Genomic DNA, 72,089 nt, shown 5'->3' on the forward strand with positions numbered 1-72,089 from the left:
AAGGGATAATGCACACAGTGATGTCACAGGACAGGAATAATGCACACAGTGATGTCACAGTACAGGGATAATGCACACAGTGATGTCACAGTACAGGGATAATGCACACAGTGATGTCACAGGGATAATGCACACAGTGATGTCACAGTACAGGGATAATGCACACAGTGATGTCACAGTACAGGGATAATGCACACAGTGATGTCACAGGGATAATGCACACAGTGATGTCACAGTACAGGGATAATGCATACCATACTATGGTAGCACAGGAAACACTCACACAAAATTGAACACCATGTATACCATGATTTCACAGAAGAGAAAAAAAGAAAACATGCAATGAGGACACAGGCAAATATAATGCACACAGCGATGTCACAGTACAGGGATAATGCACACAGCGATGTCACAGTACAGAGATAATGCACACAGTGATGTCACAGTACAGGGATAATGCACACAGTGATGTCACAGTACAGGGATAATGCACACAGTGATGTCACAGTACAGAGATAATGCACACAGTGATATCACAGTACAGGGATAATGCACACAGTGATGTCACAGTACAGAGATAATGCACACAGTGATATCACAGTACAGAGATAATGCACACAGCGATGTCACAGTACAGAGATAATGCACACAGTGATGTCACAGTACAGGGATAATGCATACCATACTATGGTAGCACAGGAAACACTCACACAAAATTGAACACCATGTATACCATGATTTCACAGAAGAGAAAAAAGAAAACATGCAATGAGGACACAGGCAATTATAATGCACACAGCGATGTCACAGTACAGGGATAATGCACACAGCGATGTCACAGTACAGAGATAATGCACACAGCGATGTCACAGTACAGGGATAATGCACACAGTGATGTCACAGTACAGAGATAATGCACACAGTGATATCACAGTACAGGGATAATGCACACAGTGATATCACAGTACAGAGATAATGCACACAGCGATGTCACAGTACAGAGATAATGCACACAGTGATGTCACAGTACAGAGATAATGCACACAGCGATGTCACAGTACAGAGATAATGCACATAGTGATGTCACATTACAGAGATAATTCACACAGTGATGTCACAGGACAGGGATAATGCACACAGCGATGTCACAGTACAGAGATAATGCACACAGTGATGTCACAGGGATAATGCACACAGTGATGTCACAGTACAGGGATAATGCACACACTGATGTCCCAGTAAAGGGATAATGCACACAGTGATGTCACAGTACAGGGATAATGCACACAGTGATGTCACAGTACAGGGATAATGCACACAGTGATGTCATAGTACAGGGATAATGCACACAGTGATGTCACAGGACAGGGATAATGCACACAGTGATGTCACAGTACAGGGATAATGCACACAGTGATGTCACAGTACAGGGATAATGCACACAGTGATGTCACAGGGATAATGCACACAGTGATGTCACAGTACAGGGATAATGCACACAGTGATGTCACAGTACAGGGATAATGCACACAGTGATGTCACAGGACAGGGATAATGCACACCATACTATGGTAGCACAGGAAACACTCACACAAAATTGATCACCATGTATACCATGATTTCACAGAAGAGGAAAAAGAAAACATGCAATGAGGACACAGGCAAATATAAAGCACACAGTGATGTCATAGCACAACGTTAATGCAAGACCTAATGCCACAGAAATCAGGGTTACCCATTGGGCTCCATAGTAATTACACGCAAAAACTTAAACTTATTTTATTGGTATTTTATGTGATAGACGAACACAAAGTAACACGTATGTGTGAAGTGAAAGGAAATGATACCTGGGGTTCAACATTTGTAATAAATACAAATCTGGAGAATGTGGAGTGCATTTGTCTTCAGCCCCCTGCACTCTAATACACCTAATAATATCCAGTAATCTGACAGCCCAGGCAAGGGGAGCACGAATCAGAGAAGCAGTCAGGAGGCCATGGTCACTCTGGAGAAGCTGCAGAGACCCACAGCTCAGGAGGGAGAATCTGTCCACAGGACAACTACTAGTCGTGTCCTCCACAAATCTGGCCTTTATGGAAGAGTGGCAAGAAGAAAGCCATTTGTGAAAGCAAGCCATGAGAAGTCCCGTTTGCCGTTTGCCACAAGCCATGTAGGGGACACAGCAAACATGTGGAAGAAGGTGCTCTGGTTGGATGAGACCAAAGTTAAACTTTTTGGCCGAAATCTAAAACACTACGTGTGGTTGGTAGAAGACGAACACTGCACATCACCCTGAACACACCCTCCCCACCGTGAAACATGGCGGTGGCAGCATCGTGCTGCGGGGATGCTTTTCTCCAGCAGGGCCAAATAAAAGTCAAAAGTAACAAAATGACCACTGGTGAGCGCCAAGCCTGGGCAGAAATCAAGGTATTGTTTAGAAATAATTGTTTAAAAATTATCTAGGTAAATAGGTAGATATATAGTAAAATATGATGAAACATATTATTGAATGAAATATATATAATAAATATAAATGTGTCTCCGCTCACTTCACTGGGGGGGAGATTGCCACCAGGATAAGCTCAAGACACCCGTGGCAAAGATATCCCCCCCTCCAGCCGGGATCGGGGTCAGCCTCACGGGCGTGCAAAAAAGATGGTAGGCAGCGCCTGGGTGGACAGCGTCTTCTCACTTCATTTATTTCATAAATAAGCCTCTTATCAAACATAAAAGTCTCAGATACACAGGCAGTATCACACAGGATAGGATTAGATACACAGCTCAGCAGACAGTATCACACAGGATAGGATTAGATACACAGCTCAGCAGACAGTATCACACAGGATAGGATTAGATACACAGCTCAGCAGACAGTATCACACAGGATAGGATTAGATACACAGCTCAGCAGGCAGTATCACACAGGATAGGATTAGATACACAGCTCAGCAGGCAGTATCACACAGGATAGGATTAGATACACAGCTCAGCAGACAGTATCACACAGGATAGGATTAGATACACAGCTCAGCAGACAGTATCACACATGATAGGATTAGATACACAGCTCAGCAGACAGTATCACACAGGATAGGATTAGATACACAGCTCAGCAGACAGTATCACACAGGATAGGATTAGATACACGGCTCAGCAGGCAATATCACACAGGATAGGATTAGATACACAGCTCAGCAGACAGTATCACACAGGATAGGATTAGATACACAGCTCAGCAGGCAGTATCACCCAGGATAGGATTAGATACACAGCTCAGCAGACAGTATCACACAGGATAGGATTAGATACACAGCTCAGCAGACAGTATCACACAGGATAGGATTAGATACACAGCTCAGCAGGCAGTATCACACATGATAGGATTAGATACACAGCTCAGCAGACAGTATCACACATGATAGGATTAGATACAGCAGCTCAGCAGACAGTATCACACATGATAGGATTAGATACACAGCTCAGCAGACAGTATCACACAGGATAGGATTAGATACAGCAGCTCAGCAGACAGTATCACACATGATAGGATTAGATACACAGCTCAGCAGACAGTATCACACATGATAGGATTAGATACACAGCTCAGCAGACAGTATCACACATGATAGGATTAGATACAGCAGCTCAGCAGACAGTATCACACATGATAGGATTAGATACACAGCTCAGCAGACAGCATCACACATGATAGGATTAGATACAGCAGCTCAGCAGACAGTATCACACATGATAGGATTAGATACAGCAGCTCAGCAGACAGTATCACACATGATAGGATTAGATACACAGCTCAGCAGACAGCATCACACATGATAGGATTAGATACAGCAGCTCAGCAGACAGTATCACACATGATAGGATTAGATACAGCAGCTCAGCAGACAGTATCACACATGATAGGATTAGATACAGCAGCTCAGCAGACAGTATCACACATGATAGGATTAGATACAGCAGCTCAGCAGACAGTATCACACATGATAGGATTAGATACAGCGGCTCAGCAGACAGTATCACACACGATAGTATTAGATACAGAAGCTTAGCACACAGTATCCCCCATTATAGGCTTAGAAATACACCTGCTCTGTACACAGTATCACACATGATAGACTTGGATACACCAGCTCAGCAGACAGTATCACATATGTCAGGCTTAGATACACTGGTACACTCTTCCCGGAGGCGATTTTCCTGTTTGTATGGCTTTTGGGTGTAGTGCTGGCTGCCGTGCAGTGTTCCTCCTCTCGCTCACATTATGTCCTACCTTCCAACCAGTACATGGGCTTAGTCATTAGAGGATGTGGTGCGTGGAGGAAATTGCACACGGTGGTACTTCCTCTCATGTCGGAGGCACAAGTTTCACGTGTTCAGAGCTGTTTCTTCTCATCCTCCGGCCGCCATCGCCCCACTACTCAGCAGCTCTCAGGTTACTCAGGGACCCGGCTCGTCTGGACTTATTCATTATGATCAACTGTAAGCGAAATCCGGGCGTCCGCGAGGTAAGACTGCGCAGGATGGCGACTCCAGAAACACAACAGATATAGACCGAGACACTCTTCATTTGTTACATTACACTAATACATCACATTGTTACATTACACTAATACATTACATTGTTACATTACACTGTTACATTACACTAATACATCACATTGTTACATTACATTGTTACATTACACTGTTACATTACACTAATACATTACACTGTTACATTACACTGTTACATTACACTGTTACATTACACTGTTACATTACACTAATACATTACACTGTTACATTACACTAATACATCACATTGTTACATTACACTAATACATTACATTGTTACATTACACTAATACATCACATTGTTACCTTACACTAATACATTACATTGTTACATTACACTAATACATTACACTGTTACATTACACTAATACATTACATTGTTACATTACACTAATACATTACATTGTTACATTACACTAATACATTACACTGTTACATTACACTAATACATCACATTGTTACCTTACACTAATACATTACACTGTTACCTTACACTAATACATTACACTGTTACATTACACTAATACATCACATTGTTACCTTACACTAATACATTACACTGTTACATTACACTAATACATCACATTGTTACCTTACACTAATACATTACACTGTTACCTTACACTAATACATCACACTGTTACATTACACTAATACATTACACTGTTACATTACACTAATACATTACATTGTTACATTACACTGTTACATCACATTGTTACATTACACTGTTACATCACATTGTTACATTACACTAATACATTACACTGTTACATTACACTAATACATCACATTGTTACATTACACTAATACATTACACTGTTACATTACACTGTTACATTACACTAATACATCACACTGTTACCTTACACTGTTACCTTACACTAATACATTACACTGTTACATTTGTCATAATCTAATAAGAATAATATTAATCTGTATATAGCGTTATACCTACTCCGCAGCGCTTTACAATCAGGCGGTTCATGTACAGAGTCATAAATAGCAGGTCAACAATTAAAACAAGAGGAATGAGGTCCGTGCTCACAGGAGCTTGCAATCTATGAGGAGATAGGGCTGATCCAGAAAGTAACAAGTGCTTGTTTTGCACAGTGGTCCAGCTAGATATAAGGCTACATGAGCCGCCAGCAGCTGGTATCTGTAGTGCTTCTGAGTGCCTGGGGTGTGGCGGATACTGATGGATCAGGTTCAGAGGAAAGATGCTAAAGTGGGGTGGGGTGGGGCGGTGATGGAGGAGAGTTAGCGCAGGAGATGCGATAGACCACCCTAAAAAGATGGGTTTTTAGGAAGCATTATAATACATTTGTTATAGTACAATATGTCACATTGATACATTACATGTTGTTACATTTCTAATCTTACATTGTTCCATTGCTGCCACCTGCTTTCACTCCAGTGTAGATGGCGTCTTAGAACTGGATGGAGCAAATCCCCCCCTCCCCCCCCCCACTATATGGCCTCCTATTGAGCCCCCCTGACACTTTAGAAATGTACCACGTGACCACCTCAGGGGGAGTCCACCGGGATGCTCTGGCCTCACCTAGGAGGTGTTGACGCCCTCTAGTTCGGTCTTTTTATGGCATCGTTGCCTCGATTCAAGAGGCCCAAACCCAATGACAGGTTATATAGAGAACACTTGAGATAAAGCTGATGCACTGCAGGCCCTGAGGGCCAGGGCAGGAGACAGGGGCCCCTCCTTGGTGTTGTTTAAATCCCTGTGTCATGCACCGCCCCCTCAGATCCTGCACTACACCTAACACCATGCAGCACTGTCATCTGGAGTGTTCCTTTAAATGACATATAGCACAGGTACGGTGCCTCCTGTGGCCAGTGGTAGAAAAGCCACTCCATTATTGCAATAGAGAGATATTAGAAAGATTTTGTCACAGGGGTTGTATTTGTATTAATCATCATTTTCAAGATCACTGCTTGCAGTCAATGAATGGGATCCTTTACTGTTTACTTCCAGGGGATGAAATTCGTCCTGGTCATGTGACGGTCACATAGGTGCTTGGTTGGCTATGAGCCCATCACATGACCAGGACGCTTTTTCAACCTCTAGAAATAAACGTCGGCGGTGCCGATTGCATTACAGCAAGCAGAGGTATTGAAAAAGGTGAGGAATCGATGTTGTCAATTGGCAAATTGCAGTACTGATTAGAGTTTTGAATGCGGAGATCAGTAACCCTTTCATCAGGGTGGATGTCCATGTATTGGGCCACGTTCACATTAAAATCATGGCACTGTGGCTCCGGCAATGTAACAAGGACGCATTTCCGTCTCCATCAAGACGTCTACCAGGATCTGTTGTGGCTTCCATCTGCTTCACGCACCACAACCAGATTTCTCAACAGCATCTTATTTCCTTGCTGGTTTTACACAGGTTGAGAAATGTAATAAAAAAACTGCAAAAAACAGTAAAGAACATGACTGTATATTACAAAGCTGACTGAATTTACTGAATGCAGCTCCAACGTTAATAAAAGGCGGGGCTTCTCCTGCGGTAACCCCGCCCCTCCTTGTGGCGCACTACCTCTGGTTACCAGTAGGGAGCGTGTAGGGAAAATCTGCCCCATATTTAGATTATTGGTGTAATTCTCTTTTTCCTCCTCAGAACGTCCCCGGCCTCCTGCTCCTTATACTCATCCTCCCCGTAACTCCAGGTAAGAGGACATTTTTTAAATAAATTTACACCTTAAATGATATTTCCACAAAACTGAAAATTTTCTATGAATTTCCATTGTTTTATATATATTTTTTTGATGCATCAAATACGAATAATATGAAAAAGCACAGTAAATAAGGAAAAAAAATGTCTGGGGCGCTGACGGCCAGGAAGGTCAGAATGGGACCCCTGAAGTGAATGTGCGCGGCTATTCACCGATGTCCTCACTCGGCCCTTTAATTTGTGGGGCTACAATATACAAGGCGATTCAAAAAGGACGGTGCAAAAGTAAAGGCCTATAGATGAAGGGGTCATCCCGGGATTAATGCAAAAAATGAAAATCAGGCATTGTATGATTTTCAGAGACAGTCCCGGCTAATTCATGCTGTTCCACTCTGAAAATGGGCGTGGCTGACACAAACCCCACCCATAAATGGGTGTATCCAGGCAGGTCTGGGCATTCTCGGGAGCGGTGCTTCCATGATCAGATTTTACCAACTGAAATGTTAAGTATGAAATGTATAGATTTTTTACTTCGGTCAACAAAGTCAGTTTTCTTTTAGACATATTTAGGGACACGCCCAAAGTAAACGTGTTCTGTGCAATGAGCAGATGCAACGTCTATGCTCCCTTCTTTTTTGCCGAGGATCCCGTCACCGGGTGCTCCTACCTGGAAAGAGGAAGATATTGTCACGCCTTGCCCTGTGAATGTGTAGAGATCTGTCAGACTGGCTGCACATGTCTGACTTCTTGGTTTGTTTTGATTTGGGTTTGAGCTGGATCCACCTTCCCTCAGGTGTACTGGGTTTCATCATTAGTGAGGCTATTTATCCCTCCTTCCCCCCAGTGGCCTGTACGGGTTATAGTTCTTTTCTAAAAGCTCTTGATTTGTGGTGGATCGTCTGCTCCAGCTCTGCTCAAGATAAGTCCTCTCCTTCCTTTCCCTTTGTGTGTTTTATCTGGGTCTTTAGGGAGACGCTTGCTTCTTCCTGGTTGGAAGAAGCAGGTTGCCTATTCCCTTTTTCCTGCTGCTTAGGGTTTGCCCAGGGTGTTCAGATTTAGGCACGAGGGCATGTGCATATCTACCCTAAGGGTATGCACATGGGCACATCAGTCTAGGGAAAGCTTTTAGGGATCGCTAGGAGGTGACCCTTTTCTCCCTAGCTTTTGGGCCTAGTCATTTGTTCTGTTGGTTTTCCCTGTGTTTGGTTGTTTCCAAGCTTACCCACCTGTCGTGACAGATATGCCAGACGTGGTCTATCCTCAGGACGGTGCTCATCCTCATCTCCAGTTAGATGTTTGCCGATACCAAAATTAAACTCTCCTGATACGTTGGATAAACAATTCACCAATGTTGCGTTCTCCTCCACGATCTCCCGATAAATTTGTGTTAAGCTCTCACAGTTATGAATCCCGAGGCTATAATCTTGCACCATTCTTTTTGAATCACCCTGGATTGTAGCTATAGCACAAAAAAACATCCGTGTGTGTTTGTGGTGGCCCAGTGGATCACTGGCAGTAGTTCTGGCAGAGAACAGCCTGCTGGTGCTCTCTGGTTCCAGCATTAGGCTACTTTCACACTTGTGCTAGCCTTTTCCGGCAGGGGAACAGCCTGCTGGATGCGTGCTACCGTAAACCCACCGTGCCGCCGGATGTCCACTCCGGCTCCATTCACTATAATGGTGGTGGGCCGGAGATCCGGCCTCAGTATGGCAAACATGCCAAGAGGCAGGCGGACAAAAACTACAGCACGCTGCGCTCTCGGCTTGTTTGCTGCGCTGCGGCCGGACCTTCGGCCCGGGGGAGGGTGGCCAGAAGTCCGGTTTTAGGCTAGACCGTCCGGTTTTCTGGCTCCCTGTCCTCTGTCCGGCGCAGGGCCTGGACGGACACAGGGATGCCCACCTTTTCAGTAGCTCACGCTCAGACAGCAGCACTGCAATGTCTGAGAGTGAGCTGCAGCAACTGTCTGACGCTTCTCTCACCCCCAGTCAGTCACTAGAGCCGCAGACATGGCTCCCTGTGGCTGACTGAGGGAGAAAGAAGCACCCCGGCTTCCCCCAGCTCACCTTCCATTAGGAAAGTTCTGTCTCCTCCCCCTGTTCAAGACCCCCTCCGCCGGAACAGCCTGCCGGAAAAGGCTACCACAAGTGTGAAAGTAGCCTTTCCAGATGTTACCGGAATGCCCACTGGCACTATTGACTATAATGGGGTCTGGCAGAGATCTGGCTGCTACCCGACCAATATCCATGAATTTGTCTGGAAAAAAAACGCTGGACACAGCAGGCCGACGGGCATTCCAGTAACATCTGGCAGTGCCAGATCCAGAGACCCAGCAGTGTGTCAAATGTGATTTATTGTTAAAAGCACTTATTTTTTAAGCACTATGTATCCCAAAATAGTTTAGCATGGATGCAGCGGCCAGGTCAAAGTGGTGTATGCATGAGTGAAAGGCCAGATGGGTGTAGTAGTAGTTGTACTTACAGTTCTGAAGCTTCCTGGGCCAGCGTGCAGTGATAGGAAGGGCACACCTGGTCTTGTCTCTGGAGCACATTCCGGTTCTGGGGTTCTCCTGCCTGGTGACGGTTGAGGTGCCCTTGGTGGTGCAGGTTTTGAGGTGTAAGGCCACGTCCCGGTTGTTGGGATGATAAAACTTTGCAGTGTGATAGTAGTGCAGGAAGCAGTGATGAGATGGTTGAGAAGCAGAACAGTTCTTAACTGAAGAATTCAAATGCAAACAGATCAGGACAGTTCTTATCTTGCAGTGGACCAGCAGTTGTTCACAAAGTGCACTTTCACAGATGTTATAGTCTCACGGCTGCACAGGTAGATGATAGGCCAAAAAGCAACTCTTTAAAGCAGTCCTTCTCAACCTGCACTTTGCTAGCTGACTCTGACATAAGCATCCAGATGTGAGGTGTATATTTTAGATAATATAATGCAACCAAAAACCGCACTTCTCCCTCACGGTGGCTTTGAACAAGTTGCTGTACTTACAGTGCACTTCTACAATATCCACCTTGGGAAGTGGAGATTCTCACAGGTGATTAAGCTGCATAAATGCATATCCAAACACCAGTGGCTTCTCCTGGACACATGCTGTAGAGTCTATAAATAATTTTTAGACAAGTTATCTCTACTGGACTTTCCTCACACCTCATTCTCTCATCTGGCTTGCTTTTGTAGATGTTCTGGTTCTGTACTGGTTGGAGCTGAGTAGTCAGCTCTATACATGAACTTACTCTCCCTAGCTCTGGCTAGGCTAGAATGCACTGACTAGAATGTTCCGACTCCTCTATTTATATAGAGGGTGACACCAGCCCCATTCAGTGGTGACTATAATTATAGACATATGTGCATACAGGAAAAAAAGTAAAGGCAGAAATTGCAAAGAAAGATATTTTTCTTGCAATTTGCAGTATATTGCGCATATTGGAGCAGGATGCAACATGGACAACAAACAGTTAACACTGTCTTAGCACAGTGTCCAGGGTGATGGGCTTGTCCCACCCCCAGGTTACTGTGAGTCTTAGCTGAGAAAAGTTAGGGGCAAAGACCCACATATATGAGCTCCTACCAAGTAGGCCCAAAGAGAAGCCTCATCCGGTAAACACCAGCCCTGAGATGGAAAAGCTGCCAGAGAACAACCTGAGACTACCCCTGAGGGAAAGAGAACAGACATCCAAAGAAGGTTTAGTACTATCAATGAGCACAGAGTTCAGAGAGTAAGGCATTTCACCTTTAGGCCTCTTTCAGACGGGCGTTGCGGGAAAAGGTGTGGGTGCGTAGCGGGAACATGCAGGATTTTTCAGCGCGAGTGCAAAACATTGTTTGGTACCCAAACCCGAACTTTTTCACAGAAGTTCGGGCTTGGGATCGGTGTTCTGTAGATTGTATTATTTTCCCTTATAACATGGTTATAAGGGAAAATAATAGCATTCTGAATACAGAATGCATAGTAAAATAGCGCTGGAGGGGTTAAAAAAATAAAAAAATAAAAATTAAACTCACCTTAATCCACTTGCTCGCGCAGCCGGCATCTCTTCTGTCTGTCTTCTGTGCTGTGTGCAGGAAAAGGACCTGTGGTGACGTCACTCCGGTCATCACATGATCCATCACATGATCTTTTACCATGGTGATGGATCATGTGATGGATCATGTGATGACCGGAGTGATGTTACCACAGGTCAAATTCCTGCACACAGCACAGAAGATAGACAGAAGAGATGTCGGCTGCGCGAGCAAGTGGATTAAGGTGAGTTTAATTATTTTTTATTTTTTTAACCCCTCCAGCGCTATTGTACTATGCATTCTGTATTCAGAATGCTATAATTTTCCCTTATAACCATGTTTATAAGGGAAAATAATAATGATCGGGTCTCCATCCCGATCGTCTCCTAGCAACCGTGCGTGAAAATCGCCCCGCATCCGCACTTGTATGGGGCCTGTGTTGCGTGGAAAATGCACATCATAGAGCATGCTGCTATTTTCACGTAACGCAAAAGTGATGCGTGAAAATCACCGCTCATGTGCACAGCCCCATAGAAATAAATGGGTCCGGATTCAGTGCGGGTGCAATGCGTTCACTTCACGCATTGCACCCGCGCGGAAATCTCGCCCGTGTGAAAGGGGCCTTATGGCAATAAGACTTTACTGCTTGTGGAAAGGGTTAGTCACCTTTGGCTTCCACCACACTTTGAGACAGACTGTCCATCAGGATCTAAGATTTGCACCTGGCAGCCTGGGAACTGCAGGAAGAATTAATATTTGGGAAGATTGCAAAGTGAACTTCGGGCGAGATAGAGGAAGGAATACTACTACCATCATTGCCTATACATCACTGCTGGGTGGAGCCTACTCTTTAACATACTGTACTTCAGAACTGTGCTTTTTGCTGCTATATGAACTACTCCTCCCATGATCTACTCAGTAAAGATAGACTTTATCTATTGTATCAAACAGGCCTGGCCATTGACTTCACTAACATTCACGGGCTCACCATCCACCAAACTTTACTGCCTTGCATCCTGCCAACCATCCATTAACAAGGGCAGCTCCGCCACCAGCAGGCAGGGGACCCTAAAACCCCAGGGTTTGCCCTGGAGGAAGGATGAGTGCGCCCTCCAAGCACTGCACAGTCTGAGAGAGCATTGGAGGGAGGACAACCACCATGGCCCACCATCACTCCTATAAGTGCTACAACTATTACTCCCTTCCTCCTGTTTCTCCCCCTGCAGGTCGCCGCATGTGCATAGCAGCATTACCCGGGCAGTGACTATAGAGGTTATGATTAGTGTTGAGCGCGAATATTCGAATTGCGAATTTTTTTTCTCAAATATCGTAACTTCGAGATTTCGCGAATATTTCGAATATAGTTCTACATATTCGCGAAATCGAATATTGTTTTTTTTTTTTCATCTAAAAATATGATTTCTCCCTGCTTCTTGCTTGTGGGTCAATAAGCCATTGGCCCACAGCCAACTTAAGCAGGGGGAATCATGTTTTCATATGGAAAATAAAATGACCAATATTCTAAAAAACGAATACATAGCAATATAGTGAATATATTCGTTATTTAGAATTTTGGCATTATTTTTTCCTATCTGTACAGTTGTTCGCATACTCCTCCCCGACAAGCGTCCCCGTCACCATGGGAACGCCTGTGGGTTAGAAAATTCTATCGGATCTGAGTTTTCCCTGAGATCGTGAAAGCTCAGATCCGATGGTATATTCTAACGCACAGGCGTTCCCATGGTTACGGGGACGCTTGTCGGGGTGCAGTATGCCAAAGTGGAATAACACACAGTAAATTACAGTCTATATGTGTATTTTACGAATATTCATAATATTTCTCTAACTTCGTCTTTTAGAATATTCGTAATATTCTAAAAGACGAAGTTAGAGCAATATTACGAAAATTCGTAAAATCCACATATAGACTGCAATTTAGCTAATATAGTGCTATAGTAATTTTTTTAATAGTGTATATATTTTCCAAAACTGAAGTTCAGAAGAGGCAAAAAAAAATTAGACAAAAAAAAAAAAAAAAAAAGATTATAGCAGTATAGTAGCAAAATTACAGTCTATATGTGTATTTTATGAATATTCGTAATATTGCTCTAACTTCGTCTTTTAGAATATTCGTAATATTCTAAAAGACGAAGTTAGAGCAATGTTATGAATTTTCGTAAAATACACATATAAGCCTAGCCATAGTCATAGGAACGTTGCCTTATACTGTCAAAAGAAAAATCGCAATAAGCGAATAATTAAATCGTATATTATTCGCGATAAATAGAAAAATGCCGAATATTCGATTTCGACGAATATAAGACGAATATTAAATCGAAAATTCGCGAAATATCGCGAAATTGAATATGGTACCCTCCCGCTCATCACTAGTTATGATACAGTATATATAATAACTACTTTGTACGTATTACTGTTTGCTCTGCTGAACATTAGTGTTGATCACGAATATTCGAATTTCGAATTTTTATCGCGAATATAGGTACTTCGAAAATTCGCGAATATTTCGAATATAGTTATATATTCGTAATTTCGAATATTCGTTTTTTTTTTTTTTTTTTTTTTTTTTTTTAATCAGTACACATGATCCCTTCCTGCTTCTAGCTTGTGGGCCAATAAGAAGGCTGCAATATACTTGACTTTAGGAGTAGTGATGAGCGGCAGGGGTCATATTCGAAAATGCGCAAATTTTTTTTCTTGAAAAAATCGGCAAGGTAATGATTGTGTAATATGCGAATTTTCGTAATTAGCATTTTCGGATTCGAATTTTTATTGCGAATTTTTCAACTTTAAGACAAAGAAGATTATAGCACTATATTAGCTAAATTGCTCTAAATTCGTTTTTTCGAATATTCGCTATATTGCTATATATTCTTGTTTTAGAATATTACAAATATTCGAAAAAACGAAGTTAGAGCAATCATTGTTACTTTCCTGCAGCCTCCGTTACCATCACCAGCCAGGCAGAGGGCAGCACAGCTGGTAAGTCAGGGCATGAGAGTGTACTAGACTCTATCATAACTGCATAATAAAAATAATAAAAATAAATTAATAAAATAAAGAGTAAAACTCTCTTAGATTATGTGGTACTACTTTTCCCTGGACTCCAATATCTTGGGGTCCCATAGTCCACCCCAGGTACATAGAAGTATCACATGTAGCTCTTTGGACCCAATGCAGGATTTGTGACAGGACTCCCACCTACCGTACGTATGAGTTAATCATTTTACTGCTGTCGTCTTATGTGATAGAGGGCGTCCTGCAGGTACTAGGGCTCGAGTGTGATTGTTACCTCTGCCACCATGTAGCTATGCAGGCGTATTATAATTATACTTTATTATAAAGTGCCATTAATTCCAGGTGCTGTGAATATGAAACGGGATATGCACATGTAATATAAAGCAAAAAAGAGTGATAAAGTGGTGCAAATGGGAAAGGACCCTCCCCCGAGGGGCTCCCAATCTACAAAGGAAGGAGGAAGGAGACAGTAGGTAAGGGAAGAAACTGTTTACATGGTTCTGTGGTGGCAGCAGGGTTATTGTAGGGAGCAGAGCTTTCCTGAAGAGTTGGTTTTTTGGTTGCTTTTGAAGGTTTGCATGTTGGGGTACAGCTGGGCTAGTAAGTTACAGGCAGGGGCGGATTAACATAGGGGCGTGCGGGTCGGCAGCCCCAGCCCAGCATCGCTAGGGGGCCCAACATCGACCAGAATGCCAACATACTGCGGCGGGGCACGGGAGCGCATACTTCTCTGCCCCGCTGCCAATCACTGCCTGAGGCCTATGTGGTAGTATAATCCCGGCGTAGGCATGCGTGATGACATTATCGCGCGCCTGGGCTGGGACGCAGGACCATGAAGATTGCGCGCATGCTGCCTGCCTCACCATCCCAGACACAGGTAAGTATTAGCTTTTATTTATTTATTTTATTTTTTTATTTTTTTCTGTGTCCTAACTTTGGGGGGCAGAGGAGGAAATGGGGGCAAATTACTTTATAGGGGGGAAGTGTGAGGGCAAATTACTTCATGGGGCAGTGTGGGGGAAATTACTATATGGAGCAGTGTGAGGGCAAATTACTTCATGGGGCAGTGTGGGGGAAATTACTATATGGGGGCAGTATGGGGGAAATTACTATATGGGGGCAGCGTGAGGGAAATTATTATATGGGGCAGTGTGGGGGAAATTATTATATGGGGCAGTGTGGGGGAAATTACTATATGGGGCAGTGTGGGGGAAATTACTATATGGGGCAGTGTGGGGGAAATTATTATATGGGGCAGTGTGGGGGAAATTACTATATGGAGCAGTGTGGGGGAAATTACTATATGGGGCAGTATGGGGGAAATTACTATATGGCGCACTGTGGGGGAAATTACTATATGGGGTAGTGTGGGGGAAATTATTATATGGGGCAGTGTGGGGGAAATTACTATATGGAGCAGTGTGGGGGAAATTACTATATGGAGAAGTGTGGGAGAAATTACTATATGGAGCAGTGTGGGGGAAATTACTATATGGGGCAGTGTGGGGGAAATTACTATATGGAGCAGTGTGGGGGAAATTACTATATGGAGCAGTGTGGGAGAAATTATTATATGGAGCAGTGTGGGGGAAATTACTATATGGGGCAGTGTGAGGGAAATTACTATATGGGGCAGTGTGGGGGAAATTACTATATGGGGCAGTGTGGGGAAATTACTATATGGGGCAGTGTGGGGAAATTACTATATGGAGCAGTGTGGGGGAAATTACTATATGGAGCAGTGTGGGGGAAATTACTATATGGGGGAGTGTGGGGGAAATTACTATATGGGGCAGTGTGGGGGAAATTACTATATGGGGCAGTGTGGGGGAAATTACTATATGGGGGCAGCGTGAGGGAAATTATTATATGGAGCAGTGTGAGGGAAATTACTATATGGAGCAGTGTGGGGGAAATTACTATATGGGGCAGGGTGGGGGAAATTACTATATGGGGCAGTGTGGGGGAAATTACTATATGGAGCAGTGTGGGAGAAATTACTATATGGGGGCAGTGTGAGGGAAATTACTATATGGGGCAGTGTGGGGGAAATTACTATATGGGGATAGTGTGGGGGAAATTACTATATGGAGCAGTGTGGGGGAAAATACTATATGGGCCAGTGTGGGGGAAATTACTATATGGAGCAGTGTGGGGGAAATTACTATATGGGGGAGTGTGGGGGAAATTACTATATGGGGCAGTGTGGGACACTATACAGGCATTATTACCTGGAGCGAAATATAGGATGTTATTATTACTAGGGGGCACTCTAGGGGACATTATAGATGCTGAAGACACTATAGGGACCTTTCGGATAATTTATTAAGCTGGTGTAAAGTAGCAACAGATTCCACCTTTTATTTTTGACAGCTTCTTTGGAAAATGAAAGTCGGAGTCTGGTTGCTGTGGGCACCTAAGCCAATTTTAATTTACACCAGTTTGATAAATGACCCCAATTATGAGAAATCTAACGTGTCTGTGTAACAAACTTTGATGAGATGCGGCTGAAATAATTTGTCATAGAGGTCTGGGTCTAACGGAGGAGAAGAGGAAAGAGAAGGTCTACACGACAGGAGATGTCACTGGTATGTGGTGCTGTATTCCTCTACATGTAGAGCGGGCTCACTACTGTGACCTGCGTCTCATCTTCTCCTCCAAGTCTTTTTTATAATAATCATACGTATTTTAAATTTGGCAACAAAAATTTTAATTTGTCACCTGCAGTCCTATGTAAGGCTACTTTCACACTAGCGTTCGGGCGGATCCGTTCTGAACGGATCCGATCATATTAATGCAGACGGAGGCTCCGTTCAGAACGGATCCGTCTGCATTAAAATGGCAAAAAAAAAGCTAAGTGTGAAAATAGCCTCGGACGGATCTGTCCAGACTTTCAATGTAAAGTCAATGGGGGACGGATCCGTCCAGACTTTCAATGTAAAGTCAATGGGGGACGGATCCGCTTGAAGATTGAGCCACATTGTGGCATCTTCAAACGGATCCGTCCCCATTGACTTACATTGTAAGTCTGGACGGATCCGCACGGATCCGCACGCCTCCGCACGGCCAGGCGGACACCCGAACGCTGCAAGCAGCGTTCAGCTGTCCGCCTGTCCGTGCGGAGGCGAGCGGAGCGGAGGCTGAACGCCGCCAGACTGATGCAGTCTGAGCGGATCCGCTCCATTCAGACTGCATCAGGGCTGGACGGCTGCGTTCGGGTCCGCTCGTGAGCTCCTTCAAACGGAGCTCACGAGCGGACCGACGAACGCTAGTGTGAAAGGAGCCTAAGGCTACTTTCACACAAGCGTTTTAGTTTTCCGGTATTGAGATCCGTCATAGGGGCTTAATACAGGAAACAAAACGCTTCAGTTTTGTCCCAATTCATTGTCAATGGGGACAAAACTGAACTGAACAGAATGTAATACTCCAAAATGCATTCCGTTCCATTTTGTTGTGTTCCCAAACCGGAGAGCAAACTGCAACATGTTGTAGTTTGCTTTCCGTTCTAGGATACGGAGCAAGACGGATCCGGCATGACCCCCAATGCAAGTCAATGGGGATGGATTCATTTTCTTTGCCACAATCTGCCACAATAGAAAACGGATTCACCCTCCATTGACTTTCAATGTAGTTCATGACGGATCCGTCCTAACAATGTTACAGATAATAAAACTGGATCTGTTCATAACGGATGCAGACGGTTGTATTATCAGTAACGGAAGGGTTTTTGCTGAATCCTGCCGGATCCAGCAAAAATGCAGGTTTGAAAGTAGCCTAACAGCCCAGATAACAGTGATAACGTTCTGTGTGCAGATAATGTAGTAGATGTTCCCTGCAGTCCTATGTAACACCCAACATAACACAATAGTTCACTGTGTTATGTGGGCTGTTACATAGGACTGCAGGTAATATCTATAACCTCTGTACTCAGAGAGTTATGAGATGGTGGGGATCCGACTCCTGGCACCACCACCAATCAGCTGTTTGAGGAGACCGCGGTGTCCCAGTGAGCGCCGCAGCCTCTTTGCTCCTTACCAAGCACAGCGCTGTCCATTTGATAGCCCTGCGCTTGGTACTGCAGCTCAGACCCAATCACTCAGATGGGACAGAGCTGCACCATGTGAACGATGTCATATGGCCTAGGAAGAGACTGTGGCGCCCATGAAGCACCTCAGCCTCTTAATACAGAAAAAAAAAATAATATGAAAAAATTTAAAGGGTAACTGTCATGTTTTCATCAAAAAATCTATTTTAGCATGTTACTGCTGCAGCAGCATTATGCATAAAGTAATCTTTAGTTTCTTCACATACCACTGTTTTCCTTGAGTTTTTACCTTAGTTACGGCTGTTTAAACATTTACAATATGAGGACCTTCTTAAGATGGCTCTTCTGCCAGTTCTCTGAGGCCAAAACTGCTTTCCCTCACTTCCCATACACACTTGCTGTAACCAGCAGCTCTCTGCCAGCCGATCAGATTGGATTACTGAGAGACACGCCTCCTCACTCTGAAGCCTAATGCAGGCATGCAGTGTGAAGGACCGCCCCTCCGTCTTCTTAGCCAGAGACAGACAAGTCATAGCAACTAGTATAAAAAGAAGCACAGAGGGAGAACCCGCGCAGACTAAATTCCTACCTTTAAGGGTACTAATACTATCATACTATACATGGAATGTCATCACATGTGATTGCTTAGTGGCTGTTCTAATACCTCTATTTTCCTTTGATCTTACAGCACTTATTAAGTATAAACTCTTGTTCTATCGAAAGTGCACGTAACAGTTATAAGTCATAGCAACTGTCTTTTAAGGGAGCAGTGGAAAGGGACAGAGGACATTAATGAAAGCTGTTATTATAAGGTAATTACAGATCTTTTGACAACCGTTGACAGACTATCTCAGGTATACAGGCCGAGCTCTAATAAAGTAGCAAAAAAATTAAAATTATGACAGTTACCCTTTAAACTAAAATGGAGGGAGGGGCCCGAGTTGGGTAGACAGCCCTGGGCCTAGCATGCACTTATTCCGCCCCTGGTTACAGAGTATGGGGGAATCTGGTTAACAATTGTGTGAGAAGCAGACAAGAGGAGAGTAGGAAAGAAGGTCTTGTGAGGATCAAAGATTAAGCGTGGGGAGGGAGAGTAGGTCAGAAATGTAAGGAGGGGACAGATTGTGGACGGTCTTGTATGTCATTGAAATCTGAACTGAATTTGATGGGCCTAGGGGAATGATGAAAGGGACTGGCAGAGGAGGAACGAGGGGAGAGATGGACTAACCAGGCAGCAGAGTTGAGGAAGGATTGGAGAGGTGCTGGAGTGTCAGATGGGAGGACACCCAGGAGGATGTTGCAGTAGTCCAGGCGGGAGATGATGAAGGCATTTTTTATTTATTTTTTACTCAGGATTGAGGAAGGATGAGCTATGAAAAACGTTCTTGAGTCGGAGGTGGCGTCACCTCTCGTCGGTTACCCCAAATTCCTTCTCAATTCCAAATAAGCCAATCAGAATAACCACCTGGATCAGTGACCCTTCTCCAGTAATCTAGTAGCTATAATCTGTAATGTTATTACGCTCCAGAAATACATCCAGACCCCTCTTCTCTTGTGAACTCACCATCACCACCTCCGAGTCCTCAGGCAGAGAGCTCCATAGTCTCGCTGCTCTTATCGTAAAGAATCCTCTTCTATGTTTGTGTAGAAACCTTCTTTCCTCCAGACGCAGAGGATGTCCCCTTATCATGGGTAGAGGTCTAAGCATGAAAGATCATTAGAAAAATCTCTGTACTGTCCATTCATATATCTGTGCATTGTATTTAGATCTCCCCTAAGTACAGATCAGCAAATTTTTGGAAATTTAGTTTGGGTTCGATTCATCGAGTTTTTGAAAAAATTTAATTTGGATACGATTTGATTCAACCTGAATCAAATATGCTCCAATTATCCTGAAAGTTGGTGTATGACACTCTTTGGTCCCACAGAGAGAGAATGAGAACCTAGTCTTCTACTCTGGGTTTCTGGGCAATATATATATATGTACACGCGTTGTCTGGAAGGTATTCTTTCTTGTTATGGAGAGCGTCTAGTATGGGTAGTCATGTATGAATTCCCCCCCCCCCCCCCCATCATACATAACAGAACAAAACGGAACTGTTATTTGTGCCCATAGAAACTTATGAGGACGGAGCAAAACGGAAGGACTCTTAAAGGGGTCTGTTTATAACCCTGTTTTAACGGAACAGTATAATGGAATTACCTATCGCTGATGCAAACCCGCCCTAAGATGTGAAAATTCTTATATATTTATAATACTCATATATCCCTTATAATACTCCTCATGCACACTCAATGCCCTCCGTAAGAAGACATAGTACCCCAACCAAGGCCTCTCTACCAGCCAGCGTAGTTACCCAGAAAGAGCTGGGTTCCTGATATGAGACATCTTTCCTATTGGAAAGCAGACTAGCCCGCATGTCTCTTTTCCAGAGAAGCATTACACGGGGACACAAGCACAGCAATAGATGGAAAATCTTATTAGGAAAAAAATCACTAATTAAAGGGCATCTGTCGTCTCTCTCTGCAACTGCCGCGCCCTCTGCACTGGCAGCGTAAACGTCACCACACCTACATGGGTTCCTGTGCATTTGTTTTAGCCCAATCTGTCCCTGCCCAAGTGCATGACTTTACATTTAATCTCGCTGAACTTTATTCACCAAATCTTCTTCACCAGAACCCCCAACTTCCCCAAATCTCCCTGCGAAGGCACGTTATCCCCCTCGGTGCTGCTAACTGTACAGAGCTCATGTGCACATATTGAGGCTGCATCATAGTGCCCTCTGGTGGCTGAATGATAGAACACAGTTTCCTGAACAGATTTGATTTCCCAATAAGGGGGGCAGAGGCAGCGGGCTCACCTCGACGTTGGTGCCTGGCAGCACCTCTCCCATATAACAAGATGCTTCTGGTGGTGTAAGATTTGCATTTCCAGGAGCCTCATCTGCAAAAACTAATCACATTTAAATGCAATAAATATATAAAAATGTATGAAAATAAAATTTTACAAGACCCCTCACAGGCAGGGGTGCACCGAGGTGAAAACTGAAATGGCGCCCCGCCATGCCAATTTCTTAACCTAACCCCTTTGCCACAATAAAAGCGCTCATTGCCCATGGCCCTTCCGCTGCCCCCCTCTTGCCCCTTTCTGGTGCTGCCTCATCTGGCCTCATTGGTGGTGCGCCCCTGCCCGCAGGTGGGTGTCTCATCGCACCCTAATAGTCACATATCACCGCTGCCTCTCGCCCACAATATACTGGTTCTTTTATCAGCCGCTCTTATCTGTTGTCAGGGACAGACTTGTATGTAGGTTGTCAGCTCATATGACAAATCCCATTCACAACTATGACAAACAAATCAGCGCAGTCAGGATCTGTAATGACTAGGGTTGAGCGAATCGAAGTGTCTGAAGTGGATTCCGATCCGAATTTCGGGGAAAATTCGATTTGCCTTGAAGCCGAATTTCCTTGTGCTTCGTGGTAACAAACAGATTTTTCCTGAAATGGTGTAAAAAAACAAAAAAAGTAAACCTATACTAATCTCCCATGCGAAATCTCATGAGCGGTGACGTATGATGTCACCACGCCGGCCAGCGTGATGACGTCATCATAATGCGTCGCATGAGATTCCGCGCGGGATCTTCAATCAAGGTGGCCACGGCGGCCTCTTCGCGCTCAAATGGATGAGGTGAGTATTATTTATTTATTTATTTATTTATTTTAACCCCTGAAAGGTCTACATTCTAAGATGAATGCGGTATCTAAGGGGGTTTAACGAGGGACGGATGGGAGGCGCAATCGGCATTCCCCGTCATCACGCCCGCTACCTACAAAGACATGCGCTTTGCGAATTAATTAATCAAAAAGCTAATTTCTTTGTGAAATTCGGCGAAGCGGCCGAATTGAAGTTTTCATAACTTTGCTCATCACTAGTTAGGACCCTGCATGTGAAATGTGATATCAGGTTATTGCACTATTCTAATGTCTCCCCTCACTGTGCACAGCGCCCGCAGGGCCGACACTACAGAACAGTACCGGGCAGAGCACGGAACATTCAGAGGCATTCAGGACCACTCCGGGTAAGATCTACAGCAATGCAATCCTTCCTAACAGATATTAAAAAGTACCTATAAATAAAATCATTAAAGGGGTTTTCCAGAAGTTAAGTATGAATGACCTATCTTCAGGACATGTGATCAGCATATGACCATTGGGGGTCCATTTCTGACACCGCCACCGATTAGATGTTGGAAGGCATCACGGCACACGGCTGAGCACTGTGGTCTCTTTCTAGGCCTCCTCTTTTGGTCACATGGTTTTTGTGCCGTTGAGTTTCATTCAAATGAATGGGGCTGAGCTGCAATACCAAGCATGGCCACTATACAATGTACGGCGCTGTTCTTGATATATCACACAGCCTTCAAACAGCAGATCTGCGGGGGTCCACCCTTACGGATCTGATACTGATGACCTCGCCTGAGGATAGCTCTTCAATACTTAAAATGCCTTTAATTGTTGCTCCTGCTCAGGATCCCACAGCTCAGCTCTTCCAGGGCTTTTCCAATTTTATTTCAATAAGGCCTCATGCGCACGTTCCGTGTATTGGGGACCGCAATTTGCAGGAGCGCAGACAGATCCAGACCCATTCAACTTGTTCTGTTTTATGGTACTGCTTCCGTGGGGTTCCGTGCCCCCGTTGCGCACACAGCTCCTTCCGGATTTCGGACCCATTCAAGTGACCTCTTTGCGGCCCGCAATACGGGCGCGGCCGGGCAACAGCCGTGTGCATGAGGCCTTAGGAAAAGTTCTCTAATTTTCAAATGTTCTTTATATTTCAATTCCTCGCCAATTCTCAATATCTCTGCTTGCAATCAATACGGAGCAATATTTGTATTTTTTTTTTAACGGTTACAATTGTATCCAGTGTAGAAAATCCCTTTTGTGCTCCAGAGTGATACAATGTATCAGTGCAGATGAAATGTAACGACGTCTCATAGGAGAGAGGTCGGTGCTGCTGATGTGTTTAGCTCTCAGAGGATTGTCTGGACTGGATGCGACGGTGACGAAACCTCAGCTGTGAGAAGTGTTAGCTCAGGACATTTTATCAGGCTCTGGATGTAAAGAAGAACATTCTCATTCATTGATAGCAAGCAGAGATCTTTAATATGATGAAGAATATCACAATGGGCTTTATTAAGAAAAACATCATAAAGGTCCCCTCCTACCCCCGAAGTCTGAGATTCTGACTCCCTGCACGTCTCTACTGCCGGTGTTACGTTATATTTTCCTACCTTGTGAGATTTCCCAGCCGCACCGGACATGACGTGAGGAGGCATGCCGGAGGTGTGGTGCGCCGCGCAGGCGCACAACGACAGGGTAGGGAAATTTCATAGCAGAGTTAGGCGGACACCGGCCGACACTGCACATGCGCCGGGAGCCTCACCAGCAGTTAGGGTAGGGAAAAAGCACTGGCCCGTAATTGTTCTCTTCCCTAACAGCTGGTGATGCTCCCAGCGCATGCGCAGTGTCGGCCGGTGTCCAGTTGAGAACATCCATCCGATCACCGCGCCTGCGCACTGGCCGTAATTTTTCCCTACTCTAACCGCTGGTGAGGCTCCCGGCGCATGCGCAGTGTCGGCCGGTGTCCAGCTAACTCTGCTATGAAATTTCCTTACCCCGTCATTGTGCGCCTGCGCGGCGCGCCACACCTCCTCACGTCATGTCCGGTGCGGCCGGAAGTGACGAGGGCAGGGAAATCTCACGAGGTAGGGAAATCTAACGGAACACCGGCCAATCATTGGCCTCAGTGGTCACATGTGTACTGCACACATCACCACTGAGGCCACTGATTGGCTGACGTGTGTGGAGTCGGCCAGGCAGGGACCAGAAGCGGTGGAGATGGAGACACACCACAGGAAGCAGGACAACCAGAGCAGGTGTTCTTTTTAAAACCCACTGTGCCCAACCATCCTTCATATTTTTTTTTTTTTCAGGGCCCAACAACAACCTCACCTCCGGACCGCCTAACGCAGATGTGCGGTCCGGAGGTGGCGGCCCTGCGCAGAGTCACGCATATACGCGTCATCTCGCGAGGGCCGGGATTTCCTGTGAACGCGCGCACACAGGCGCGCGCGCTCACAGGAACGGAAGGTAAGCGAGTGGATCTCCAGCCTGCCAGCGGCGATCGCTCGCTGGCAGGCTGGAGATCCGAATTTTTTAACCCCTAACAGGTATATTAGACACTGTTTTCATAACAGCGTCTAATATACCTCCTACCTGGTCCTCTGGTGGTCCCTTTTGTTAGGATCGACCACCAGAGGACTCAGGTAGGTCAGTACAGTCGCACCAAACACCCCACTACACTACACTACACCCCCCCCCCCCGTCACTTATTAACCCCTTATAAACCCCTGATCACCCCATATAAACTCCCTGATCACCCCCCTGTCATTGATCACCGCCCTGTCATTGATCACCCCCCTGTCAGGCTCCGTTCAGACGTCCGCATGATTTTTACGGATCCGATCCATGTATCCATGGATCCGTAAAAATCATGCGGACGTCTGAATGGAGCCTTACAGGGGGGTGATCAATGACAGGCGGGTGATCACCCATATACACTCCCTGATCACCCCCCTGTCATTGATAACCCCCCTGTAAGGCTCCATTCAGACGTCCGCATGCGTTTTATGGATCCGTAAAAAATCATGCGGATGTCTGAATGGAGCCTTACAGGGGGGGTGATCAGTGACAGGGGGGTGATTACCCTGATCACCCCCTGTCATTGATAACCCCCCTGTAAGGCTCCATTCAGACGTCCGCATGCATTTTGTGGATCCGATCCATGTATCCATGGATCCGTAAAAAATCATGCGGATGTCTGAATGGAGCCTTACAGGGGGGGTGATCAGTGACAGGGGGGTGATTACCCTGATTACCCTGATCACCCCCTGTCATTGATAACCCCCCTGTAAGGCTCCATTCAGACGTCCGCATGCATTTTGTGGATCCGATCCATGTATCCATGGATCCGTAAAAAATCATGCGGATGTCTGAATGGAGCCTTACGGGGGGGTGATCAGTGACAGGGGGGTGATCACCCTGATTACCCTGATCACCCCCTGTCATTGATAACCCCCCTGTAAGGCTCCATTCAGACGTCCGCATGCGTTTTGTGGATCCGATCCATGTATCCATGGATCCGTAAAAAATCATGCGGATGTCTGAATGGAGCCTTACAGGGGGGGTGATCAGTGACAGGGGGGTGATCAGGGAGTCTATTATGGGTGATCACCCCCCTGTCATTGATCACCCCCCTGTCATTGATCACTCACCCCCCTGGTAAGGCTCCATTCAGCCATTTTTTTTGGCCCAAGTTAGCGGAAATTTTTTGTTTGTTTTTGTTTTTTCTTACTAAGTCTCATATTCCACTAACTTGTGTCAAAAAATGAAATCTCACATGAACTCACCATACCCCTCACGGAATCCAAATGCGTAAACATTTTTAGACATTTATATTCCAGACTTCTTCTCACGCTTTAGGGCCCCTAAAAAGCCAGGGCAGTATAAATACCCCACATGTGACCCCATTTCGGAAAGAAGACACCCCAAGGTATTCCGTGAGGGGCATATTGAGTCCATGAAAGATTGAAATTTTTGTCCTAAGTTAGCGGAAAGTGAGACTTTGTGAGAAAAAAAACAAAAAAAAAATCAATATCCGCTAACTTATGCAAAAAAAAAAAAAATTCTAGGAACTCGCCATGCCCCTCATTGAATACCTTGGGGTGTCTACTTTCCAAAGTGGGGTCACATGTGGGGTATTTATACTGCCCTGGCTTTTTAGGGGCCCGAAAGTGTGAGAAGAAGTCTGGGATCCAAATGTCTAAAAATGCCCTCCTAAAAGGAATTTGGGCCCCTTTGCGCATCTAGGCTGCAAAAAAGTGTCACACATGTGGTATCGCCGTACTCAGGAGAAGTTGGGCAATGTGTTTTGGGGTGTCATTTTACATATACCCATGCTGGGTGAGAAAAATATCTTGGTCAAATGCCAACTTTGTATAAAAAAATGGGAAAAGTTGTCTTTTGCCAAGATATTTCTCTCACCCAGCATGGGTATATGTAAAATGACAGCCCAAAACACATTCCCCAACTTCTCCTGAGTACGGCGATACCACATGTGTGACACTTTTTTGATGCCAAGGTGGGCAAAGGGGCACATATTCCAAAGTGCACCTTTCGGATTTCACCGGTCATTTTTTACAGATTTTGATTGCAAAGTACTTCTCACACATTAGGGCCCCTAGAATGCCAGGGCAGTATAACTACGCCACAAGTGACCCCATTTTGGAAAGAAGACACCCCAAGGTATTCCGTGAGGGGCATGGCGAGTTCCTAGAATTTTTTATTTTTTGTCGCAAGTTAGTGGAATATGAGACTTTGTAAGGAAAAAAGAGAAAAAAAAAAAATCATCATTTTCCGCTAACTTGTGACAAAAAATAATAATTCTAGGAACTCGCCATGCCCCTCACGGAATACCTTGGGGTGTCTTCTTTCCAAAATGGGGTCACTTGTGGCGTAGTTATACTGCCCTGGCAATTTAGGGGCCCAAATGTGTGAGAAGTACCTTGCAATCAAAATGTGTAAAAAATGGCCTGCAAAATCTGAAAGGTGCACTTTGGAATATGCGCCCCTTTGCCCACCTTGGCTGCAAAAAAGTGTGACACATCTGGTATCGCCGTACTCAGGAGAAGTTGGGGAATGTGTTTTGGGGTGTCATTTTACATATACCCATGCTGGGTGAGAGAAATATCTTGGCAAAAGACAACTTTTCCCATTTTTTTATACAAAGTTGGCATTTGACCAAGATATTTTTCTCACCCAGCATGGGTATATGTAAAATGACACCCCAAAACACATTCCCCAACTTCTCCTGAGTACGGCGATACCAGATGTGTCACCCTTTTTGCTGCCAAGGTGGGCAAAGGGGCACATATTCCAAAGTGCACCTTTTGGATTTCACCGGTCATTTTTTACACATTTTGATTGCAAACTACTTCTCACACATTTGGGCCCCTAAATTGCCAGGGCAGTATAACTACGCCACAAGTGACCCCATTTTGGAAAGAAGACACCCCAAGGTATTCTGTGAGGGGCATGGTGAGTTCCTAAAAATTTTTATTTTTTGTCGCAAGTTAGTGGAATATGAGACTTTGTAAGAAAAAATAAAAAAATAAAAATAATCATCATTTTCCGCTAACTTGTGACCAAAAATAAAAAGTTCTATGAACTCACTATGCCCATCAGCGAATACCTTAGGGTGTCTACTTTCCGAAATGGGCTCATTTGTGGGGTAGTTATACTGTTTGGGCATTGTAGAACCTCAGGAATCATGACAGGTGCTCAGAAAGTCAGAGCTGTTTCAAAAAGCGGAAATTCACATTTTTGTACCATAGTTTGTAAATGCTATAACTTTTACCCAAACCATTTTTTTTTTGCCCAAACATTTTTTTTTTATCAAAGACATGTAGAACAATAAATTTGGTGAAAAATTTATATATGGATGTCGTTTTTTTTGCAAAATTTTACAGCTGAAAGTGAAAAATGTCATTTTTTTGCAAAAAAATCGTTACATTTCGATTAATAACAAAAAAAGTTAAAATAAAATACCACCAAATGAAAGCTCCATTAGTGAGAAGAAAAGGAGGTAAAATTCATTTGGGTGGTAAGTTGCATGACCGAGCGATAAACGGTGAAAGTAGTGTAGTGCCGAAGTGTAAAAAGTGGCCTGGTCATGAAGGGGGTTTCACCTAGCGGGGCTGAAGTGGTTAAATCTCCCTGCCATGGCCCAAACAGCCTGGGGCTAAAATTCATTGCTTATAGGAACAGTTCAGACATGACCTGTATATACCGCAGTGTAAGGCCTGAGGGGGCGGAGCAGGACACATTTATTAAGATTGGCGTTTTGTACTCTGGTCCTAAATCTATTTCCCGCTGACGTCAAATGTTTCACAAATAATAACATGGAGCATCTCTTAATAATTGCGCTGCATCTGCGCAGGTCCGTGTACCAGAACTAAGGGGATCTGATGTAGATTTACAGTGTGATCCATGGCGGGTGGCATAGACTATTATAATACATGCGCCGCGCCGGCTTTAGCTGCCCCCTCAATCGCTCACTTTTGGAAAGGTATCCAGCAGGGCTTAAAACTTATAAAAAGTTGCAAACTTTTGCTCGTGTACAGCATACGGCAAATTCTGCAACTTTTTGATGCCAACTTTTTGATGATAAATGACCCCCCCCCCCTGTATGTATTTTACCTGGACTGTTCCTTTAAATTATTTTAGTGACCACAGTGGTCACTTGTAACGATTTTGATATTTCTTCTCTTGCAGCTTATTCTGACCTGTCACAAAACAGCACAAGCAATGACTCTACAGACCCCACGGCAACGACAAAGGGTCCAGGTGAGCAGATGCTGAATACCTCTGCAGTAGCCCAGAATAGGCTACTAGCGAAATATTCTTGTCATGTAATGTTATTTTATATGTTAATGCCTTGTGATAGGCCAACATGTATCTGTATGGATTAGTCAGGGTTAATAATCCTCTGTAGGGAGCAAGGAGGGACTTAGGTCCGCCCCTTGCTCACTCTAGTGCTAGTGGAGGAAGTGAGAGAAGCTATATGTGCTCACTCCTCAGAGGACTAGGCCTTCATCCCAGAGAACCACTATCTCTGAGAGATCCACAGAGAGAAAACCCTCTCTACTCTACAGTGCTCCTGGAAAGGAGAAAGGAAAGACCGAGAAGGTCCAGAATCTGCACGGCCGAGCACCGGAGTCAGTCAGTAAGGTATTAGCTGTTTAAGGCTCATAGACTTTACTGCAGTGAGAGAGGGACATTATCAATACACCCTTCACATTTGGAAACAGTCTGGTCCACCATATCTCAAATTCTGTACCCTCAGCTAGGAATTACAGTCACTTATTACAGCCAGCCTTAGATCCTGCAGCAAGAGACTTTGGAGGGATAGAGGGAAGGAAAACTACAACCCCCACCGTGGCCTATATCCTTACAATGCTATCTGGGAAGATTTGCACTGAGAATTGCTTGCAACTGTGTTTGATACCATTGGATGTACTACAACTCCCATTCTGCATGTTTATTTTCTACGTCTGGCCTGGTTACTGACTCCAGCACCATTCGCCGGCCACAGCACCTACATCTCCTGCCTTACACCCACACCAAACCCACAACACCAAGGTTACCCCAACTACAATCAGGGGGAGCTCCGATATCGGGATGTGCCCCGAGGGAAGAAAGGGTGTGCCCTACATTCACTGCATAACCCTAGGGAGCAGCAGTTCGAGGATTACCACTATCAATCATTATTGCTAGGGATGAGCGAATCGACTTCGGATGAAACATCTGAAGTCGATTCGCATAAAACTTCCCTTCAATACTAAATGGAGAGAGCGCTCCGTACAGTATTAGAATGTATTGGCTCCGATGAGCCAAAGTTATTACTTCGTAAAGTCTTGCGAGACTTTGCATAATATCTTCAGAAATTGATTTAGACTGTAAAAAAAACATTTCCCAAACTCGGGTTCGGTTCCAAGGTTCCACTTCGCTCATCCCTAATTATTGCAACCAGAGCCACTACCACCTTTCATTTTCGAAAGAACCTCTTAAAAATGAAAGGTGGAAGCTGATTGGTTGCTATGGGCAACTAAGACAGTTCCCCATTACACTAGTCTTGGTAAACCTACCCTTTGTGCTTCCATTCTTCACCTTTTTCAAAATCTCTGCTTGCTGTTAATGAATAGAGACATTCAGACACAGGGATGGAAGATCAGTACAGAACTAATACCTCTCACAGCTGAAGATTTGTTACAATTGTATGCAACGTAGACAGTCCTATGCTATCCAAACAGCCTGGTCTCCAGTCTAATACATTTTATCTGCACTGACACATTGTAACAATCTAGATTTGTGCTAAAATATATTGTCGAGGACTGTGAAAACTGGATATAAGTGATAGAGCACCTGTCAGCAGCGTCATCTCAGGCATGCTGTCTGGTAGGGTCGATCCTGCTGATTAAAATGACTCCTGTCTCATGAAAATCGGAGGTGGTGTTCTTGAGATAAAGACTTTTTATTATTTATGCAAATTAAGGCTTCAGTACACCGAGAGGCGTGGCCAGCACTGAAAAGCTGCAGTGCGCTAAAGGATAGGCTCCACCCCTCGGTGCACTGCAACCCTCATTTCCTTAAAGACTAAAAGTCTTTTTTCTGTGGAACCCCACAACCTATTTTCACAACGCAGATATTGTTTTGACCAGCAGGATCAACCCTACCCATCAGCATGTCTTGTTAATAGGATTGATCCTACTAAAACATGCCCTTTAAGTTCCCGACAAGTATTTTAATACAAAATCCGTAGCAGAAATCACTTGGATCTCTGCTGCAGACCTGCCCAAGGAATAACCCGTTTCAGTGCAGCTAAACCACCAGCTTTTATCCATAGTAATAAGTAGTGTCTTACTTTTTATTGCAGATTTTTATTTATTTTTTCACACAGACATTTTCCATGACATGTGAATGAGGTTGCAGAAATCCCATTCACATGTACAAGATGCAAAAAGTCACCAGATAGGAGTGGAATTTACACCACAGTTTTGAGTGTGAACTAATCTTTAGAGCTATGAAATATGAGTGGACTTTGACCATCTGGGTGCATGCAGCCTGGATAGGTTTACTGACAACAAGCAGAGATCTTAAAAAAGGCAATAAAATCAAACCCTGAAGACTAGACAAGCCCTTTATTTACACTCTGTATTACTGGTGGATTCAGGATTGGTAACATTATATCATGATTTTATATGGAAAATGTTACGAATCTTAGAAGACCCCAAACTACTGAGTTCTAAACCCCTGCTGGACCCCCCCCCCCCCCACATGACATATGAAGCTGCCATCATGTCATTAATATGTCATCTCATTACTTCGTACAGAATATTCTACAATCTTCGCGTTCACGGATGGAACCCGGTGGCAAGAACCAGATTCCACCAATAATACCAGGATCCGAGGTGAGAAGTGATGCGTCCAGCAGTGCCCCCTATACTTATACTTATATACACATGGAAGTCAACAAGAAGTTTGGAAGTGCTGTAAATGCTTTAGAGATGACTGCATTCCATAAAGCCATGGGATCTCATTTAAAGGGGTGTCGTATGAGGACAGCCCCTGTGTATACACCCAATTAGGACTGTGCCCACACTGTTTCCATTAAGCATAGAAATTACAAATATTTATTTCTCTATATAGAGGTGTACTTACCATTTAAGGGGTTGTCCGCTTCTTCACTATGGATGGAGGGGTCCAACCTCCCCAATCAGCTGGTTCAGAGTAGCTTTGGAAGTTGGTGGTGGCACTACACAGCTGCATCTATTGTGTAGTGGATAGAGCTGGTTACTGCAGCACTGCTCCCATAGAATACAATAGGAGCGGCGCTGCCGTATCCACTACTCAATGAACGAACATGTGCAGGCCAGAGCCAACATTCAGAGCTACTCTGAAACAGTTGATTGGGGGGTGCAGGGTGTCAGACTCCTGATATTGGCTGCCTGTCCTGAGGATAAGCCACCAATAGTAAAGGCGTGGACAAGCCCTATAAGACAGTGCCTAAGGGATGGTGAACTATGGTGCCCCGCAGCTCCTTAGTCAGATGGCTCTAGTGGTTGGTTCATGTCATGATGGTGAAAATGCTCCCAGTACTTTTGTCTGGCGTGATCTGATAATCCAGCAGAACGCTGAGTTGAAATGACAAGACTCCTCTGAGCCGTGGCCATTGCCGGAGAGAGTAGATAGCAGGTGCAGGGGTAGAAGCTTCATTCTAGGCCCTGGTTTTGAAGGGGGCCAACGACCCCTCTATCACATAAGCATTATAAATTGCACAAGGTCATGGGGGACTCTATGAAAGATTTTGCACCAAGGCCCAGGATTTGGCTCTCATGAGAATAATTGGGGTTATAGAGAATAAAATGAGGTAGGAAACCCCTCCAACACTTATGCTATTCATTGCCTGCAAAAAATTTCTTGGCTCGTGAAACAAAACGTACATTGATATGGCATGATATCTAGTGAAAGCAGCGCCCTCCTGTGGACACAGCAAGATAATTATCCAGTGTAGATCCTGGATAAAATTCTTTTTGAAAAGTCTTGTATGAGATAAGAAAAAAAAAACATGCCAGCTTTATTCTGCAAACAGCGCCACTCCTGTCGGCAGGCGGTGTCTGGTATTGCAGAATTCTTGTGACCAAAGCTTGAATGGCAATAATACCAGGGGCAGCCATGGATCAGCGCAGCGTCAGTCATGTTTTTTTGATCTCGTGCAGCAATGTACTCTCTCCGTAAGATGATGAATGATCCGCTGAGATTAATGAGAAGGATGGAAGTGCTGCAGAGAGGAGGCAACAATGGCATTCATCATCTAATAAAAACCTTCTTTACATTTCAGACGAAGCGAAAATAAAAGAACAAGATGATAGGTTCATCTACGGTGAGGGAAACCTTACTGATCTTCTTGTATTATGCAGCACAATTAATTATGTTATTATTATTCTTATTAATTACTATTATTAATTATTATTATTTGCTGCTGTTATTACTAAGCTGTATCATCTTTATTGATAACTAGCAGAAGGACCCGGCTTCGCACGGGAATATTTCATCTATTTCATTTCATGTTTGTGTGTGTTGTTAAAAGATATTGACAGTGTCCCCCATAACAGTGACCTCTACAGCACCCTGCCTCTTAATACTGACCCCCCCCCCCCCACAGTGCCTTAAAATGGCACCTCCACAGCAGCCCATCCCCTTAACTTTGACCTTCACAGCAGCCCGCCCCTTTAGCAGTGAGTTTCACAGCACCCCGCTCCCTTCACATTGACCTCCTCAGGGGCACGCCCCCTTAACAGTAAGCTATACAGCACCCTGCCCCTTAACACTGACCTCCATAGGGTACCATCCCCTTATCTGTGACCTCCACTGTTCCCTGCCCCTTTAACAGAGACCTCAAAAGCACCCGTCCCTTTAACAGTGACTGCCATAGTACCCCATTTCCTTAACAGTGACCTCCACAGTACCCCGCTCCCTTATCAGAGACCTCACAGTACCCTGCTGACTTAACGGTAACCTCCACAGCAGCTGCCCCTTTAATAGTGGCCCCTGCCCCTAAACAGTGACCTTCACATCGACCTGCCCCCTTTAACAGTAACATTCACAGTGAACACCCCTATAACAGTGACCTCCACAGCAGCTGCCCCTTACATAGTTGCCCCTGCCCCCTTAACAGTAACCTCCACAGTGCCCATCCCTTTAGGGCTAGAGCTACATGACAACATGTGTCGCACGACATTTTGTCTTACTGGCTTGGGTCTGCGTTTTCATTAGCTCGAGCAGCAGCCATGCATTTTGCTGCAGGAGTCTTGCGTCCAACTGCAGTTTTCCTTTTTGGAGGCATGAGGAGTACCGTAGTTTAAAAATGTTTCAATTCATAAGAATGCTGACATCCAGTATAGGTTTAGTCTATTTATGGCTATGTTGTTATGAAAACCTGGACCTGTGAACTGCTAAAACCTGTGATCAGTTGTTATGGAAACCTGGAGTAGGACCTGCGAGCTTCTATTAGCTGATAACGGACAGGTGACCGTGTGTATGGCAGTTAGCATATAAAGAGAAAGACTTGCAGGCTTGTATTGGCTAATGCAGGTAATTTTTTATGAATATCTCAGGAACAATACTTCATAGAGAGCTGAGACCCAGTCTAAAACCTTCCCAGACACCTGATGTACCTGTGTGCCAAATTTGGTGAAGATCGGTCCAGTCGTTTGGTCGCGCATAAAGAACAGACAGACAGACAGAAACTCACTTTTATATACAGTATATAAGAGACTAGCAGAAGGACCCGGCTTCGCACGGGTATATTTAATCTATTTCATTTGATGTTTCTGAGTGTCGTTAAAAGATATTGACTAGTGTTGATCGAGCATGATCGACCGAACACCATGCTCGAGTCTCCTCCATGCACGTTTCTTGGCTGCTACTCAGCCAATAAATGTCCAAGTAAGTACTGCCCTCACTGTAATGCCAGTAGCCATGTTGGCTACTGGCATTACAGTGATTGGCTGGCCGGAACGCATCATCGGGTGCTATATAGCACCCAAGGACGCATGTTCGGCTCATTCGTAGCCAGGGAGAGCTGAGCATAGGAAGGGATAGAGAGTGTAAGGAGTGTAATTGAATATGTTTTCTGTACAAAAACGTTTCAGAGACCCAAAAGTCCTTGTAAGGACTATTGTGTGTGACAGCAGCAATATATGTTTGTAGCACATCCTGTGCTAAATACAGTGTAATAGGCCGCTGCGGACAGTTAAATTATCCGCGCCACATCTCCTGTTTAAAGTGTGTGCATCCCTAAAATATCAGTGACATCTAGAGCACTTTTTCCGTAGACACTGCGAACAGTGACATTACCTGTGGTACCTGTCCTGTATAACATTTCCTCATCACAAATACCTTTGTAATTTTTTTGCACATACACTTCCAAATCCTACGCTACTGTACGTGTCACATACTTTCAAGCATATATCACATTTAAAATTAAGAAGGCGAGCAGTAAGGGACAAGGAAGTGGCCGTGATGCTGATGGTGCATGCAGAGGCTGTGGCCTTGGGCGCTGAGAAACTGTGCCTGCTGCCAGAGCACAAGAAAAACAATCCTCCACGATACCTAGCTTCATGTCACAGTTTGCAGGGCAGCGCAGGACAACGCTTGCCAGTCAGCCGAGTGCGAGCAGGTGGTCGGTTAGATTTCAGCAGATAACGCTTGAAGAGGGACATGAGATCTTGTGCCCTGATTCCCAACCTCTTGAGCATCCACAGTCACAAGAACATGACGGTGGGAAACGTCAGTTAGTGTTTAATTAGGTGGATGATGATGAGACACAGTTGCCAATGAGTCAACCGCAATTATTGTCTCAAGAGGTTGATGAAGAGGATGAGACACAGTTGTCAATCACTGAGGTTGTGGTTAGGTCAACAAATTAGGAGGATGATCAGAGTGAGGAAGTGAAAGAGGAGGTGGTGGACGATGAAGTCACTGACGCAACCTGGGAAGGTGGAAAGCCGAGCGAGGACAGCAGTACAGAGGGAGCAAACTGTTCCACAGAGCACCCCCTTGCGGAAATCTCCCTTGCCAAGGGGTAGATGTTCCGCAGTATGGTGCTTTTTTGAGGAAAGTGCGGTCGACAAAAGAATAGTAGTTTGCACCCTGTGCCATACGAAAATGAGCCGGGGCGTGAACACTAGCAACCTCACCACCACCAGCATGATCCGCCACATTGCATCCAAGTACCGTAATAAGTTGGACGAACGCCTAGGTCCACAATCTGTGTCTGTGGATCACACCACTGCCTCCTCTTCCTCTATGTTATGTGCTGGACAATCCACTGTTGAAGGCGCAGGTCCGGATGCCTCCCGCTCTGCACCTGGACCTTCACAAGCACCATCAGCGACCACATCCACTTCCATGTCCCAGCGCAGCATCCAAATGTCCTTACCCCAGGCCTTTGAATGCAAGTTAAAATAACCAGCCCCCCACCCACAGGCCATAGCACTAAATTCGTAACTTTCCAAATTACTGGCCCTGGAAATGTTGCCATTTAGACTTGTGGACACTGAGGCCTTCCGCAGGCTGATGTCGACAGCCGTCCCGTGTTACGCAGTTCCCAGCCACCACTATTTTTCAAGGTGTGCCATGCCCGCCTTACACCAACATGTGTCCGGTAACATCACACGTGCCCTGACCAACGCAGTTACTAGGAAGGTCCACTTAACCACGGACCCATGGACAAGTGTATTTGGCCAGGGACGCTACAATTCCCTGACGGCACACTGGGTGAATGTTGTGGAGGCCGAGAGCGAGTCGTACCCTGGGATGGCACAGGTGCTACCGATGCCAAGGATTGCAGGCTCTACTTCGATCAGGGTTTCCACCAGCACCTACATTAGAGGCTTCAAACCCCACTTCTCCTCCTCCTCCTTCACTTCCACCTCCGAATTATCCGTGTGCAGCACCAGTCAGCCATCAGTCAGTAGCTGGAAGCAGTGTAGCACTGCAGTGGGGAAGCGGCAACAGGCCGAGCTGAAGCTGATATGCTTAGGGGACAAACAGCACACCGCCGCAGAGCTGTTCCAGGGGATAAGAGACCAGACTGAGCTGTGGCTCTCACCACTAGAGATGGCCTTCATTTCGCAGCGAACTTTGCACGTTCGGGATTCGCCAAACATGCGAACATATAGAGATATTTGCGCCTGCCATATTATTTTATATTGTGAAGAACTTTGACCCATGACACATCCATCAGGTGGTACAGGACAGCCAGTTGAGATGTTTCAGCACATGGACATACCCGCACCCTCTAAAAAAAAAACGACCTGGCAGACATTTTACATTCAGTCTTTTGCCAGTGTAGGGAGAGGTTGCTGTGTGAAGCAGGGACAGACTGTTAGGGCCAAAAACGCTAGCTAATAGGGCCACAAAAGTCCTTTTAGGCACTGGTATAGGTGTGCTATCGATAGGTGTGACATACTGAGGGGTGTAATATACTTATTATATACTTTCTAACATAGAAAGTATATTATAGTGCATTTGTATTGTGCAGAAGAAGGTATATTACACCCCTGCCTCAATCAATATTTTTGGGGGGCAACTGGTAAATCACACAAATAGAAATTATTTGTTCCAGTAATTTCTATTTGTGTGATTTACCAGTTGCCCCCCAAAAAAATTGATTGAAGCAGGGGTGTTAAAAACCAATAATATACTTTCTATATAGTGCATTTGGGTAGTGCAGCATTGGTTTGCGGTTTTGCTGCATTACCGCATCTACACAGAGTGACAAACGCTATTTGAACCAATATTTTCTACTGGTGTGATTTACCAGTTGCCCCCCCCAAAAAAACGATTGAGGCACGAGTGTGATATACCTTCTTCCACAAATACTGTTCTTCTATAGGGACTTTTGTCACAGGGTCATGTTGAAAATTACAGGCGACTATTTTGCGCATGCGCATACGCGAAAACTACATTGCCGTATGGAGATCGCAAATTCGAATAATACATCTGGTATGTCACTGTCCATGTTGTGGGACTATTTGTGCACTTCTAGCAATTATTTGGTGGCTGCAAATTGACCTGAAGGTTTTTCAGGTTTACCTGCCATTCAAGTCTATGGGGCCCGCTGCGATGACACGCGGTTCGCGAACATTTCAGCGTGAACGCGCATTCGCGTTCGCGAACCGTCCCGCCAATGTTCATCCATTACTACTCGCCACTCAACCTACAACGAGGCATGTTTTTGTCTGATAATGGCCGTAACTTGATGGCGGCAAGCTCACACACATCCCATGCCTAACCCACGTCTTAAACTTAGTGGTTCAGTGGTTTCTCAAAACCTATCCCAATTTGCCTGAGCTACTGGTGAAGGTGCGCCGCGTTTGTGCACATTTCTACAAGTCATCGACAGCTTCAGCCGGTCTGTCAACCAGCTGTTGTGCGACGTGAACACGCGCTGGAACTCCACATTTCACATGTTGAACTTCTCATCTATCATTCCTCTGGTGGAGAGGATGAGCAAAATGGTGCTATACCAGGAGGTCCTTGTGGAAGAATTTCCTTGGCCATCCGAGGAGGGGAGACAAGGGAAACACACGCCTTTACAGAAAGCTGCCCCTTAATACTGACCTCCATAGCGGACCATCCCCTTAACTGTGACCTGCATAGCAGCCTGCCTCTATGCTTGGCCAGAGGTCCAGTTTTAGGCCGGACAATCTGGCTTTCAGACTCTCTGTCCTCCGTCTGGCACTGTGCTGTCTGAGCGTGAGCTGCAGGGAGAAATTCACCCTCACTCCCACCCCTGCAGCTGACAAGTTGATTTTAACTTCATTTTTTTAATCCCTGTTGGCTGAGCAGTGGGAGGGGGTGTGGTCTATCCGTCTCAGGGGCGTGTCCTTTTGAAAAGCTCACTCTAAGACAGCAGCACTGTGCTATCTTAGTGTGAGCTGCAGGGAGAAAGTCACCGTCCCTCCCACCTCTGCAGCTGACAGAACTTAGACTTAACTTCATTTTTTCAATCCCTGTCTGCTGAAGTTTGGGAGGGGCATGGCCTAACCGGATCGGAGGTGTGGCTTAGTGGGACCTAGAAGTGGATTTTTAACTTCATTTTTTCAATCCCTGTCAGCTGAGGAGTGGGAGGGGGCATGGCCTAACCTGATCGGGGGCATTTCCTTTTGAACAGCTCACTCTAAGACAGCAGCACTGTGCTGTCTGAGTGTGAGCTGCAGGGAGAAAGTTACCATCCCACCCACCTCTGCAGCTGACAGAAGTTGATTTTTAACTTAATTTTTTTCAATCCGTGTAGGATGAGGAGTGGGAGGGTGTGTGGCCTAACAGGATCTGGGGCGTGGCTTAGCGGGACCTAGAAGTAGATTTTTAACTTCATTTTTTCAATCCCTGTCGGCTGAGAAGTGGGAGGGGGCGTGACCTAATCAGATTGGGGACATGTCCTTTTGAACAGTTCACTCTAAGACAGCAGCACTGTTCTGTCTGAGTGTGAGCTGCAGGGAGAAAGTCATTGTCCCTTCCACCCCTGCAGCTGACAGAAGTTTAACTTCATTTTTTCAATCCCTGTTGGCTAAGGAGTGGGAGGGGCGTGGTCTAATCGGATCAGAGGCATGGCTTAGTGGGGCCTGGGGGTGGGGTTTTAAGTCTGTCTTTTGAGGATGGCCTGAATGGCCACCCTACCTGCCCCCTAAACTGTGAACTCCACAGCACTCTGCTCCCTTAACAGTGTCATCGACAGCGCCCTGCCCCTTTAAATCTGACCTACAGCAGTGAAGAAAAATGGTTGAGCTGTTATAGAAACATAGTGTAAAACTGTGTCTATGTGGAGACGAAGGAAGGACCTGCGAGCTTCGAAGGACCTGCGAGCTTCCATAGGCTGATAAGGGACATGTGACCGTGTGTATGGCAGTTGGGATATGTGTGAAAGACAAAGCTAATACAGGTCATATTTTAGGAATATCTCAAAAACGGTACGTCCTAGAGAGCCGAGAGCTGGTCTAAATCCTTCCCAGACACCTGATGTACCTGTGTGCCAAATTTGGTAAAGATCGGTCCAGTCATTTAGTCGCGCATAAAGAACAGACAGACAGAAACGTATTTTTATATTATAGGAGACTAGCAGAAGGACCTGGCTTTGCACGGGTATATTTCATTGTGTGTATCTAATCCTATCCTGTGATACTGCCTGCTGAGCTGTGTATCTAATCCTATCCTGTGTGATACTGTCTGCAGAGATGTGTATCTAATCCTATCTTTTGTGATACTGTCTGCTGAGCTGTGTATCTAATATCTTATCCTGTGTGATACTGCCTGCTGATCTGTGTATTTAATCCTATCCTGTGTGATACTGCCTGCTGAGCTGTGTATCTAATCCTATCCTGTGTGATTCTGTCTGCTGAGCTGTGTATCTAATCCTATACTGTGCGATACTGCCTGCTGAGCTGTGTATCTAATCCAATCCTATGTGATACTGTCTGCTGAGCTGTGTATCTAATCCTATCCTATGTGATACTGTCTGCTGAGCCGTGTATCTAATACAATCCTATGTGATATTGTCTGCTGAGCTGTGTATCTAATCCTATACTGTGTGATACTGCCTGCTGAGCTGTGTATCTAATCCAATCCTATGTGATACTGTCTGCTGAGCTGTGTATCTAATCCTAGCCTGTGTGATACTGTCTGCTGAGCCGTGTATCTAATACAATCCTATGTGATACTGTCTGCTGAGCTGTGTATCTAATCCTATCCTGTGTGATACTGTCTGCTGAGCTGTGTATCTAATCCTTGCTCAGTTGTGAATCTAATATCTTATCTTGTGTGATACTATCTGCTGAGCTGTGTATCTAATCCTATCTGGTGTGATACTGTCTGCTGAGCTGTGTATCTAATATCCTATCCTGTGTAATACTGCCTGCTGAGCTGTGTATCTAATCCTATCTTGTGTGATACTGTCTGCTGTGTATCTAAGTCTATTGTGTGATACTGTCTGCTGAGCTGTGCATGTCATCGTGTATCCTTAGCCTAAAGCTGACTTACAGCAGTGAAGAAAAATGGCTGGGTTATTATGGAAACCTGGAGTAAAACTGTGTGTATGTGGAGACTAAGAGCCTGCAAGCTTCTATTGGCTGATAAGGGACATGTGACCGTGTGCATGGCAGTTGGGGGCTGGTATTGGCTAATGCAGGTCATTTTTGGGGAATATCTCAGGAACGATACTTCCTAGAGAGCTGAAACCCAGTCTAAAACCTTCCCGGACACCTGATGTACCTGTGGGCCAAATTTGGTGAAGATCGTTCCAGTCGTTTGGTCGCGCATAAAAAACAAACGTCCAGATAGACGTCCAGAGAGACAGAAACTAATTTTCATATATATAAGAGATATTCACACTACTACTATTACTATATTCTTAGTAGCAGAAGGACCCGGCTTCACACGGGTATATTTCATCTATTTTATTTAATGTTTGTGTGTGTCGTTAAAAGATATCGACAGTATCCCCCATAAGAGTGACCTCTACAGCACCTCACCCTTTTAACAGTGAACTCCACAGTCCCCCACCCCTTAACACTGTTCCCGCCACTTTAAAATGGGACCTCCACAGAAGCCCATCTCCTTAACTTTAACCTTTACAGCAGCCCGCTCCCTTGAAAGTGACTTCCACAGTACCCCGCTGCCTTAACAATGACCTCCAAAGCAGTTGCCACCTTTATAGTAAAATTTGTCGAAGCAGCCAAACTGAATATTTAATACTTTGTTTATCACTAGTACTTATCTTAGTATTTTTAGCCAAAGAGCAGAACAAAGGGGGTCATTTATCAAACTGGTGTAAAGTAGAACTGGCTTAGTTGCCCATTGATTCCACCTTTCATTTTGGACAGCGCTTTTGGTAAATGAAAGGTGGAATCTGATTGGTTGCTATAGGCAACTAAGCCGCTTCTACTTTACACCAGTTTGATAAATGACCCCCAAAATTTGCAGAAATTGAAAATAAATAATACAAAGGCATGTACAATGTTAAATGGTCGCAATGTGGGCAGGTAAACCGTAATATATATATATTTTTTCGCCATATTCTAAGGCTATGTTCACATCTTCAAAATGAAATCACCGTATCCGGCATAACCGGATAATGCTAGGGGTGTCTGGATCCCCATTGACTACAACGAGATATGACCGCCTTCTGGAATAATACCAACATTCAGCCGAAAGTCTCCCTGTCGGATCCCAGTGTAGTCAGTAGGGATCCAGCCGTCCCTGGTATTACCCGGCTATGCCGGATACAGTGAACTAAGGGAACTTTCACACTTGCAGCAGAGGATTCCGGTACGCAAACTGATGGCATTTGTCAGAAAGGATCAGGATCCTGATTGAAATGACGGATCCGTCTCTCCGGTGTCATCTGGAAAAATGGATCCGGCATTTATTTTTTTCACATTTTTTGCGGTCTAAGCGTGCGCAGACCGCAAAAACTGATCCGTTTTGCTAGAACACTCGGGGCCGGATCTGGCATTAATGCATGTCAATAGGAAACAAAATGCTGGATCCGGCATTCCGGCAAGTGCTCCAGAATTTTGGACGGAGATAAAACCGCAGCAGTATTATCTCCGTCCTGAAAAGACTGACCTGAAGACGTCCTGATGCATCCTGATCGGATTGCTCTCCATTCAGAATGCATGGGGATATGCCTGATCAGTTCTTTTCCGGTATAGAGCCCCTAGGACGGAACTCGGCGCCGGAAAACAAAAACGCCAGTGTGAAAGTACCCTAAGGCAGGCTGTTCTGGCAGAGGAACATTTGATAGCGCTGATGTGAAAGTAGCCTCACACCCATAATATTTCCTTCAATAGAGCCATGTGAGGGCTTGTTTTTTGTTTGTTTTTTCCCCGCAGGATTTGCTGTGGGTTTTATCAATACTATTTAGATGTACAGAGGACTTTTTGATCACTTCTTATCTAGTTTTTATTTTTTTTCAAGTGGGAGGTGAAACAAAAAACACAAAAAACAAAACAGCAGATCAGCCATTTATCTATTTATTTTTTCATTACAGTGTTCGCACATTTTCGGATGCAGCGATACTACTGTTTATTTTTACATACTTTTTTTTAAAACTTCTTACAAACATTTGGGGTCAATTATTAAGACCGGCATTTTAGACGCTGCTCTCAATAAACCTGCGCTGGCGCTTGACGGCGAGGGGTGCGGCCGGGCACCCTGTATTAACGGACCTCCCCTTGGGCGCCTTAAGTAAGTGATTGACAGGTTATAAAAACCTGTTTTTTTGGGGCGAATAGAGCCACAGTGAGGTTTAGGATTCTTCTTATTAGTCTGGACCTGAGCCTATGTTTAGGTTAGAGGGGTTAAATCTGATGACAGAATCCCCGTACATGTAATGTGGGCTGATCGGGCGGGTGCATGAGCTGCGCCCACCTGATCAGCGGCACTGACCCAGCAGTCACTGACCCCTTGTATGCCGGTTTGCAGAAGGTACGCTTACCCATCGGGGTCCCCGCGCTCAGTGTCGAACAGGGGTGCCTAGAGCCCACCAGTAAAAGTTATTTTGGGGGTCCACCATACAGATACATTCAAATATATGCTATCAGATGATTAATTATGGGGGTCTCTGCAGCAACTTTGAGAAGGTAGGTCCTGGGGAAAAGAGGATACTGGCAGCTTTCCTCTGTACCTAGAAGACATCTCAGCTATCTGACAGTGTCTATAATAAATTGGGGAGTTTCTTTAATAATCTATCAAATTTTTTATATGAACAGAGGCTGGATGAGATGCTGTATATTAAAATGTGTATGTAGTGCAGTAAGTCTACTGTGTTATGTGCCACTTGTGGGAAACTAGGGGCTCACCATGCTCAGTGGCCAGTCCGAGCCTGCCCGCGCTGCAGTGACTGGGACCCGATGGCAGAGAAGGCAAGCTCGGTGCCTTCCATAAGCATCGGTGCTTGCCTTCTACGGAAGCCTGTGAGATCCAGCCCTTAGGCTGTCAGGTTGTATTGTAATGCATTGCAGAGGGGATCAGACCCCAGAAAGTGAGGTCCCAGAGTGGGACAAAAAAAAAAGTAAAAAAAAAGAGTTTATCATAATAAAAAAAATAAAGTTTCAAGTAAAAAAAAAAGCCCTTTTCCCAAAATAAAACACATAAAATTGTAAAAAAAATTGAAAAAAACAAAGAAAGAGACATATATTGGGTATTTCCACGTCCGTAACGACCGGCTCTATAAAATTATCACATGATACACCCCCTTACTGAACACTGTAAAAATAAAAATGAAGTAAAAATTGTGCCAAAAAGCCATTTTTTGTCACCTTACATCACAAAAAGTATAATACTAAGCGATCAAAAAGCCATATGCTCCCTAAAATAGTACCAATCAAACCATCATCTCATCCCTTAAAAAATTAGCCCCTAAGGGTACTTTCACACTAGCGACAGGATGGATCCGACAGGCTGTTCACCCTGTCGGATCTGTCCTGCCACTATTTCGCCGTGCTGCCGGACCGCCGCTCCATCCCCATTGACTATAATGGGGATGGAGCTCCGGCGCAGTACGGCAGTGCGCGGTGAAAGGCCTCCAGACTAGAAGTACTGCATGTTCGACTTTTTAGTCCGGCGGCCTGTCACCGCGAACTGCAGTGCTGCTCTGTAGCTCCGCCCCCATCCCCATTATAGTCAATGGGGACGGAGCGGCGGTCCGGCGAAATAGCGGCAGGACGGATCCGACAGTTTGAACAGCCTGTCGGATCCGTCCTGCCGCAAGTGTGAAAGTAGCCTAAATAAACTAATCGCCAAAAAAAACTATGGCTCTCAGAATATGGAGACACTAAAAATATATATATTTTTTTTATTATGTAAAACTGAAACAAAGAAAAAAAGACATATTTGATATTGTCGTGTCCGCAATAATCTGCGCTTTAAAAAAAACACATGATCTAACCTGTCAGATGAACATTGCCGGTGCAAGAACAGCCAATTGTTTGTTACCTTACCTCCCAAAAGGCATAATATAAAGCAATCAAAAATCATATGTACCCCAAAATAGTACAAAGTTGCAGATTTGGCCCCAAATCCCCTTTGCAACCGAATCTGCGACAAAATTACGCAAAAAAAGTGGCATACTTTGCATCATAATAGACCCCCGTTATTTTTAAAACTTAAATTTTAGTTCCCTTAAGGGAATTGAGCATGCCATCCTTTGATCGCTAAGCCTTATACCATACACTACAATAGTATACTATTTCAGTCTATGGGATTTTTTTTTTTACTGACTTCCTATTAACAGTTTTGCTATGGCAGGCCTGGGAGCTTTCAGGAGGCCCCAGGCTGCCATGTTCGGAACCCTGCAATTACGCCTCGGGGGGGGGGGGGGTCCAATCCGATGCCATGGTCGCAGTTGACTGCGACATTTCAGGGGTTAGTTATAATATTTAAATTAATTTAAAAAACTATTAATTTAATAATGAATCATTTATTGTATTACTATTGTGTCATACAAATGTATATAATAATTATAAAAAATATTGCCAAAAATTGTAATTGGATAAAAAAAGATTAAAAAAAAGATAAATTTGTCTCAAGAAAAACGGACCTAATAAACCACGGAGGGTAAATAGTTTGGAAAGTAATTTACATTGTCACATTGCTTCCGCATTGCAGATGACTATTCTCTGAAAAAATGGGGCCTCATCTGTGCGCTGATACTGAGCATCATTGGGATCCTTGTACTGTTCAGTAAGTAGCACATTGCTGTAGATCCCTGAGGACGTAATGCGATCCGACTTCTATTAAAAAGGTTAGAAAAAAATCTCTTCAATTCCTCCCTTCAGGTGGAAGATGTCGAGGAAGCTCCTGCAGAAAGCGACAAAAACAGTGAGTTCCTATTTTTAGCAAATGTTTGTGTGAGAAGAGAAAATGAGAGCAAATTCCACCAGGGTTTGGGGTATCTGAAGTCATCTGCTTCTTCAGTCTGAAATGAGGTTTAGTATATTACACTTCATTCTATTCTGCTGGTGGAGTCACTGTGTACATACATTACTTATCCTGTACTGATCCTGAGTTACATCCTGTATTATACTCCAGAGCTGCACTCACTATTCTGCTGGTGAAGTCACTGTGTACATACATTACATTACTTATCCTGTACTGATCCTGAGCTACATCCTGTATTATACTCCAGAGCTGCACTCACTATTCTGCTGGTGCAGTCACTGTGTACATACATTACATTACTTATCCTGTACTGATCCTGAGTTACATCCTGTATTATACTCCAGAGCTGCACTCACTATTCTGCTGGTGGAGTCACTGTGTACATACATTACATTACTTATCCTATACTGATCCTGAGTTACATCCTGTATTATACTCCAGAGCTGCACTCACTATTCTGCTGGTGCAGTCACTGTGTACATACATTACATTACTTATCCTGTACTGATCCTGAGTTACATCCTGTATTATACTCCAGAGCTGCACTCACTATTCTGCTGGTGGAGTCACTGTATACATACATTACTTATCCTGTACTGATCCTGAGTTACATCCCGTATTATACTCCAGAGCTGCACTCACTATTCTGCTGGTGCAGTCACTGTGTATATACATTACATTACTTATCCTGTACTGATCCTGAGTTACATCCTGTATTAAACTCCAGAGCTGCACTCACTATTCTGATGGTGGAGTCACTGTGTACATACATTACATTACTTATCCTGTACTGATCCTGAGTTACATCCTGTATTATACTCCAGAGCTGCACTCACTATTCTGCTGGTAAAGACACTGTGTACATACATTACATTACTTATCCTGTACTGATCCTGAGTTACATCCTGTATTAAACTCCAGAGCTGCACTCACTATTCTGCTGGTGGAGTCACTGTGTACATACATTACATTACTTATCCTGTACTGATCCTGAGTTACATCCTGTATTATACTCCAGAGCCGCACTCACTATTCTGCTGGTGCAGTCACTGTGTACATACATTACATTACTTATCCTGTACTGATCCTGGGTTACATCCTGTATTATACTCCAGAGCTGCACTCACTATTCTGCTGGTGGAGACACTGTGTACACACATTACATTACTTATCCTGTACTGATCCTGAGTTACATCCTGTATTTTACTCCAGAGCAGCACTCACTATTCTACTGGTGGAGTCACTGTGTACATACATTACATTACTTATGTATTATACTCCAGAGCTGCACTCACTATTCTGCTGGTGCAGTGACTGTGTACATACATTACATAACGTATCCTGTACTGATCCTGAGTTACATCCTGTGTTATACTCCAGAGCTGCACTCACTATTCTGATGGTGCAGTCACTATGTACATACATTACATTACTTATCCTGTACTGATCCTGAGTTACATCCTGTATTATACTCCAGAGCTGCACTCACTATTCTGATGGTGGAGTCACTGTGTGCACACATTACTTATCCTGTACTGATCCTGAGTTACATCCTGTATTTCTTTTATTAAAATTTTAAAACAAACAGATAAATAAATATATAAAACAGAGACCAAACCAACCATACAGGACATGATGCTCCTCAGCGCGGCGCAGACAGCACCGGTCCAGCCCACTCGCCACAGAACACCAGCTATGTACAATATTTACAATATCTATGTACATGTACTAACCTTCCTGATCCGGTTGCACCTACCTACACTTAACAAATACAGAAGTTAAACTTACAAAAAGCCCACCCACCACCACCCCAATGCAACACACAATTTTTTATTTTTTTTTTATATTATATATATATATTTTTTTTTTTTTTTGGGTCCCTGAGCTGGTCCCGCATCCCATGCCCCCAGTACATGATAATAGACGTCCATGAACCAGCCCAGGATTTTCTTATATGTCCCAAAGTCCCCAATGTTCCATGGAACCCTCCCCCCATTTACCCACCACCCAACCTAACACTACACCCGACAACTCAACCTATACAAATATACAAATATATATAGACATAAAGACATATAAACTACATTACATAGTACATTACATAGTAGACCTTAACCTCACCACCCACCGTGAGGCTTTTCAGCCACACACAACCCATTAAAGCCCAAGTTTGGCGCCTGCAAGCCCTATGTCCTCATACAGCCACCAAAACAAAACAAAAATCTACAGTGTCAGCTTCAGCCCACCACCGGGAGGGGAGACAACAGGCTAGGGTACCCTAAAGGCAAAACCCCTCCAGAGGAGAGAGGCTCTACCCGCCCCCAACCTCTCGTACTCCAGAGAGCGCACCTTCACCAGGTCTCCGAGAATGTTCCTAACCACCTCATCCTCGGGGAGGATTTTGCGTTGCGTCGAAACTAAACACCGTGCATGCCACGTGTAGTACCTGACTAGGAATAAAGTGAAAAGGTCCCTACCACCCAGGTGTCTGAATGCTCCATAGGCCCATTCCGCATAGGAGAGAGTGACCAGCCTAGGCCAGCCAATGGAGGTCCCCACCCTGGTGTAAACCTCTGTGTTAAAGGGACAATGAAGCAGGAAGTGGTCCATGCTTTCCAGCACACCACCGCACTCCTCACGGGGACACCCCCTGTCCTCAGAGCTCCTACACTTCAGATTGTCCCTCACACACAGTTTCCCATGGAAGCAGCGCCAAGTCAAGTCAAAGAACTTCAAGGGGATCCTATTGGAATTTAAAAGCCGTAACCCAACCCTCAGATCCCGACCTGGGCAGTCCCTGAGGGCCAGAGGTTTCTGGAAATGGGTCAACAGAACCCTCTGGTCAAGGAGTCTCCTTGACTGAGTCCTGATTTCCCACATCCCCAGACCCCACCGACGTAATACCTTCAGAACCAGGGCAGCATAAGCCGGGAGATGCCCATGTGGTGTGCGGAGATCCTTCACTTGCCCCCCTGTCTCCCATTCCTGGAAGAAAGGCCGAAACCATCCCCGACAGGAGGCTACCCACAGAGGAGCCCTCTCTTGCCAGAGGTTCGAGAGATTAATCTTAATAAAGGTGTTCACCAGGAACACCACAGGGTTGACCATACCCAACCCTCCTAGTCTCCTCGTACGGTAAGTAACCTCCCTCTTGACAAGGTTCAGTCTGTTTCCCCATAACATCTGGAAGAACAGACTGTAGACCCGAGTCCAGAAAGGTTCCGGCAAGACGCACACACTGCCCAGATATAACAGCAAAGGGATCAGGTAGGTTTTGATAATGTTCACCCTTTCCCTGAGGGTTAAAGACCAACCCTTCCACTGGTCCACCTTCTGAGCGGCAATCTTAAGCCTGCTATCCCAGTTTTTATGGGGGTAATCCCCCTGGCCAAATTCAATGCCGAGGACTTTTGTAGATTCCTGGGGCTCTGGAAGGGTGTCCGGGAGATCAAAACCAGGATCTCCACCTCCCAGCCAGAGACTCTCACACTTATCTCGGTTGATCTTGGACCCAGATGACTCTGAGTAGCGCTCTACCTCAGACAGTACCCACTCTGCCTCCCCTCTCGAGGACACAAAGATAGTTACGTCATCAGCATACGCCACCACCCTCAGTGTAGTCTCCGGAGCCGCCCGGTCCATCCTGATGCCCGCCAACGGCCCACGATCAACCCCTCTGAGGAAGGGATCGATTGCGAACACGTACAAAAGCGGGCTCAGAGGACAACCCTGGCGAACCCCAGATCCCACCCCAAAAGGACGCCCAATCCAACCATTCACAAGCGGGAAACTCTCTGCCCCTGCATACAAGGTCTTAAGCCAATCAACAAACCCCCCGGGCAGGCCATATCTCAGAAGGACAGACCAGAGGTACTCGTGGTTAACACGATCAAATGCTTTTGCCTGATCCAAGGACAGCATGTACCCCTTCCAGTGACCTGCCCTGCCCTGCTCCACGGCCTCCCGGACACTGAGCACAGCACTAAAAGTACTGTGGCCGGGAACAGAGCAATGCTGGGCCCCAGAAAGGAGCTGGGGTGCAAACTTCACCAGCCGATTAAATAGCACCTTTGCCAAAATCTTTCTGTCCACACCGAGGAGCGCTATGGGACGCCAATTCTCAATGTGGAAAGGATCTTTACCCTTTGACAGGATGATCAGGGCCGACCTCCTCATTGACTTTGGTAGAGTACCCGAGGAGAGACACTCATTTAATACCTCAGTCAAGAGGGGAACTAAGGTGTCCTTAAAGGTCTTGTAAAACTCAGATGTTAAGCCATCCGGACCAGGTGATTTTTTGGGAGCAAGCCCCTCAATCACCAGACTGACTTCCTCTTCACTGATCATTTCCGTCAAACCGTCAAGAGAGGGGTCTACCCCTGGTTCAGGGACAGTTTCAGTCAGGAAAGCCGATATCTTATCACGATCAAGATCCCTCCTTGCCATGAGATGTGAGTAAAAGGATCTGACAACCTCCAGGATCCCTGATCTGGACCTTCTCAGAGAACCCGTACTATCAATCAGTCCTGACACAATCTTACTACTCACTGACATCCTGCAGTTTTTGTAAGGGTCGGGCGAGCGGTATTTCCCGTAATCCCTCTCAAAAACCAAAGATGCGTGCCTATCGTACTGACACCTCATAAGCAAAGACTTCACTCTGGAGATCTCCTCACGGCTACCCCCAGTCGAGACAAGACGTTCGAGTTTCCTCCTCAGGCCCTGATACAGGCGATACTTACTCAGACTCCTGAGGCTCGAGAGCTGGCGGAAGAATCTCCCTACCCTTTCCTTGAAGATCTCCCACCACTCAGACTTACTGCCGCAGAGATCCAGCAATGGTACCTGGCTCTGAACGAAATCCTCAAAGGACTGTCTTATCTCCGCTTCTTCCAAGAGAGACGAATTGAGCCTCCAGTAGCCCCTTCCCATTCGGGGGGTCTCTGCAACATTCAGAGAAAACAAAATCATACAGTGGTCGGAGAACTCCACCTCCACAGCGGACACGGCTGAAGAGACGGCTTCCTCCTTTAAATAAAACCTGTCTATTCTAGACCTACAACTAGCCCTATGATAGGTGAACCCCGGGTGGCCTGGGGTGTGCCGGATGTGGACATCCACCAGACGAGCCTCACTAGCTATTTTATTAAGCGCAATGCTGTCGTAAGTCAGCTTGTCCCTGGAACCTCCCCTATCCTGGGGCCTCGTGACAGTATTGAAGTCCCCTCCAAAGACCACCTGCCGACTTGTAAAAAGATAGGGCTTGATCCTCATGAAGAGACACTTACGGTCCCACTTGGACTGGGGACCATAGATGTTAATTAGACGAAGTTCTTGTCCCCTCATGAGGACATCCAGGATCAGGCACCTCCCCATTTCTAATTCAATAACCCGTCGGCATTCTACCGGTGCAGTAAAAAGGACTGCCACCCCGCTATACGGCTCGGCCGCAAGAGACCAGTAGGAGGATCCGCGTCGCCACTCCCTTTTAGCTTTAAATACAGATGCCAAATCTGGCAGCCTGGTCTCCTGCAAAAACAAAATGTCAGCTTCAACCCGGCTGAAAAAATCAAAGGCCGCAAATCTAGCCGTATCTGACTTAATGCTGGCGACATTAATGGACGCCAGCGTCAACGGAGTGAGTGCCGCCATCATGGGTGATTGAATTAGATGGCTTTCTTTTCCCACTGCCCCCACCAACTTTTTCATCAGATGATGGCTTACCCCTCTTCAAACAAACAGATGTGTCCATTTCACCTCTGCCCTTGTGCTCTGACTCCAAGCCAGCCCCCACCCCTGAGGACATGTTTTCCCCAGTAGAAGGAGGCTCGGCGTCCCCCGCAGGCCCAGGTGTCACCGCGACTCCCGAAACCTCCCCACCGGCTCCCTCCCCTGAGGAGGGGGAGGTGTCACCAATGGCTTGGAACCGGTTTGAGAGACTAATCAGAGGGGGGTTGGTTGTACCTTCCTTTGGCATCTGGCGGGTGGGAGAAGATCTTAAATCTCCCTTTTTCCCTGTACGTTTATTACCCTGCTTTTGCCATCCCCCACTTCCCCCGTCATGGGGGGATAATGAGGAGATGGCACCTTCCTCTTCCTGGATCCTCCTAATTTCCTCATCCAGCTCACTGTCCCTTTGGGCCTCAGCAGTAGCAGCAGTCTCAGGGGTGAGATCAGGGGTCATCCCAGCTTCCCCAGTTGCCTGAGGTTCCCGGGATTCACCCATCTCCCTCTCCCTTCGGCGATTTTCCTGACGCCTCAGTTGGGCAGGCGTCTTTTGCTTACTTTTCTTCCCTGGCCCCTCTGTTCCTTCACTTCTGCCAGCCCCTGCCCCAGTAGAATTGGCCTCACGGCTTCCTCCCGCCGGGGCATTGACCGCATTGGCAAAGGAATGAGGGCAGCGACTGAATGGGTGACCTAAGTCACCACACAGGTGACACCTAATCTCTGCACATGATGCAGCGAGGTGGCCAATCTCCCCACACAGCGCGCACTTCTGTACAGTGCAGTTAGCACTGAAGTGTGTGGGGCTGCCGCATCTGTGACAGAGCTTCGGCTGACCCTGGTAGAAAATCTGGATGCGATCCCTTCCAAGGAAGGTGGCAGATGGTATGTGAGTAACTGTGTTTCCTAAAAGCCTAAGTTTTACCATGAACGTCCAGGCCCCAGACCAGATGCCATGTTCATCCCTGTTCTTCTTGGGAACCTCCACCACCTCCCCATATCGGCCGAGCCACGTCATGATGTCAATACACGAGAGTGACTCGTTACGGGTTAGAACGGTCACCCTCTTCACATTGTTCTGACGAGACACTGCCTGGACGGCAAAATCTCGCCAGCTGGGCTCGTCCTTTGCCATCTCATAGTTCGACCAGAAGAGCTCAAGTCCCTCCGGCCGAACAAAGCTGACATCGAACTCAGGGGTCCCATAGGGATGTATCAAGGCGTAGATGTCTGTCGCCTTGAAGCCCATCTTTAGAAGGAGCTCAACAACTTCTGATCTTGAAGGACATGTATCACTGCCCCTCCACCTCAGACGGACCACATTCCTACGGAGAGCACCCTGCCCAGCTGTCGGGAGGGACCACGTGGTCTCCCCGCTCCTTTGCTCTCGGAAGGCTGAGAGGCCATGCCTATCTATCCAAAAGGATAGATCAACCTCCCTCCCCTCTACATTGATTGTGCTCTCCCCTCTCTTTAGAGCCTCCAGAAGACGCCGCTGCAAAACGCCGTCCCCAGAGCCAGAGGACAAGGAGGGTCCCCTACTCACCCCGGCCGTGACAGTAGCAAAACTGCGCACAGGGGCTGCCACAGCCGGGGGGGCAACCGGACCAGGTTCCACACCCTCCCCGCTTACCAAAGACCCTCCACCACCCACTTCTATATCTTCCATCCCCAAACCAGCCTTACTTACAACAGATTCTGCGACCTCCCTTCCTTCCCTCCTAACACCATTCACTCCACCATCCAAACCCCCAGACATATTTTTATTAAAAATAATTTTCTGCCCCCCACCTGCTCCCTCACTCATACTGGCTGAACCGGTGTGTTTTGGTGTAATTATTGGTACCTCAGCATCACTGGGCCCTGGGGTCGGAGCTGCCCCCAAAAGACAGACCACAGCCCCAACCCCACTTTTATCATTGCCCTCCGCTTCCTCAGTACTACCATTTACAACTTTTGGGCGCCGCTGATCCATTACCGGGCGCCGCTGATCCAAACGCTGCTGATCTGTTCTTTCATGGCGCCGCTCATCTGGACCAGCAGCGCCAATACAAAACAAAGGCTTTGGCCTCAGTTCTTGACCTTCATTGGGAGGCGTAACCGTCATAGCTCCGACAGCTCCTTCATGCCTCTGCTGGCCCGAGGGAACAGCGTCATCAGCGGTTGGAGCCATCGGAGCTCCTGCAGCCATCTGTGGCGTGGAGCCACCCCCTCCTCCCATCAGGGAGCAAACTCCAGCGCCAGAGATTTTTCTCTCATCCTCCGCAGTAACCTTCCTGTCCGGCTTTTCAGCCGGTGTCGCACCAGCTCCATCCCCGTTACTGCAAACAGAGACGGAGCTCACCACCATATCGGATACCTCGCTCTCCCCTCTCTCCTGCACCGAGTCCACTGCAGGACACGGGCTGGGCTGAGAAGAGGGGCTAATACAGTGAGCCGGCCCTGCGGTCGACCCGGGGGTCCCAGGGAGGGGGGTGTATACATATCTTACCTGCTCCTGGAGCTTGGTCTTCTTAGCCTTTTTCTTTCCTTCCCCAGGCGTCTCCGGTGGCAACTCATCACCAAAGCATAAGTCCTGGAAACGCACTGGGGACTCCAGGAGCTGGATCTCCTCCACTAGGGCCCCTCCCGGGCCGCAGGTCTCATACTCATCCCCCGAGCCACAGCTGGGTGACCTTGCTATTTGGCGTGCAGGGGGCCCACTGTACGGAATCTGCTCCTGCAGGCTGCCAGGTGGATCTTGCTGGTCATCATCATCATCCTCCTCCTGCACGACTGGTTCCTTCTCCACCTGGCTGTCAGGCTGCTGCCCCATCTGCCCCTTCTCCTCCGCCATTTTCCGAAAACGTTCCTCGTTTAGGAGTTTTTCCTTAAACGGGCCGCTTTTATCTCGGAGTACAGTCCGCCTTTGCTCAATCTCGCCAATGTCAGCTTGTAGCTGCTTTATTTGGCTCTCCAGCCCCTGCTTCTTCCTCTTTGGGGCCACTCCAACACAAGACCTCAAGCCGCGCAGCTCCTCCCGGAGCCTCCTCAGGGTCTTAGTCGCGTCTTCGTACTCACGGAGGTGGCTCATGACCCGGGATCCGTAGGTGGAAATGGACTCCCGGGCCCTCAGTACGCCCCAGCCTTCCTCCTCAAGATCTGCTTCACCTCCGTGAACACTCGGCTTTTGCTGGGCCCCGGAAGGGCCACTCTCACCCATGCTGGCATTCGGGTCCTCCTTAGCGGATCCAGCCTTGCGGCTCTTCCTACTACCCTCAGACTCAGGGGAGACAGAAGCCACATTACTGCGACTCCTGCCAGATCTTCTTACCCCTGAGTCCTCCATGCAGGCCAAACGCTGGCTTCTCCTGTCCCCTGAAGGCCTGCCGCTGGGAACAGGAGCCTGGGGCTTGCTTCCCTCGCTCATGCCTGAGAACCCACTCTCCCCCTGGGGAGGAGAGAGCCGGCCTCAGGTGGATAGATTTTCCTCCAAACGCTCAGGAGCAGCAGCAGCTACACACAGCCACAGGCGACCACACCCACAGGTAATCGCAGCTCAGGAACAGCTGGTCCAGAGCTGCACTCACTATTCTGCTGGTGCAGTCACTGCGTACATACATTACTTATCCTGTACTGATCCTGAGTCACATCCTGTATTATACTCCAGAGCTGCACTCACTATTCTCTTTCAATCCATAATATTTACTGATATTCTTCAAAAATGTATTTGTTTTCAGGAGATACAATGTATCAGGGATCTGAGCAGCCTTTGAGTGATAACCCCGGCTGGATGAGACGACACCACATGTCTTATGTAGGAGGAAGAAAACATTTACTGTAAATCACTGCCGTTCTGTTCTGTGGTTTTTTCCTGGACTGTACAATAAAATAACATTTATTCCATATAATTGACTCTGATTGTCCTCCAGCGCCACCTACTGTTCTTCAGCGGATTTACAGGGCAACATCTGTGATCTGTAACTTTCCTAATGTTGTGAAACTACAACTCCCAGCATCTCCTGACAGACGCAGGCATCAGGGCCCAGAAACTTCAAGTTCTGTATATTTATGTGAAGGCTCCACAGGCGACATAACTTTGCACAGGGCATGTCTGAAAATGAAGTTAATTATTGGATACATTGACAGGTTTGGTATTCTAGAACAGTACCCCCTCCCTTTTTTTTTTTTTTTAGGTTCCTCTCTTTCTCCTTGTAAATCAGCTCTGTATGCTAAAGCAGTGCTGCAGTGTAAAGCACAGAACAGGCTAGGTTTGCAGTAATCTGAGCCTCTCAGGCTACAAGAGAATCAAATGGAGCAAAGCTAGAGACATTATTAATCCTAGCCTAGGGTATGTTCCACCATTGTGTTGCTATAGAAGATACATGATACTTTATTCGCATATGTAAATCAGCCCATGGGCGGGGCTTAATTGTGTTATAGCAAATAGGGCGCATATGTTTTATTATTATTATTATAGAACTGGTATATGTAACTGCCACATTTCTTAAAGGGACACACACAGACAGCACTTGGATTTATTCTGTAATTTTGTAAAAAAAAAAAAATTCTTCCCAACGCGATTTAGAGCTTCCCAATGAAACGCTATTATAGCTAGCCCCACAACTGATGACATCACAAATGCAGTAAAACTGAAATATGTTTACAAAAAAAGTGGATGGCGAGTAGTGTCAGGATTCAGCCACTAGATGGTGCTGTGGCATCACTAATAGGACACTAGTCGGAGAGGCCTCCATGAAAAGGCCTGGATGGTGCCATCTAGATTTTAGTTGAGCGTATATACTGGCTGCTGCAGCAGGGGAGCAGCGATAACTACCAGGTATCCGAAAAACAGCCTGTGACCGGGGGCCAAATGAAGGCCACAGACACCAAAAGTGGAAACAGGAGGATAGATGGTTGCCACTGCCTCAGCGATGATTCTGAGTTGGGAATAGATCCCTGGTTGCTCCCATTGAGAGAGAAAACGACTGGTGCCACGTAGTAGAGCTGGCGGTAACGCTGCAGAGAGGGACTATCGAGGTCCAGGTGCACACAGGAGCAAGGAACCGCCATCCGGCTACATTCGCCTGATATGGCTCCCTGAGACTATGTATGGTCCGTAAATACGGACTGTACATAGCGGCGAGGAGTGTGCCTCGAGCGGGGCTATCAAATTGGTGCATGTTACACCTCATTAGTCATCCTCTTATCAGCAGAAATGGCTCAAATTGTTGCGGACAATTAAGCCGGCTTACGTGGTGGTGTTTTGTTGCATTTGTGGCAGAAAGATGCGACTTTTTGTCGAAAAGTCGCATTTATGAAAATAAAGCCCGTGGGAACATTTGACAGGTTAGTATAAAACCGTATGCTCTTATTTTTTTTTCTAATAGAAATGAGCTAAACTAAAGGGTTTTGTCAGTAAATTGACATCTAACAAAAACAAAAGAATGACAAAAATGTCCAAAATCGGAGACAAAAGGCGCAATTTACCACTGTAAGGCCTCTTTCACACGGGCGTCATGGTTTTGGGCTGGATAAGATGTGGGTGTGTCACGGGAAAATGCGCGATTTTTCCGCGCGAGTGCAAAACATTTTATTGCGTTTTGCACGCGCGTGAGAAAAATTTGGTACCCAGACCTGAACCCGGACTTCTTCACAGAAGTTAGGGTTTGGGATCGGTGTTCTGTAGATTGTATTATTTTCCCTTTATAACATGGTTATAAGGGAAAATAATAGCATTCTTAATACAGAATGCATAGTACAATAGGGCTGGAGGGGTTAAAAAAAATAAAAAATAATTTAACTCACCTTAATCCACTTGTTCGCGCAGCCGGCTTCTCCTTCTGTCTTCGTCTTTGAGGAATAGGACCTTTGATGACGTCACTGCGCTCGTCACATGGTCCATCACATGATCTTTTTACCATGGTGATGGATCATGTGACAGACCATGTGATGAGCGCAGTGACGTCCCCACAGGTCCTTTTCCTCACAGATGAAGGATTAAGGTGAGTTAAATAATTTTTTATTTTTTTTAACCCCTCAATCTACAGTCTACTAAGCATTCTGTATTCAAAATGCTATTATTTTCCCTTATAACCATGTTATAAGGGAAAATAATAATGATCGGGTCCCCATTCCGATCATCTCCTAGAAACCGTGCGTGAAAATTGCACCGCATCCGCACTTGCTTGCGGATGCTTGCGAATTTTCACGCACGGTTGCTAGGAGACAATCGGGATGGGGACCCGATCATTATTATTTTCCCTTATAACAATGGGGGGGGGGGGGGGGCAGATCCGTTTTCTATTGTGCCAGATTGTGTCATAGAAAATTGATCCGTCGCCATTGACTTACATTGTGTGAAATTACGGATCCGTTTGCCTCCGCATCGTCAGGCGGACAGCAAAACGCTGCAAGCGGCCTCCAGAGCGGAATGGAGACGGAACGGAGGCAAACTGATGCATTCTGAACGGATCCTTTTCCATTCAGAATGCATTAGGGCAAAACTGATCCGTTTTGGACCGCTTGTGAGAGCCCTGAACGGATCTCAGAAACGGAAACCAAAACGCCAGTGTGAGAGTAGCCTTAGTGCCATTGGTGTTAAAATGTCGCCAATAGAGAGAACTAGGCGGATAATCAGGTTTATATTTTAAAAAGTCACATTTTAAAAATGGCGTGCGCCTTTTGATATAGGAGGTGAAACAAATCATCACTTTTGATTTGAAATGTTAGTTTTTGGGGGTCCTGTGCACTTTACTTGTCTCGGCTCTTGACCGGAAATACGTGTCTTCACTCCAAGCTGATATTTAAAGGAACATTCTGGGCAAAACGGTGTTACAGTACAGGGCCTGAGAGGGGCGGAGCATGACACTGGAATTCAAAAAACAGAAATCGGGGAAGCCTTTTTTTTTTTATAGATTGTAAAAGGGCATGTCCGATTTCTTAAGCCCCGACACCCCACAGGTTAACCTTAACGAGAATATACTTTGTGTCTCTATTCTCAAGATCTCGGTCAATGGATGGTAGCATTCTTAGTTAGAACAATACATTGTAGCAAACCCCTCAGCTGTGAGAGGTATTAGGTCATAATGTGTTTGTGATCTATGGATGAAATAAAAAATAAATAAAAAATCATTCACTGACAGCAAGCAGAGTTCTTCAATAACACAAAGGGGCAGATTTATTGATGTGCTTAGCCCAGTGTTCTGATGTAGGTGCACTCGAGCTCAGCTTGATGGTTAGTCAGTGATGGCACCGATTTACAATACATTTCCAGAAGTTTTTATTATACTGTGATTACATTTTATTCATTGATGGCAATAAAAGCATAGTAATACGCCTCTCAGCAAATATTATTTTTATTATAGCATAGTACAGAGACGAAACGCTCAGATGGTCCGGGGATTAGATCTGGTGACATCACGTATCCGGCTCAATGTCCTAGTGAGAAAATAACGCGTCTCATCGAAATGGGGCAAAAGGGAGCACATGGGTCATCTCCTCTGCTGGGTTCTCCACCAGGACCCCGCCGCTAAGTCTGTCCCTTTAATCCATGTTGATCAGTCGATATATACCGTCATACACTGAATCATAAAGCTCGTTTTGCACCTTTAACGGGGTCATGTCATGAAACATATCTAGCTCCTGGACCTGAATACTTTTGTAATTACATGTAATTAAAAATTTAGCACAGCCACTGAGTTATTCGTTAAAATGTATCTGTACAGCGCCACCTGCTGTTTGCTATTTTCCTTATTGTTTGTCCGTCTCACTGAGCTGGTCGCACGTGCTCAGTTTAAATCGTCAACTGCCTCCAGCCATAGGTTCTGTTAGAAGCTGTGGCAGTTACAGGAAGAGGGCTGCAGCCGAAAGGACATGCCCCCTGAACTGAGATAATCTAGCCGAGCAATCGGAACAGTGAATGTGGACAGGGCCGACTTTAAAATTAATTGGACCCTGGGCAAGAATTTACTTGGGCCCCCTGGATCCCGCCTTCCCACAACCTAGCATGTGGCCACTAGAGGTGTTCCTTGGCAGTAATGTAAATACTGATTTTTTTTTTTCTGAATAAGCTTGCAGAGACGCGCTATAGACACCGGAACTACGACGTTTAGCTGTTGTGGTTTTGGTGACTATAGTGTCCCTTAGTATAGAGAAAAAATCTGAATCAGGACAAAAGTATCAAATAAAATGGCTGTATCATTATTCTAAAAATTAAAAAGCACAACTTCTGACACAAATATATAGTATTTTGAAGATTACTTATTTTTTTACAATGTGCAGATAGTACAGTACTACTGACCGCTCCCTCCCCCTTCTCCAACCACCCAGCACCCTTACTCACATAAAACATATAATATATCCTTTTTTCCCCCCTATGTCTAGTACCGTGCCAGCTGCCAGTGCCGTGCCCTCCTGCCCTCATACAGCCGGCCGCACCACTGATCATCACATCACCTCAGTCCCCCCCACAGATGAAGCAGGAATAGTGTGCCAGGGCAGTGCCATACATTAAAAAAATAAAAATAAAAATACTACCTACTTGTTCCGCTCTGTACCAAGTTGCGGGCTGCGGCAAGCTTCAGTTAGGTGGCGTGCAAATCGCAATCCCGATACCCTCCCAGTCCCAGCTGTGATCCCGCGAGACCTTGGGTCTCGTGATGACCAGATAAGGAATAGAATTCAGCGCAGCCGCTCTTAAAAAAAAAAGAAGCACTTACGGGCTACGGGCCGGTTGCACCCTCTGCGACCGTGATCGTTACACCACTGGAGTGGCCAGAGGGCTCAAGAGGCAGCTGCTTTGGGTCCCCCAGGAGCAACTGGGCCCAGGGCAACTGCCCTTTTGCCCCGCGTTAAAGACGGCCCTGAATGTGGAGATCTCTGGATCCATGTGAGGTACCGGGCTGTTCTAGCTTTGTTGGTATTGTCATGTACTTTATGATGTCTGATTTTCATTTTCTAGGTCAATCATGGGATAACCCCTTTAAACATGTTAAACAAATGTAAGAGGCCTGACATACATGTATATAGCTAAATACAATTGTGTCTGCGTAATACTAATAGTTTCTGATGACAAAACCTTCAGTATCCAAAACCTAGAAAAAGAGAGAAGTAAAAAACAGATGATAATTAAAACAGGCTAATGAATAGAATGTCAAAACTACAGTGAATGCTGACAGAAAAGACCGATTTTATAGCAAATGGGCCATGAGAAACAAACACAAAAATAAAAAAGAAATAAAGAAAAGAAAGGCTCTCTTTACATCTATACAGTTTAAGGCCTCATGAACACGGCCGTTGTTTGGGTCCGCATCCGAGCCACTGTTTTGGCGGCTTGGATGCGGACCCATTCACTTCAATGGGGCCGCAGAAGAGGCGGACAGCACACCGTGTGCTGTCCGCATCCGTTGCTCCGTTCCGTGGCCCCCGCAAAAAAAATATAGCATGTCCTATTCTTGTCCATTTTGCGGACAAGAATAGGCATGTCTACAATGGGCCTCTTCCGTTTTTTGCGGATCCGCGGTTCGGGTACCGCAAAAAAATGGCACGGTCGTGTGCATGTAGCCTAACTGTGATCATAAATGCTGCATATGTAAAATTATACCGCTAGAGATGAGCGAAGTATTGGAAAATAAAATTCAGCTGCTTCGCCAAATATATAAAAAAAAACAAAAAAAAAAACCTTGAGACAAATTACTTAGTCACGAAACAAATTGCTTTCTAATTAGTGGGAGCAAAGACAGGGAGCGGCGATTGTACCCCCCCAGATGCTGCGTTCATACATGATTACGGCATCTAATAGCAATAATCCGGTGTAAAATCGAAAAAAGAAAAAGCTAATACCTAACCTCATCCATTTGATTGCGAAGAGCCGGCCACCGCCATCTTGCACGTCAGCTGGCTTGGTCACGTTAAAAGTCACCGTGCACAGGATTTCATGTGAAATCTTCAATCAAGATGGCGGCGGCCGGCTCTTCTCGCTCAAATGGATGAGGTAAGTATGATTATTATTATTTTTTTTACACCATTTCAGGTAAAATCGATTTGTTACCACGAAGCATGAGGAAATTCAGCTTTGCGGCAAATCTAATTTTCTCTGAAATTCGGATCGAATTAGCAGTGTTCAATTCGCTCAACACCAAATACCACCATACAATGTCTAAATCATACTGTAGATTATCAAAATAATATTACTTCTTTCCGGTACTTGAGTATTGGCCTGGAAATTGGTACACAACCCTCTAAGATCTCCTAGAAATCATGATTTTTCATAATTTTGTTTCTTAAAGCTCTCTATCCCAAAGACAACAATAGTAAATAATGTCAATGAGTGACACTGACAAACATAGCTATGGGTAAATGCATGGTTGACGATGTTAGCAAACAGCATGCTTAAAACACACTGCGCCGTTACGTTAATGTTTTCTAAAATTATAAAATATTCTGAAAATTGTTCCTTATCAGTGTTATGGGAAAAACAAGTGGCTTGTTCTAAATTGCTACTGACGCCCTAATTTGTGATTATCTGCGCACTATAAAACAATAGAAAAATCGCAACAGGTTTTAGGAAAGAAAAAGGCACAATTGCGCAGCAAATGCAACAAACTGTATGCTGCTGGATATGTTGAAAAATATGCCTATAAAAGACCCTATGAAGCTTTGCAGGAGGTTTTTGGACAAAAAAAGGCTGGCTCCTGCACCGACAAAAAGCATACTTATCTCTTTAAAAGGCCTTTGTGCAGTCCTAGACATGAACATCTTCAGCAGCTGCCCTCGTTATAAGGGTCCTTTTACATGGACCAATTTATTGGGAACCAAGCACATTCTCCCGATCACTGTCAGATCATTATCGAGACGAGGGCTGCACTTACAGCCAGGTCCATAAATATTGGGACATAGACACAATTCTAACATTTCTGGCTCTATACACCACCACAATGGATTTGAAATGAAACAAACAAGATGTGCTTTACCTGCAGACTGTCAGCTTTAATTTGAGGGTATTTACATCCAAATCAGGTGAACGGTGCAGGAATTACAACAGTTTGCATATGTGCCTCCCACTTGTTAAGGGACCAAAAGTAATGGGACAATTGGCTTCTCAGCTGTTCCATGGCCAGGTGTGTGTTATTCCCTCATTATCCCAATTACAATGAGCAGATAAAAGGTCCAGAGGTCATTTCCAGTCTGCTATTTGCATTTGGAATCTGTTGCTGTCAACTTTCAAGATGAGATCCATAGAGCTGTCACCATCAGTGAAGCAAGCCATCATTAGGCTGAAAAAACACAACAAACCCATCAGAGAGATAGCAAAAACATTAGGCGTGGCCAAAACAACTGTTTGGAACATTCTTAAAAAGAAGGAACGCATCGGTGAGCTCAGCAACACCAAAAGACCCAGAAGACCACGGAAAACAACTGTGGTGGATTACCGAAGAATTCTATCCCTGGTGAAGAAAACACCCTTCACAACAGTTGGCCAGATCAAGAACACTCTCCAGGAGGTAGGTGTATGTGTGTCAAAGTCAAAAGACTTCACCAGAGTGAATACAGAGGGTTCACCACAAGATGTAAACCATTGGTGAGCCTCAAAAACAGGAAGGCCAGATTAGAGTTTGCCAAATGACATCTAAAAAAGCCTTCACAGTTCTGGAACAACATCCTATGGACAGATGAGACCAAGATCAACTTGTACCAGAGTGATGGGAAGAGAAGAGTATGGAGAAGGAAAGGAACTGCTCATGATCCTAAGCATACCACCTCATCAGTGAAGCATGGTGGTGGTACGGCCATGGCGTGGGCATGTATGGCTGCCAATGGAACTGGTTCTCTTGTATTTATTGATGATGTGACTGCTGACAAAAGCTGCAGGATGAATTCTGAAGTGTTTCGGGCAATATTATCTGCTCATCTTCAGCCAAATGCTTCAGAACTCATTGGACGGCGCTTCACAGTGCAGATGGACAATGACCCAAAGCATACTGCAAAAGCAACCAAAGAGTTTTTTTAAGGGAAAGAAGTGGAATGTTCTGCAAAGGCCAAGTTAATCACCTGACCTGAATCCGATTGAGCTGCATTTCACTTGCTGAAGACAAAACTGAAGGGAAAATGCCCCAAGAACAAGCAGGAACTGAAGACAGTTGCAGTAGAGGCCTGGCAGAGCGTCACCAGGGATGAAACCCAGCGTCTGGTGAGGTCTATGCGTTCCAGACTTCAGGCTGTAATTGACTGCAAAGGATTTGCAACCAAGTATTAAAAAGTGAACGTTTGATTTATGATTATTATTCTGTCCCATTACTTTTGGTCCCTTAACAAGTGGGAGGCACAGATGCAAACTGCTGTAATTCCTGCACTGTTCACCTGATTTGGATGTAAATACCCTCAAATTAAAGCTGTCAGTCTGCACATCTTGTTTGTTTCATTTCAAATCCAATGTGGTGGTGTATAGAGCCAAAAATGTTAGAATTGTGTCGATGTCCCAATATTTATGGACCTGGCTGTACATGCGGCAATCACCTCCTCTGTATAAAGAGATGCGAACAATTCAGTGATCACTTGTCCCCATAGAAATTCATTGTTCCTGCACACAGATCATTGTTTATATACCGCCATCTGCTGTGCAGGAGCAATGATTTTCTGCACTGGCAGAACGGCGTGATCACCCAGCAGATTATCTGGGAGGGCGTTTATACAATGGGTTATCCCTATGGCGTCTGTGGTTCACAGCTGGGATAGAACCTGAAAGACCTGCCAATATCCTCCATCATGATTGGCTGTCAGTCTAACTGCAAAAAATTGTAGGCAAGCCCGCCAGCCTAGACCCATTCCACAGTCATGTGGATCCTCCGTATTTAACTTCTCTACCTTGTTTCCCTCAATAGTGTACTGAATTTAATAGTAAAATGGCGGGCGCCGTTTTACGCGATTCATCCAAAATAAATTGTCAAAACTTCAGGTTTGGAAAAAGTATTTTTGTGCAATTCGTGATGAATCTGGTTCTTTTAGAATCGATGTGCTAATTATAGTGCACTCAACCAGTGCTTTGGAGGACCTGGGCAACTGCCCAGTTTGCCACCCCCTAAGACTCTCACTAAAATCCAGATACAGCAACTGAATGCAATGGCACAACATTATTTTGCATAAGTTTAGTGTTCGATAACATTAAGTTTTTCAAAAAGGTAATAGCCCTGAAAAGCTCTTGAATGGTGTCCCAGATATTAGGGGCCTTTCTTATGACAACCACAGGCGGTATTCTATATTGTACAGACGTCACACCATTAGTCTTCACTTTTGGTCGGTGAGGAATAAAGTGACACATCTACTGAAAACACTTTGGGGGTTATTTACTAACAGAAATACGCTAGGTCTACGAAAGTGGGCATGGCGTAGGCGGGGAAAGGGGATGGGCCGGCAGGCCCGTCTCAATCATCATTTTCTACTCCTGTTTTAGGTTACTTTCACACTAGCGTTGTTCTTTTCCGGTATTGAGTTCCGTCCTAGGGGCTCAATACCGGAAAAAAACTAATCAGTTTTATCCTAATGCATTCTGAATGGATATGCATCAGGATGTCTTCAGTTCAGTCACTGTACGGTTTTTGGAAGGAGAAAATACCGCAGCATCAAACTGTATAAATGAGAACAATATAATACTTACAGAATTGCGTGAGGTGATAGACCACCAGCAAGCCATATCCAAACACGTTTACTTCCCACGCTGCAGAATGAAATCATGAAAATCACAAAAATAGAAGTGTTTACCACAGAAAAAGAACTTTATCAGTTTCAATGCTCTTCAGTATGTAACAAACAAAGCCAATGCTAAACACAAGACGTAGACAGCGCTATATTACGCACTTCTAAACAGGACATCAAATCGACATTGCTAAAAAAATAAAACACTTATTTACTTTACTACAGAGTGACCTACATACATCGTCACAGAAAGGAAGAGAAACTTGACTTCAACAATGCACTATGTACAGTACTGCAAAATAATTTACAAAAATGTAACTATAATGAAACTGCTCCAATGTACACGATTATAACTACTATAATACTGCTCCTATGTACAAGAATATAACTACTATAATACTGTTCCTATGCACAAGAATATAACTACTATAATACTGCCTCCTATGCACAATAATATAACTACTATAATACTGCTCCTATGTACACGATTATAACTACTATAATACTGCTCCTATGTACAAGAATATAACTACTATAATACTGCTCCTATGTACAGGAATATAACTACTATAATACTGCCTCCTATGCACAATAATATAACTACTATAATACTGCTCCTATGTACAAGAATATAACTACTATAATACTGCCTCCTATGCACAATAATATAACTACTATAATACTGCTCCTATGTACAAGAATATAACTACTATAATACTGCCTCCTATGTACAAGAATATAACTACTATAATACTGCCCTATGTACAAGAATATAACTACTATAATACTGCTCTTATGTACAAGAATATAACTACTATAATACTGCTTCTATGTACAAGAATATAACTACTATAATACTGCTCCTGTGTACAAGAATATAACTACTATAATACTGCTCCTATGTACAAGAATATAACTACTATAATACTGCCTCCTATGTACAAGAATATAACTACTATAATACTGCTCCTATGTACAAGAATATAACTACTATAATACTGCCTCCTATGTACAAGAATATAACTACTATAATACTACAAGAATATAACTACTATAATACTGCCTCCTATGTAGAAGAATATAACTACTATAATACTGCCTCCTATGTAGAAGAATATAACAACTATAATACTGCCTCCTATGTACAAGAATATATCTACTATAATACTCCTCCTATGTACAAGAGTATAACTACTATAAGACTGCCTCCTATGTACAAGAATATAACTACTATAATACTGCTTCTATGTACAAGAATATAACTACTATAATACCGCTCCTATGTACAAGAATATAACTACTATAATACTGCTCCTATGTACAAGAATATAACTACTATAATACTGCCTCCTATATACAAGAATATAACTACTATAATACTGCCTCCTATGTACAAGAATATAACTACTATAATGCTGCTCCTATGTACAAGAATATAATTACTATAATACTGCTCCTATGTACAAGAATATAACTACTATAATACTGCCTCCTATGTACAAGAATATAACTACTATAATACTGCCTCCTATGTACAAGAATATAACTACTATAATACTGCCTCCTATGTACAAGAATATAACTACTATAGTACTGCTCCTATGTATAAGAATATAACTACTATAATATTGCCTCCACCCATGGGAATATCATTTGTTTTTGTGGGTACTGTTTGTGGCACGATTGTGGTGTGCACACATTTACCGTGGGATGCGAAAGTTTGGGCAACCTTGTTAATCATCATGATTTTCCTGTATAAATCGTTGGTTGTTACGATAAAAAATGTCAGTTAAATATATCATATGGGAGATACACACAGCGATATTTGAGAAGTGAAATAGCCATGCAGCTGTATAGTGTAGTGGTTAACATTCTGGGCTGCAATGTAGAAGGCTGTGAGCTCCAATCCCGCCAGAAACTTTTCAGAAATAGAGTCTAAATTAGATTTAAATACACAGACTCGAGCACAGCGATGCTCGAGCCGAACTGGTGTTCGGCCGAGCATGCTCTCCCAACACTAGCAACCATAATACTTTATTTCAAAATATTTTATAAAATTAAACCAAGTTTTAAACTCACCAGGAGCTCTGCATGATACTTCTTCGATTTCTGTGAGCAAACCATACAGAAATAAAGTGTTCATTATAACAGCATTTGAAAATTTGTGTGAATTTATGATTTACTGAGTCACAACAACTTCTTGAAACAGACATATCTATGCTCTGGAAGCCTATCCTACGTGTGAAGATGAATTTAAAGTGAATTTGTCAGACCTTCATTGGAGGGCAATATATGAAATTAATGTGATAACTTTTCAAGATGTGATTTGGCAATACAAGGCAAAACATCTGTTTTACAGCTGCCAGCACTCTAAGAATCCTGATTCACCCTCAAATTAGTATTATAATTTCATAATATATACAAACTCTTGATTTAAACGATATTTACAAGAATATAACTACTGCAATACTGCCCCAAATGTACAAGAATATAACTACTATAATACTGCTCCTGTGTACGAGAATATAACTGCTATAATACTGCTCCTATGTACAAGAATATATCTACTATAATACTGCCCCCTATGTACAAGACTATAACTACTATAATACTGCCTCCTATGTACAAGAATATAACTACTATAATACTGCTCCTATGTACAAGAATATAACTACTATAATACTGCTCCTATGTACAAGAATATAACTACTATAATACTGCCCCCTATGTACAAAAATATAACTACTATACTACTGCTCCTATGTACAAGAATATAACTACTATAATACTGCTCCTATGTACAAGAATATAACTACTATAATACTGCTCCTGTGTACTAGAATAGAACTACTATAATACTGCTCCTGTGTACTAGAATATAACTACTATAATACTGCTCCTATGTACAAGAATATAACTACTATAATACTGCTCCTATGTACAAGAATATAACTACTATAATACTGCTCCTATGTACAAGAATATAACTACTATAATACTGCTCCTATGTACAAGAATATAACTACTATAATACTGCTCCTATGTACAAGAATATAACTACTATAATACTGCCTCCTATGTACAAGAATATAACTACTATAATACTGCTCCTGTGTACAAGAATATAACTACTATAATACTGCTCCTATGTACAAGAATATAACTACTATAATACTGCTCCTGTGTAGAAGAATATAACTACTATAATACTGCTCCTATGTACAAGAATATAACTACTATAATACTGCTCCTATGTACAAGAATATAACTACTATAATACTGCTCCTATGTACAAGAATATAACTACTATAATACTGCCTCCTATGTACAGGAATATAACTACTATAATACTGCTCCTGTGTACTAGAATATAACTACTATAATACTGCTCATATGTACAAGAATATAACTACTATAATACTGCCTCCTATGTACAAGAATATAACTACTATAATACTGCTCCTATGTACAGGAATATAACTACTATAATACTGCTCCTATGTACAAGCATATAACTACTACAAAAGACGTAGCTAGGTCCGGTTGGACCATTGGTTAGTTCACTAATATAGTAAACGTCGACATGTGCTGTGAGGTCAAACTGTAGTGGTTGACCTCGGTACATGGTGTGCATGCCACCCATCGAACTAACAGACGGATTAACTCTAATATTTTCCCTGTCAAGTATGCAGTGCACGTGTATCTCACACCAAAAATGGGTATATGTCACCTATCGAACTAACAGACGGATTAAAGGGTTTCTGTCACCAGATTTAACCCTATTATGTTAGCTGACATGAGCGATGTGCTGATGTCAGCTAAACCTAACTAGCCTATTCCTACTTTTATCTATGCCCCGTTACATCAGAAATCTATTATAATATGCTAATTAGCCTCTAGGAGCAGGGGGGGGGGGGCGCATTGTTCCTTCTCCTAGAGGGTCCATTCTCCCACCTTTGTCGCCTTCCTCTAAGTCCTGATTGACAGGGCCATCTGAGGTAGAAGGCTTCGGCTCATCAATATCTATGGTCCACAGACAGTGACCAAAAGATTGACCTTTTTAATGAGGTTAGGCCATACCTGTTCACATATGTTCCTGTGATCATGGCGGGGGATTTTAATGCCACTATGACACCCAGTGACAGACCTACTGACAGGCCCCTTACTAGAGACTCTAAGGTCCTAAACAGGATGAATCTTCAGGCTGGTCTTTATGATATGTTTGTGTGTGGTGGTAGAAAGCCAAAATTTAATTATTTATGTGCTGGCAGAAGCAGTTGGATAGACTTAGCTCTCGTGAGTCCTTCTAAAAACATCAGTGAGAGGAGTGAAAAAGTTGTCCCTTATGCTGACCACATGACCTTGTATTTCTGTTTGGGAGCCACTAAGCGCCCTGACATTGGGAGAGGATAATGGAAACTTAATTCCAATCACTTGGATGATGCCTAAGTCTAGATCTGCATCCACTCCCTTCTTTAGTGTCAGCTGTCAGAGAGAGTTGATTTTTATGACAACCTCTCTTTCCTCTTCTCCTCCGTCTGATCCAGACCGCCATGACAAATTCTTTCAGCCGCACCTCGTCTCTACAGAGTTTGTTACACAGACACATTGGATTTCTCAATTTTTCCATCAACCTCCCCATCATGGTGTCCCAACAATGTCATCCTGCTACCATTCCCAACACTGTGACCGTGATGCTCCCCAATGCCCCAGGTACTATACTGCTGAAAAAATAGTGACCCCGGTAGACATAATTGGGGCCATTTACCAAACTGGTCTAAAGTAGAACTGGATTTCCAAAGGAGCTGCCAAAAATGAAAGGTGGAATCTGATTGGTTGCTATGGGCAACTAAGCCAGTTCTACTGTACACAAGTTTGATAAATTACCCCAAATGTCCCTAGACCCTATAGTGTCTACAGCAATTATAATGTCCCCTAGAGTGCCCCCGAAATACCCTATATTGTGCTCCAGGTAATAACCCCTGTATAGTGTCCCCAAAAATAATAGAATTGCCCCTACAGTGTTTCCCCAATAGCAACGTCCCCCACACTGCCCCATATAGTAATTTCCCCCACACAGTAATTTCACCGACACTGCCCCCACATAGTAATTCCCCCCCCCCCATAGTAATTTGTCCCCACACAGCTCCCATATAGCAATTTGCCCCATATAGTAATCTGGACCCACATAATTTGCCTCCACACTGCCCCCATGTAGTAGTTTGCCCCCACACTGCCCCCTATGTAGTAGTTTTCCCCCACACTGCTCCCTATGCAGAAGTTTGACCCCATGCAGTAGTTTGCCGCCCCACTGCCCCATGAAGTAATTTGCCATGCCCATGTAGTAGTTTGCCCCCACATTGCCTCCGATATAGTAATTTGCCCCTACTGTTCCTTTACTAATATGTCTTCCTGTATCCCCCAGTAGTGTCCCCAAAAGTTGGCACATACAAAAAAAAAAAAGATAATACTCAACTCACTCGCTGCTGGTATGGACCCGGATGGTGAGGCAGGCGCACACATGTCACTGTGCTGTGCCCCAGCACAGGTGCTCGATGACGTCATTACGCCTGCCTGCGTCGGAAATTTACAACCGCATAGGCCTCCTAGGCCTGACGCCTATGGTGGTGATCATTGGCAAAACTATTCGCTGCCGTGTAACGCCGCAGTATGTCGACGTTTGGGTTGGCGTTGGGCCCCCCAGCGATGCTGGACCCGGGGCTGCTGACCAAAACGCCCCAATTATAATCCGCCATTGGCTCTGAGGTGTGGGAGATATGTTGTTGGTCTTGACCAGGCTAAAGTCTTTGACAGAGTAGGCCATGAGTATCTATGGGCCACTTTGTCAAAGTACGATATTCCAGGATAATTTATTGATTGGCTGAAAACTTTGTATAGAGAGGCAGAGAGCTTTCCCATGATCAATGGTTGGCAGGATGACACGTTTAGGGTTGAGGCAGGGATGAGACAGAGTTGCCAGTTGAGTCGACTGTTGTATGTGTTTGCCTTAGGCCCGTTCTTGAGGTCACTGCAGGAGTGTGATTTTCAGGGGGTGCCGGTCTTCCACTGCTTGCCTTTGAGTGTTGTTGCCTACGCAGATGATGTGACTGTGGTGATATCTGAGCCTCACGAGGTGCAGATGTTTTCGGCATCCATCAAAAACTACTCCGAGGCCTCAGGGTCTCTGGCCAACCTTGAGAAGAGTCAAGCTTTCTGGACACTGAATGTGATCTGCCACAATTTGCGAAAGCCTCCACCTATATTCAGATCTTAGGGGTTAAATTTGGGAGGAATTATAACGCCAGGCTAAATTGTGAAGAAAGAATGGAAGCCGGAAATGCAAAGGTTCAGCGATGGAAGAACTGGTGGCTGACCTATAGAGAAAGGATTAAAATATTGAAGACTTACCTGGTCCCTGTATTCTTATATGTCTCTGTCACTTTCCCTTTGCCAGTTTTTTTTTTGGCTAGGCTCTTTAGCCTGTTCTTCCAAATTTTATGGGGGAACAGGTTAAACTTGATAAGGAGGGGTGTAACGTATCTACAGAGGAGAGAGGGTGGGCTGGATATGTTAAATCAAAGGGTTTTCTTTGACTCCATGTTTCTAAAAGTAATTTTGGTTGCCTGGACTCAGAGAACAGCTTCCTGTGAGTGAACGGTGTCAGGGACTGAATATTGCTTTTTGTAGAATCATGGGTGTGAGGCGGCAGTCTCAAGAGGAAGAGATGGACGCAGGACTACCTCCCCCAGTATATCTGGACTATGCTCTGAAGTGTGCTGGGAAGTGGAGGCTAAAGAAGTCTTTCATAGGGAGTAAGACAAGGAAAGAACTGTACTTTAAGATATGTAGGGATTTCGTTAACTCCTCACTAGCTCTAAGGGATTGTCTGACCACCACAATGCAGGAAAGTCTGAGGTTCCTCAATGGGAAGCGACTCCCCGCTAAACTCTATATTGCCTGGCTGTCACTACATGGGAGGCTGTTTGTCAGAGGAAATTTAAAGTACTTGTCTCTGTCAGATAGGAAGTGTCCTGTGGGATGTCCACAAGAGGAGACGATGGAAAATGTCATAACTGAGTGCTGGGGGCGGAGGAGAATATGTCGGGAAGTGTCCGACAGCTTAAATATGTCAAGGTTGCAGTCCTTTAAAATACCCTCTGATTAATTATGATGTTCCATTCACTAACAGTAATATCGATAGGGGGACACTGTATGTGATAAT

The 72,089-nt window shown here is 44.8% G+C and overlaps 1 protein-coding gene across 2 annotated transcripts; it reads left to right on the plus strand.

Moving 5' to 3' along the window:
- Positions 1–4,343: 4,343 nt before the first annotated feature.
- LOC122927079 (FXYD domain-containing ion transport regulator 5-like) lies at positions 4,344–55,083 on the plus strand. 2 transcript variants are annotated; one of them, XM_044278650.1, is made up of 10 exons: positions 4,344–4,526; positions 7,211–7,259; positions 14,228–14,269; positions 22,354–22,428; positions 28,742–28,813; positions 31,360–31,437; positions 32,868–32,909; positions 45,200–45,274; positions 45,370–45,412; positions 54,916–55,083. In XM_044278650.1, the coding sequence occupies exons 1-10, from the start codon at positions 4,491–4,493 to the stop codon at positions 54,938–54,940; spliced, it is 537 nt and encodes a 178-aa protein (XP_044134585.1). In that variant the 5' UTR covers positions 4,344–4,490; the 3' UTR covers positions 54,941–55,083. The 2 variants fall into 2 exon arrangements, with proteins under 2 accessions (XP_044134585.1, XP_044134586.1); XM_044278651.1 differs by lacking the exon at positions 14,228–14,269 and having other exon boundaries at positions 4,346–4,526.
- Positions 55,084–72,089: the final 17,006 nt, after the last annotated feature.

Source organism: Bufo gargarizans, chromosome 2 (assembly GCF_014858855.1).
Source record: "Bufo gargarizans isolate SCDJY-AF-19 chromosome 2, ASM1485885v1, whole genome shotgun sequence".
NCBI lineage: Eukaryota > Metazoa > Chordata > Amphibia > Anura > Bufonidae > Bufo > Bufo gargarizans.

Bases quoted from the DNA above. Each gene is read 5' to 3' on its own strand.
- LOC122927079 (XM_044278650.1), top strand. From the start codon at position 4,491: ATGATCAACTGTAAGCGAAATCCGGGCGTCCGCGAG. The intron at 22,429-28,741 runs GTAAGATCTACA...CTTCTCTTGCAG, and splicing joins GGCATTCAGGACCACTCCGG to CTTATTCTGACCTGTCACAA. The intron at 32,910-45,199 runs GTGAGGGAAACC...TCCGCATTGCAG, and splicing joins AGATGATAGGTTCATCTACG to ATGACTATTCTCTGAAAAAA.